The sequence below is a fragment of the Podarcis erhardii genome, assembly GCF_964252035.2.
Source record: "Podarcis erhardii genome assembly, chromosome: 7".
NCBI classification, from domain to species: domain Eukaryota; kingdom Metazoa; phylum Chordata; class Lepidosauria; order Squamata; family Lacertidae; genus Podarcis; species Podarcis erhardii.
In genome coordinates this window covers 44,056,767-44,117,714 of record NC_138511.1, presented here as the reverse complement: position 1 = coordinate 44,117,714, position 60,948 = coordinate 44,056,767, and the positions used below count along the sequence as shown (strand labels likewise).

Sequence of the window (60,948 nt, the reverse complement as noted above, 5' to 3'; positions counted from 1 at the left end):
TGAAATATCAAAATTGTAGGTGCTTGTCTGAATTACTGTACCTAGGAGCAGTGTTCCAAAGGGAAGTTTTTCATGTTTGATGTTTTATTGCATCATCATTATTTTTCTTCTGTTGGGAGCCACCCAGAGTGGCTGGGAAACCCAGCCAAATGAGTGGGGTATAAATAATAGATTATTATTATTATTATTATTATTATTATTTACTTTTATTATGATAAAAATAAAATCCTATTAATAGAATGGGTGCTCAGTTCCTTGCCTACATAGCCCCATACAGTACTAGTTTAGCAACTCCTTTTACTGTATATGTAACCCAAACAAACTTAGGCATGGGGAGGACAGGCTGGTTCTGGGTCCAAGGAAGCCTCACTGGGAGTAGAGTTATGTAGCATTGGCAACCTGCATTTGGGGTCAGTCACCTGCTATGTGCCCCTTCACCTCTTCTTTCATACCACCTAACAGATGATTGATTTGGTGAGAGTGAAACTTCAAACATTAACAGAGCCAGCTGGCATCTGGGGACTGTGGGGAGTGATTGGTGGTGGTGGTGGGAGGCTCAGTGGCACTCACTGCAGCAGGGAAGGCAGGGCAGGCATCAAGCCCCAGTGAACATTGCCAGGTGTATGGGCCCAACAGTTACCCAAACACACATCAGATCAAAACCCAGCATCTCGTTTTCCAGTGGCCAACCAGATGGGTCTGGAATTCAATAAAGCTTTATGTCACTTATCTGTTGTTGGAGATATATTACTAATTTGTTTTTGTCTCTGGGATCAGAGTTTGGCAAGGAGAAGTCCCACAGCTGTCTGTCAAACTGCCTCTTTGTTCTGTTTCAGCTGCATGCTGGAAGTTCCTCTGAAATTGACATCCGACTTCAGAGTATAAAGACTCTGTCAAACAACTATGCCAGTTCCTTTTCCAGTGTTGTTTTGAGCAGACTAGTCCTTCAAACTAGTCATAGCCAATGAGATCCACGTGGCTGGGAAAGGGGAAAAACAAAACAAGTTCTTCTTCTGATAAAATGTATGACATGTCTTATTAGAGTTCAAGGACATCACACTTGTAAGTGTCCTTATAATGTTAGGCTTATGCAGTTACAGGAAATACTTGGCTTTGAGTAATCAGTAATTAAATGTCTGTTGATCTGCTATTGTAGAACACAGTCAGAGCATCTTGCAATGGATTTGGCATTCCTTTCTTGGCCAGGAATGCAATAACAGAGACAAGTTACAGAGAGAAACTGTTTTTCTGGTGGTACTCAGAGGGTACACAATACCTGCACCTTTTTTCTAGAAGCAAAGCACTAGAAAAATATTTAAGGTTGTGTCACCTTAAATATGAAAAGAATTATTATGGAAGGTATGTGTCCCCCCCCCATAATACTAGAACCTGGAATCATCCAATAAAGCTGAATGGTGGGAGATTTAGAGCAAACAAAAGGAACTATTTCTTCACACATCACAACACATAAACAATGGCATTTGCGCCCATAAAATGTGGTAATGGCCTCAGATAGATGGTTTTGAAAAGAGATTAGGCAAATTAAGGGAAGGATATCCATGATACCCCCAGGGTTAGAGGCGGCATGCATCTGAATACCAGTTACAGAGAAATAACATAGGAGAGGGCAGCGCTATCAGGTCCTGTTTGTGAGCTTTCAATTGCACCTTGGAGACGGGGAGGAAAGTGTTTTGCATATGTTCAGAATACCCCCCCCCCCGCGCTCTCTAGTATTACTTGATGCGCTCCAGATCTTTATCTGTGAGATCAGATCCCGCCCCAGGTGCTTGACGAGGGGAACTTCTTTCTTTAATATGGAAATTGCGGCAAAACCAAACCAGAGGCCTTCTCTTCCTCCGGGGAGGGTGACATGGTAACCATGGCAATGGGCGGGGCTGCGTTTGTGCGCGATGAAGTCACTGTTTTGGCACCGCCCTGCGGCAGGCTCAGCTTCTGAGTCCCCCGCCCGCGGCTCGTTTCGCCTGCGCAGGCGCGCTCGCGTCACCAACATCGACTCCCCTCCTTCTCCTCTCCTCTTCCTTGCTTGAGGCGTCGGGCTTCCGTCGCTACGCACGCGCACTACCGCGCGGCGAAGCCTACGAATGCCCGGCCTCTCGCTTTTCCTTCCTTCGTCCGTCTGTCCCTCCCTCCCTGTGACGCAATCAGCTCGGGAGAGGCGGGGCTTCGTTGGTCAGCTGATCGCGGACGAGGGTTTTGGTGTGGATGGTCCGCGCCGCTGAGAGGGGAGAGAGTCGAAGGAAGTGGAGGAGGAGCCAGTCGCCGCCGCGATGCCCTCGGAAAAGAGCTTCAAGCAGCGACGCACTTTCGGTGGGGGAAGGACCTGTGCGTTAGCCCCTCGGGGGGGGGAAGAGGGGGCTGTTAGTGAGTCGCGGGGGGGGGGCGTTGGGGAGAGACGCCCCACATCAAGTGGGGCGGCCAAGGGAACACCTGCGAGGTGGACTTGAGTGGCGGGGGAGCTTGGTGACTGGAGGGGGGATACTCAGAAGAAGGGAACAGGGAAGAGCTGGGGAGATGGTCCATGAACGTGGCAGCGGGCGCTAAGTGTGCTATATGTGTGGCGGTGGGGAGAGGGTAAGTGGGTCTCGCTGGGGCAAGGGAAGAAGAGTTGAGGAAAAGGCAAAACACCCCCTCCCATTGTTGGGGGGGGGGAAATGAGGCTTCTCCCCCCTTCTTCCCTCCCGGAGGTCCTTGAGAAGGTGCTTGGCCTGTTAACGCACTCTCCGTCGGCCATGGGGGGCGGGTTTATGGGTTGGTGGCACAGTCGTATCCCCCCCCCTTTAATACAGTAATCACCTTTTCCCCATCTCCTAGTTCTGGATCTTGGGCAGAGTGATTCACCACCCACAATGACTGTTATTCCCCACCGCACCCCCCAAATTGGGAGTGTAAGGAGGACCCCCTTACATTACTTTCCGCCCCCCTTGAAACCCCTTAATGATTGAAGGCTAGCCCTGAGGATGACTGATGGTTGGAGGCCGGGGTTGGAGGGGCCTGAGGTGTGTTTGAGGCGAATGCAGGGCCTGTTGACGGCTCTGCCGGCTTCCGTGGAGCTCAAGAGCCAGAGGAGTAAACAGCTCCCCCCCCCCGCCGGTGCCAGCCTCTTTCCCTGCCTGGCATCGTGCCTGCTCTGCACTCTGCTGTAGCACCCCTTTCTCCTCACCCCAGCACTTAGAGGGTGGTGGGCCTAGCCTTTGTTGATCAGTTGTCAAAACACTGGAGATGGTGCTGTTTATCTTGAGTATATTGTATTTTGAATGTGGGAAGGCCAGATTACCGTATATGCTAGATGCTGTAGTGTAGAACTTCTTGTCTGGATGCTGCATGTGTTTGTAGTTTCATTCCCAGGCTTTATCTGGGGTGTCTTCCCTTAGCGATGCGAAAGTATTCAGTACTTATGACGGATTAAACTTCCCTTTAGATCCCCTTCCCTATTTCTTTCCTGGGTATTGCCTGCACAACTTTAAGCAGTTCAACTGTTTGGATTCCATGGATTTGTTTGTCTCGGATCTGCTGTGTCAGTTTGTTGTTATGTGAGGAAGCAGAGGGTAATGTTGAATCATTGGGCTGCAATTTTCCTAATACTGTTGATGACCAAAACAGAGGGTGACCTCCAGACTGAAGCAGGAAGTTTTGGGAACAACGTTGGGCAATTACCTCCACCTCTCAGGAGTTAGTGACAGATTAAATAACAAATATTGGCTGTAGCAAAGGCTTGTGAATTAGTTAGCCTTCCAGCGAGTCCACCAAGTTTCAGCTTCGTAATATGATCCAAAAATCCTGATGTAACAAGCCCTAGTTAGGTTCAACTGTAAATGTCCCTTAGTTGTTACTATCACTTGAAAAAGAAATACAGGAAGACTCAGGCTGTTGCTTTTGTTGTTACTGTGTTTTTGTTCTGCTTAAACTGGTTTTCCTGCTTGCATGTTGGAGTGGAAAAAGAATTGAGGCTTTGTTTTGTTGCTGTGCCGCTGAAAACGAAAGTAAAGGTCGTTCTAGCTGTTTGTTTTCCTTTGCAAAGGAGTTTTGGACACCAATAGTCCTCTAGGCTGGGGGTGGGGAAACCTAGTGGAAGCTCTTTAGCTTTAAGAATGCAATAACTATAATATATATTTAAAATGCTTTGATGAAATTTGACAGATACAGAGTCGGAAAGGTTTCAGAGAGAAACAGAACTAACTATGGTTAAAAAAGTAAAATACCTAGGGGTAAACATAACAGCAAAAAACCTGAGTCTATTTAAGGACAATTATGAAAAATGTTGGTCTGAAATTAAGAGAGACTTGGATAGTTGGACAAAATTGAAGCTTTCTTTGTTAGGCCGAATTGCTGCTATTAAGATGAATGTATTGCCAAAAATGTTGTTTTTGTTTCAAACATTACAGATTGTGGACAAAACGGAGTGCTTCCGGAAGTGGCAGAAAGATATATCTAAATTTGTCTGGCAGGGCAAAAAGCCCAGAATTAAGTTTAAGATATTAACAGATGCGAAAGAAAGAGGAGGCTTTGCCCTGCCAGACTTAAAGTTGTACTATGAAGCCGCAGCTTTCTGTTGGCTAAAAGATTGGCTACTTCTCGAAGACACTGACGTGCTGGACTTGGAAGGTTTTAACAATGCTTTTGGTTGGCATGCATACTTATGGTATGATAAAGTTAAGATCAATAAGGCCTTTAAGAACCATATTGTCAGGAAAGCACTGTTCAATGTCTGGACGAAATATAAAGACTTATTGGAAAACAAAACTCCAAGGTGGCTCTCACCTCTGGAGGCTAAGGCCCTAAAAAGACCCAATATGGAGGCCAAATGGCCAAAATATTGGGAATTATTAGAAAAAGATGGAGACAATTGGAAATTGCAGAGTTTGGAGAAAATGAAGGATAAGGTGCGAGACTGGTTACATTATGCTCAGATTAAAGAAGTTTTTAAAAATGACAAAAAGTTAGGGTTCCAGGTGGAGAAATCGAAGTTAGAAACAGAATTGCTAGAACCCAAAACCAAGGTACTATCTAGAATGTATAACTTGCTGCTAAAATGGAACACACAAGACGAAATGGTTAAATCGGCTATGATAAAATGGGCACAGGATATTGGGCATAACATTATGTTCGAGGACTGGGAAAGGTTGTGGACCACTGGGTTGAACTTCACTGCATGTAATGCTCTGAAGGAAAATGTTATGAAAATGATATATAGATGGTACATGACCCCAGTTAAACTTGCCAAAATATACCATTCGTCTGACAATAAATGTTGGAAATGTAAAGAAAATGAAGGAACATTCTTCCACCTCTGGTGGACATGCCCTAAGGTGAAGGCCTTCTGGGAAATGATATACAATGAGCTGAAAAAGGTATTTAAGTATACCTTCACTAAGAAACCAGAGGCCTTCCTTCTGGGTATTGTCGGCCAGAAGGTGTTAAAGAAGGATCGAACATTTTTCATGTATGCAACAACGGCAGCAAGGATTCTCATCGCAAAAAATTGGAAAACTCAAGATTTACCCACACTGGAAGAGTGGCAGATGCAGCTGATGGACTATATGCAATTGGCCGAGATGACTGGCAGAATCCGAGACCTGGGAGAAGAAAAGATGGAGGAAGACTGGGAGAAATTCAAGATGTATCTACAAAAACATTGTAATTTGTTTGAATGTTAAGAAGGATGCTAGATTATAAAAAACTGGCCACCACTAAACTAGATTTAAATTTGATGATAAGTGAGACTAAAGAAAATATAAAAATTTTATTGGAAAAAGTGTTAAATTATATTGGAATGTGTGGACATGAGATTGTAAACAAGTTGATAATTTGTTTGGAAAAATTCTTTTTTTTTAATGATGTAAATGGGAGAGGGGGACGTGAGGGAGTCCAAAGAAGTGAAGAATTTGTTGTTATAAAAGTAAGATTGTTTGATGTGTGCATTTATATTTTAAAAAAAACCTTAATAAATATTTATAAAAAAAAAAAATAAAATGCTTTGATGAAATTAATATTTTATACTTTTAATTTACATAGAGCACTTTTCCTCGAGGGGATAGCCATGTTTTCTCACTAACTTCTAGTCCTTTTAGCAGTAAAAACAAAGAGTCTTGTAGCACCATAAAACTCTAACATTTCATTATGACATAAGCTGTGAAGTGGGCTCTAGTCTAGTCTTCTGCGATAAGACTCTTTGTTGTGTTTGCTCCTTTCCCATGGCCCTCAGACTGGGTCCTTGGGCTTCCCAAATGCTCTCAGATTTAGAACTACTTCAGCCTTAGCAGATTTGTTGTACTACAGTACTCTGTGCCTTTAAACCAACTAAGCTCAACTTTTTTCTTTTTCTTCAACTTAACTTGCCTGCTTTAACTTTTCACTGTGAAGGGTTATGCTTCTTTATTTTTCAGATGGCATTTTCTCCCCCCCCCCCCAGTTTGTCTTAAGTTGTCCCCGCCCTTCCTGTTAATAAATTGTGCTGCAGAATTTCTACTAGCACACAGGTGGGGGTGCTATCAGTTAGCAGTTTCATTTGTGAGGCTACAGTCAAAAGTGGGCAAGTACCCCTTTTTCTCTTGTGCCTCCCCCTTTCCACTATAGCTTCTTCATTCCGTGCATGAATTTTCAGCAGTGCTTGAGTTGCATTCCCACCCTGATCTAGAAAGATTGCTAGTTATCCTTGCTTCTAATGCTATCAGCTTGGGTATACTAATGTGGGTGTGGTTTAAGTGCCTCTCATTCTGCTTATGATTTATTTGATTTATATCCTACCCTTCTTACAAACTGCTGCCTCTGTGTGTGCTTCTCTTCCAGGGCAATGAAACACCAATATAACAAGTTGTTCTGTGTAGATATTATATATCTGAAAACACTGCCTCTTCAAGCATTTAAGTACAACTTTCTTTTTCTCCCCTGTAGAACAAAGAGTAGAAGATGTCAGACTTATTCGAGAGCAGCATCCTACAAAGATACCAGTGAGTAGACTTTCAATTCTATTGTCTGTCATTTGGTGAGACTTAAATCAGGGAAATAACCTGGTAGGTAGTGGCAACACGTGCACTTTGGGGACTAGCAGTGAAATCATCCATACTAGAGGCTGCAAAGATATTTGCCCTAGTTAAGATTTTTATTTTCTCCCTCCATTTCATTTTACATAACAGAAGTCAATTGGTTGCTGCTCCCAGGTTTTCCTGATTGTAGTCCTCTTGCCCTGTTTATGCCTAACTGAATGGAGAAGAGAAGGGGCTGAAATTGGGGTGACAGGTGGGGAGGAGGGCACGCTAGCCTTTCACTGCAAACCTGTGTCAGGAATGGAATTAGTTCTCCCCACAAGACTGGGGTCTTCTCTATTGCAGCTCCTTTTCACAGCTCAATTCAGGTGACTGGGTTTGTTTTAAGAATTTCAATGCTGAGCCTCATTAAAAATGCAAGGTGGCATACAATAAAATGATAGAAATAATAAAATTATAAACCACTGTAGTACAAATTAGAATTGCATTAAACAAACCCATAGGTATCTAGCAAGAATATGCCTGTGGCTCACCATACTGAAAAGTCCTAAATTATAAGTCCTAACTTTACCATTTTCCTCCAGGTAATCATTGAAAGGTATAAAGGAGAAAAGCAACTTCCCATTCTGGATAAAACAAAGTTTCTGGTCCCAGATCATGTCAACATGAGTGAGCTGATCAAGATTATCAGGTATCTAACCTACCTGCTTTACTGAAAGGTCTCTCATTCAGGACAGTAGCTTGTGCTATATATTAAGGGTTTCCCAAGTGAGTTTTAAAAAAAAGTCAAGTAACAATCATAACAAAGGTCCAGAGTGTTTGACCTACTAGTTGGCAAAGCAAAAAACAACAACAAAAAACCCTGGTCTTGCTAAGTCTCCCTCCTTCCTACAGAAAAGCCTGGCAGGGAGTGTGCATGGTTGGGCTCCATTGCCTGAAGGTGCCACAACTTCTCGGAGGTTGAGTGGAGATTGTTTTGTTCAGTGGTAGGAGCAGGAAAGAGGCTAGGTGGTTTTTTTGGTGTGGGGAGGGATGCTGTGTTGGTTCTGTTAGAGCCAAGGCTCTTCAGGTCTGCCTTTGCCATGCAGCTGCCAGTTTTCCACCCAACTTGGAAGGTGGCAGAGATCTTCAGCAGACAATCCCTGCCCACTTCTGCAACTTCAAAGTTAGGATGGTTGCTTGATACGGAGCGGTGCCACACTCTGCATGGCAAGCATATTTGCCGATGCTTGATCGTAACATGAATTAGGCTGACACAGCTTTCCGTCTCTATTGGCAACTCTTCACAGAAAGGGAACTTGATTATATGGGCTCTTTATAATTCTGGAGTGTGATGCCTGTTACTGAGTAAACTCCTTGCTGTAGCTGGCACTGATGTGCTCTGTAGTCCATTGAAATGGTTAAAATGGGTGGTTAGCATCTAAAATCAACAACCTAACATGCACATTATCTAGCCGTGTTGTCCTTCCTCTTAGGCAACACACAGCAGGCCTTAGTGTCTCACTTGAGGCTTTATAAGATCAGTGTAGTTGCAAGTCCCTCCCCTCTGATGTTGCTTGGGTGAGGAGGCTGCCTTCAGAAGTGCTCTAATCACACATGCTTTCTGGTATTCATGTGATTCTTGGATGTGGCAAAGGAGGAGACTGTTGCTAAACCTGGAATTTCCAAAGGCAGTTCTTTTTTTGTATTTTGCTTCTGCATTTAAATTTGTTAGCCATGTTCCAAGGGAAGTGTCCATTCAGTTTCCTGTCTTCTAGGCGTCGGCTGCAGCTGAATTCCAATCAAGCTTTCTTCTTACTGGTGAATGGACACAGCATGGTGAGCGTTTCAACACCAATTTCGGAGGTGTATGAAAGTGAAAAGGACGAGGACGGATTCCTGTACATGGTGTATGCCTCTCAGGAAACATTTGGAATGAAATCTGTGTAAACCATCCCCAGTGGCTTGTAGCCTAGGATAGTTTTTACCCCTCCCTCCCACAGGAAAAAACAAAGGGATGTCACCAACCTGCTCACAGTAGTTGTGCTTAGCGGGTGTTCTCACCGTACTGTTTTATTTGTGAATATTGAACAGATGAGTGCCAGTATAGACAAGCAGCGCAGCTTTGTAGACCTGCTATAAAATTTGCACAGGCACATTTGCTTTAAGCCTCTGGAATTTTAAACTATACTGTATATGTGTGTGTGTGTTAAGTTGCCAATAAAAGGGATGTTTGCATTAATCATAGAAAATGGGCTAGCATTTAGCAGCAAACTGAAATACTTGCGTGTGACATCTCATAATGTTAAGTCATGTTTCAGCTCCTGAAAACTGCTTTTTAAGAAAGGGAACAAATAGGAGTAATGGTCTGCTTCTTTTAACCTTTTTTGATAGATCAGTGCATGTGATGAAAGGGGTGGGCATTAATTCATTGGTACTGTTACTTTAGAAGGCAAAACATCAGATTGCTAATTATTGTTATATACCAAACATCACAGCTTTATGCTAGTTTTAGGAAATATATACATAACTGTTGTCAAAGAAAAGCTTCAGTCTACCCAGAGTTTGGTATTCTGTTCTACACCTTGTTAAATTTATTCTAATTAAATCAACCCAAACCCTCAGCAAAGAGGACTTCATTTTGTCAGTCAGAAAGCATTGGGAGATAGCAGGGTTTTGAGGTTAGCCAATTCCCCAAAGTAATACAGTAAACATTGGCAAGCCTCACAGCTGTTGATGTTTCTTTATATTTAGCATATTAACCTCACTACCAAGTTCTTGATTTTCATTGGAATACATGAAGAACATTTTTGTATTTCCTCGTTGGCAGAAAGCCCTTGTTTCCTTTAGCTGCATTTCAAACTATCAAAACTCAAAAATAATTTCCCTTTGTTTTAGACTGGGCAATATCTAAAGTTGCAAAGAAGTTTGATCACTGCTTCCAGTCAGTTGCATAGGGACTTAAATTTTGCTGTAAACAGGGTATGTCCTGTGCAAAAGGAAAGTAATTCAGATAGTGTCCTGCTTCCCCATTTGTTATACAGTGAAATGTAGTAAGCTAAGACTTATCCTTGTATATTAATGCATGCATGTGAATTTAATTCTATGTTATAGCAAACAAATTTTTATTATGTGGAGAAGAGACTAAATCTTGACATGCTGTAAAATATCAATATGACATGCAGTTTCTACCTTTGCATGCATCTGTTCAATGCTTGCTTCTAACAAGTTCACTGTGAGCTTTTAATTCACTGTAAAATTTTAAAGTCTTCTGTTCAGTTACTATTTCTTCATAAGACAGCCATCCTTACAATGGGCTAATGGCTGCTCTTGTATAAATGTTGATTTTTCTTTTGTTTTTTAAAATGCTGAAATGGATGATTCCATCTCAACTTGATTAGAAGTTAAGCTTATATACAAGTCCATTTTAAAACGATCTTAATGCTGTATATGAAGAGCAGTAGACAGAATTGAACAAAAGCCTTCAGCCTCCCACAACTTTGGCTCAGATTCCTTTACTGTTGCAGAATAGAACATTGTCACAATAGTAGGAGATTCTGTGGCCATACTAATGACACTTGTGAAGATGCTTGAGCTATGAAAAACAACACTGCCTGCTTTCTGAGTGTGGGCAAGATACTGGATTCCAAATGAGACTGAGAATTAACTACCTGTATGAGAACATGGAAAAGCTCCTGACGGAAGAAACTGATATCCCAGACTGCAGTGTGGCTTTTCTGTACCCTTCAGAGCACCTACCTAAAATGGACAACTTGCAGATAATGCTGTTGGATAGCTCTGCAGCACCTGTCTACAGCTGCCACATTTGAGACAATGCATGTTTATGTTAGCCTTTGGTTGAACCTGCTGCGCTTGCAGTAAGTTTTCTTTAGCCTCCCACTGAAAATGGAAAAAAAATATTAAAAGTGAGGATGTCTGAAAAGACACTACTATAGTCTTTAATTTTTGTTCAGTACATTAAATTTACTCAGATAAAAACATTCTAAAAATGTACAATTTTACCTTTAACAAAGTATAATAAAACATAAAAATTCAAATACCAGAATACTTGACATTTACAATTCAAAATCAAATTAGGTGGATATTAAATATTTACAAAACTTTTAATATTTATATAAAGTTACATGCACATTTGTAATATAATGTAAAAGAAATGGCTCGAAATGGGCAGAGGTGTTTCCTTCATTCCTAATGGAAAGTTATTTCTGAAAAGAAAGATGTTAACCTGTGCTGCAAGACATAGGCTCTTCCTATGTTTATAAGAAGTTAGTATGCAGAAATAGTTCCAAAGGTAGTTGGAAGAGTAAAAATTGTTTGAATATTTGTTGCTTTCTGAATTACTATTTTAATTCTGCCTTTGGCCATATCTAAGTAAAGCAGCTTAAGAGGCTTATAAGTGTCTGTTCAGAAGCAAAACAAAATACCCACCCTTCCCTCCCACCTTAAAATAATTAAGTTGGCCTCAGTTTAGGGCTTTCCCCATAAAATGGTATTGTACCCATTGAATAACTTGCCTTTTACTTGGGGTGGCTTACATTTGGGTGTCTCTAACAGAATTCTAGGCTGGCATGAAAAAACGGGTTTGACATAATTAAGAAAGACCCTTCTTTGTTCAGGCACGGACCTGCATGCTGCTCGAGAAATTTCCCATTAACTAAGTCATGCCGAGTTGAAACCTTAGTTATATGCAAATAGCAATTCTCCAGCAGTTTGCCATGCCAGTTTTTAGTACATAGTTTGTTTCATACAGACAAGGGCTTTTGATGGTTCTGTTTTATGCTCTCTCTTCATGACGCAAGTTACATTCTCTGGTGTAAAGTTTCAGCCAAACTATGATCTATGCAGCTAGTGTCCATTCCTCTTGCACTTGAGTCTTGCTTCAAAGTCCTCTGCCTGTATGAAACATTGGCAGCCACTTTGTGGATGAAATAGTAGAGAACAGCTTTAATAAAATTAAGTCACTATGTAGGCTTGCCTTTGTATGTCTCAGTTTACCTTTAGAAACGAACAAGGCAATTGGCTCTCCAGAGCTTTCCCCTGCTAATTTCACTTGTCCACTAGTTAAGTTAAAAAGTTTTGTTTGACAGACCAACAGCTAGCTGAGACAGCTTTCTTTTTATATGAATAGAAACTATATTTCTGAACATCATACCGCTCATGGGGCTATGTTTCTAGAAACTTTCCAATTTAAATGCCTGATAAAGGCTTTCTGTTGATTCTGGAAAGTTTGTATGGTGTTGGGTTATTTCTGTTTAAGAACTGATACATTTGGCTTTTGGCACATTTTGGGCCAATGGAAAGGCTCCCAACTTTTAAGAGTAAACAATAACTGACAGATTTAGTACAGAGTGGCATGTTTCTGCTGATGTCAATCAGGGTAATTAAGGCAAAGTAAATTGCTCTGTCAGTTCTCATTACCTCTGGTAGTTTTACAAGTTTCCTAATGGTATCCACCTCTATTAGCCGTCTCAGAAGTTCAGTCATTACACGCATAATTAAATATTGTGGGCTGGATCTAACCCTATATGTAATACTGTTTTGGTAAAGCCAAACTTAGGATATGAAAGTCTAGCACTTCATTGCATAGAAATAACTGAAGTTGGATGTAGGGCTGCTACAAACCATGTGTTTTTACAACTTTGGACTTGGTCTCTATGAAGCTGAGAAATGGCAGGAAGCTCATGCTAAGCTTCTCCCAGAGTTGAATATGCAAAACCCATTGAATGCCTACACCCAAGAGAATACACCAGTTTGTTTTTAAAGGCAACAGGTAAGGATAATAGAGCTTATCTCTGATGATATAGAAAACAATAGTGGAGTACCTGGTTTTCTGTCAATCCTGCCATTATTTCCACAAGACCCACTGTTTTACTACCTCATGGATATGCAGTGCAGTGATACAGCCAACCCCACCTCCCTGCACCTTCAACCATACAATACTTTCAAGCAGAAATACTCATTTGCCACCTCCATAGTAACATATTGTGCACAGCCACTAAAATGTCCTATGTGGGGCAGTTTAAACTTCAGCCCTATCAATGAAAGAAGATAGCTACAACCAATTCAGCATGAATACAAAAAGGTATGCCTCCTTTTGACCAGGTAGGTCTGCAATGTTTCAGTTCTGAGCTTTGCTGGCTTTAGTGGAAAAGAATTCTAACTAGTTAACATCAAAGCCAATACTCTACATATTTCAAATAAAGGAGGCAGACTACAAACCCGAGTTGTGGTTAAGATGTACAGCTGTTTCTTACTTTGTGACTTCTATATCCTGTAAGCAAGAGCCCTTGTAGAAAGACTTTTGCTATGCAAAGTAAAGCAACAATTTGCAAACTCTGCTGCAGGAGTCTGTGTTTTAAAACTCGGTTTCAAAGGTAGAGTACTGTTTCCTGTGGCAGAAACTAATATATGGTAAGATTTGAAAGTTGTAGAGGAAAAGTATTTTTTAAAGACCTTTTTGAGCTCAGTCTCTGGCACTAGACCCTTGGAAACGTAAGTTTAATCCATGACTGACAAATAAATGCCGACAAGCATAGCATAACCATTTCTAGAATGAACTGAAACGTCTACCTTTGTTCTTTTGGAAGAGAGGGAGGGTTAAGATTTCTTTATTAGAAGTTCACATAGCCTGCTGGTGCCTATTTCCAACCATTGGAACGTCTCTCGCACTGATCTCAGTCTGCTAAAAGTGCAGATAGAATTATACATTCTTCTGTAGTGCAATCCTTTAAAATCCCAGAGTGTAGTGCCTGATTAGTTTTTGAGAAAAAGTAGACATGTTTACCTAGCCTCAAATGTCAGAGTCCAGCAGGCAAATGGCTACTGTACCGTCAACCTCTAGCTCTCACTCCAGATTACAACATAGCTGCCCGGGAGTTCGAGTTTCCAGCACAGAAGATCAAAGTATGGCAACATTCTTCAGCAAAAGTGCAGGAGTTTGTTTACAACAAAAAAGGGTAGTTGGCCAGTTTCACCTCCCATCTGGAAGGTCCAACATTTAAGATCCATGTTATAATTTTGGCAAATCAGTAAAAATGGGTTTGATAAACCCCTAAGCTTCAGTTTCTTCCTAGTGTAGCGAAGTAGAGCACCTTTGGATTAAAAAAATAATGTTAATAAGCTCAACAAGTGGACTTCTCAGATTCCAATTTGAAATTCTGTAATTACTCCATGGGCTTTTGCCAACACAAAAAATGAAGTCCATGGAGTTACTGTCAATCTGTGGAATCTAAACTTTCAGCTGGTGGAGCATATTTTAACCGAAATGTACCTGCATGGAGAAGAGAAATACAAGTCAGCAAGTGTAAGACTTTTGTGAAGTCTACATTTCACAAGCAATGACACATCACACAGTTGAGCACCATGCTGTTCATAGATAAGGAATGAACATATTAGCAGTAGATGTGAAATAAGGCAAGACACCATGGATACCAGTTTTGAGCGTGAGCAATCTCAAAGCTTACTACCACAAGAAACCAACCCCTTATTACCCCACAAAACTATCTGGGCTCTGCATGCTCATGGCAGAGCAACATTTTACCACTCCTGTACTTTGGTTCTCTCAGGTTTGCTTCAGAGGACTACTGCTCATCCACAAGAGTACAAACTATTGGCAAAGTGTGAGACCTACAGTGGATTCCACTTGTACATGCTCAGACTTGCCATCACTTTAAATTACTATTTTCAGATTTTCCTTTATCTACCACCCCCTTTCCCCAAGCAGCCAAACCTGTATTCTGAGCAATCTACCAACTGCACTTCTGGCAAGCCAATAATGTTCCTAACCTTGTCGATTGAAATCCATTGGTGGCTGCTTGCAGTCTTGAGCTCGGTGACCACTGGCTCCACAATTGTAACAGGACAGATTCCCATTCTTTTTATGGCCTGTACCACTGTTGTTGCTCATCATCCCCTGTGCTTGGTACACCCCTGCTGTACTTGCCATAAAGCTTTGCATTGGTGGCACTGCAAACGTAGACTGCCCACTCATGACAGAGTCTGGTGTTATGCCACTGTTGTAAGGAGAGTGAACCATAGGGAAGGCCGAGCTGCTGTTGTACTGCTGTGTGTTGATGTAGCCACTGCTGCACAGTGGATTGAAGGGCAGAAATGGGAAAGTAAACACTGATGGTCCGGAAAAGGGGTGCTGGAAGTAATTAGCATAACTGACAGTCATGCCGCTTGAACCACAGTTCCCACTACAGCCACAGGAACTGCACACCATGCATCCAGGAGGCTGCTGCTGATGGTGGTGGTGATGGTGGTGATTCTGATTTGGTACTGGGATACTTCCTCCTGAGCCACTACTACTGCTGTTGTAGAAATTGTTCTCGGCAGCTGATGAAAGTGTGGGGCTGGAGCTGGGAGCAGGACAACTGGGTAGGTTTGCCATATTTGCAAAGGATGTGGAGGGGTGACTGCTAGAAGAGGCAGTGTTGCTATTTGCACAGAAGCTGCTGCTGGGCATTGGGGCTACTGGCATACTGCTCAGGGCAGAAAAGGCCACTTTGGTATTGGCTGTATAGAGAGCAGTCCGGGGGTTTATTATTGCTGGGGACACACTGAATTGCATATTACTGGAGCAGGAAGACTGCCCCACAATGGTTGAATCAGTAGGAACTGAAGAGGATACCAGGAGTTTTATGGGGGGTCGTGCCACATGGAAGACGGTGCTGGAAGTTACAGTGGCTGTGGTGCTTGTTTCCACTATTATTCCCGGCTGCTGGGTTGTTTTCACCACTCTGTCTAGAGTGGAAGCATGTACCATTTTGGTCCTTGGACCAAAGTTAATTGAAGGTGTAGAGGAGCCATTTTCAGAAACTCCAGAGAGCACTTGCATGGGCTGATGGGGAGAGGCTGGCATCCCATCCACAACAGTACTTCCAAAGCTCTTCTCCATCTTGATGCCACTTCGAGGTGTGCCAGGTGAGAATTTTGTCCTGTCTTCTAAAGACAAAAGCGAGTGCATAGATGACGAAAGGAGCTTCATGTCTGTATTCCCTCGCTCTGATTTGTGCATAGAGTTCAGTATTCTAATTGGAGTGATGTGAGGGGAGCCCGCAGCTATCATCTGTACTGGCAAGGTGTGGTGACCGGATGGACTGGACACGGCATCATTCTGCACTGGTAAAACCTGAGCAGTGGGCCTGGCTGAGCTGGAGTTGAAGTGATTCAATAACATTACTGGCTTCTCCTTTTCTGAGGCTTCCAAGTGGACCTCTAAACCTACAAGATAGACAGATGTCAGGTACGACCAGTCACCTAAATGCGTTAGATGCTGCAACACAACGAGACAGCTTTCCTTACGTCTCTCATTCTCCTCAGCACTGTCTGAGCTCTCCTCCCGGGTATGGATTCCCATGGGGCTAGAAGAGGAGCTGGAGTATTCTGAAGAGCTTCCTTCGCGGGGGGTTGAGAGGGTTGGCTGATCAACATCGACACGTAACTCTTGTGGGGGCGGGGAAGAGAAGAAGAAAAATCAAGTAATGTGAATGGTACTGTTAAGTCATCTTTAGACAGACAAAATCTGTTGTGACTCCCAAGTACATTTGGCTGATAGCCATTGTTAGCCAGACTCAAAAATAGATCCATGGAAAGTAATTAACTTGAGTCTATTAATTCAATGGGTCTACTCTTCTAAGTATGACTATCCTGAACTACATTGCTATCCAGTATGTTACAAGAATTAGACAAGCGCCAATCTTCCCTGTGTAGGAAATATACATATTCAAACCTCATAGCCTGTTTACCTGCTGTATGGTTACCACGAATGCTTTGGATAGGACCAATATGAGTGGTAGGAGGAACTCTGGCCACCCCAGTGCTCAAGGAAGGAGATGTAGCTGGATTGAGGGTCCGTTTCTCAGACTTTTCCCTGGAATGAAAAGGGAAGTGTGGGAAGCAATTTATTAAAATAAACTTGGATTTAAATCTGAATTGGTTCTCTAATTTAAAGTATGTGTGGTATCCAACTAACTTAGAGTAAGCCCACTAAAGAGGTTCTATTCTATTAATTTCAATGGGTCTCCCTTGAGTAAAAATTAGCTGCATAAAACCTACTGGTATTTTTAGATTTATTGTTCTAGACACATGCATGGGGTATAAATGCAACAAAGTTTTAATTCAACTAATGCTGAATTAACCCAGTCCTACCTCTGGGTTTTCCTTAGGCAAAGTCCACAGCAAGCATTTTTACTGGAAAAATTAGGAGGAAAAGATCCTGAAATAACATGGAAGAAGCCAGTTTTCTTTAATACCTACTTTTCCAACTCCAGCTGGGTCTTGAGCTTCTTCTTTGCACCCATTGTAAGGGATTCAAATTTATTCAGATCTTCTTCAGTAAGGCTCAGGAACTTAGATAGGAAAAAAGGGAAAGTCAATTTTATAGTATGCATTTAAAAATGCTGTCTAATATGGCATACTTGACAGAAGCTTCATTATGAAACTAGTGAATATAGCTAATTTACATATTTTGCTTAGTTTTAAAGCAAAATAGATTAGATATATTCATTAGTTTCATGAGGTGTTATCACAGTAGCTAAGGCTCTAGGGACAAACAAGTGTTTAACGGCATCCTAGTATAGAGATGAGCAACAGATTTGGGGACATTGTGGCTTCCATGCAAAATCAGCTTTTAAATTTGTTTTGTTGAGCTGTTGCTACTGATGCATGCCCTTGATCATTTCTGTTATTTTGTCAAGCTACTCAACAACTGAGGTTGTCTCAGCATCCAATTTTATGTAAAATTATTCAGTAGTTATTTGTCAACTTGCAGACTAAAGGTACTTGTCAGATTCAGAACATCCAACTCAGACTTTATTTTCAGGCTTATTAATATTGATAATTATTCTAATAAAAGCAGAGAGAGATACCACAACAATACCCCATTCTGTTATTAAATTCAATTTATATTTCATTATGTATCTTTTATAAAGTGTCTAAGATGTGCTAAGCACTGTACACAGATTAACGATATGATGTATTTGAAAACAAATTAGAGCTTTAGATTTAAGAGCAAAAAATATAGCAAAGAATCCACTAGAGGGCACTCTGATATATATTTTTTTATTAAAAAAAAAAACACCCCAAGAGTAACGTGATTAGCTTACAACATATCTGAACAGAGTTGTGAATAAAACTGTTAAAAAGAGTGACATTCATTTGAGCAAGGCACAGCATCTCTGCTCTTTCTCAGATCACATGAGGAATTTTGCTTTCTAGGAACAAATACTCATGCATCCAGAAAAAAAAGTCATAGAGGGATGTTTGATCTATGCGCAACAGCTTTTGTTAGAGGGTAAATACTTGCAGTGTGTCAACATTTCACAAAGAAACTTCCAAATAAGCCACTAGATGAAGACTTTTGCCAGAAAGCCAAATAGCTGAAGAAGCCATATCTGCATTTCTAATCAGTCTTAAGCCTTTCCCAAAATTTGCATTCTCTCTCTATACCACAGATTAATACAGCAAAACAAACACAGCAAACTGTTTCCCCCTAGCCAAGCCGGGACTCTACCTTCTCCATTGAGAGCTGTTTGAAAACAGGGTAGTACTTGTGCAAGCGTAGTTTCCGCAGCCAGTCTAAAATCCCATTTTGTTCCTGGGGAGTTTGAGGACTGGGAGTCAATACCGATGAAGAGTTCTCCAACTGGGAGCGGCAAGTGAGTGAGGATGCAGCCCCACCTGTATGAGTGCAGTGGGGGAGTGCAACAGGTGTAGCAGCCGGATGCTGCACATGATGCTGGAGACTGTTCTGTGAAGACTGGATACCAGCTACGCCACAGATAGGTCTGCAAACACAGAAGGAGAAACTATTCTATGCATCAAACCAAGAACAGGAATGCTGTACATTCTCATTTCATCCTAGAGCATGTCCCTTAATCCATGATGCAGTTTGCCATCTTTCTGAAGAGCCAGCATAACAATGAAAAGTCAGAGGGCTGGCAAATGTAAGGCCACAGTTACTCCAGCTGCTTAGGTTAAGGAATTACTGATCTGACAGTGCCAACAGGCATAACCGAGAAAAGGGAGCGGGAGCAGAAGTAAGGATTATGTAGATGCAGTAAGTCACTAACCATCCGGCATATTTACTTCAACATGAGCCTCTTGTATAGAAATGTAGGGATGAGTTTTAGCTGCTCTTCATAGGCCAGTTCTAAGTTAGCATTTATATCCTCATAAGTGTTTTGAGGAATTTGTTTCCATGGAAGAATATACATGGGAAATCTTACATCAGAACTGTAAATGATGTGCTGACTTTCAAAGGCAACTAAACATTTTCTGTGTTAATTCTCTCCACTGAAATAAAGCACCTGTACAAAGTAAAATGCCACCTTTGAATGTCTTTTGAGTTTATCATTGGGTCATCTAAACATGCTCAGAACAGAAGGATGACATAATGCCAGCAATACCAAATTTATTCCACACAAAGAATGATGGGGCAATCTGTGAAGTCACTTTCAAAGTGATAGTGAAAAATGTTTCACATTATACAGAAATCTGAATAGCATGCTATAGCTTCCCTACATCACACATACACTAAATTCATCTCACCTTCCGGAAGCACCCAGCGTCGTACCTACTTTATAAAGGGAAGTGTTGCCTGGACCTAAAAACAAGGAGATCAGGTGTTTGGACAAGGCCTGAGTGGTAAAATGTCTATTCACATGTTTGTTAATAGGGAGAAATGAATCATAAAACTCACTTGAACTTTGAAATTGCTGGGAGTGAGATGAAGTGCTGAAAAATTTCTTGACGTGGTCATTTTTCCAGATGTGGGAAGGTAATGATGCCAAATACCTGAAAAATGATTTCAACTGAGTAATGGTGTCTTTGCATTTGCACCACAAAGATCAAAACTGCAGCTTTTAACAGAAGAGTGCCAAAATGAACATTTTAGCACACAGGACACAAACAGCTACTTGACGCACTATGGAAATACCAGGCACACATACTGAGGAGGTCCCTACAGACAAATGCTATTTGTTACAATGTGTAAATTGTCACAAGGAGCCCTGAACCTCACAAAGTAGTCAATGAGAAGAATATGGTTCTCTCTTGATACGGAGTATACACAACAAACGCAAACACCTACTAATTTCTGAAATGCGAAGTGGGTCATATTAACACTGCAATGTGCTAAAAAAGCTTGAATCTAATCTGAATTTGTACGTATTGCTGCTAACCAAGCACTATAAATCACAATTTATATATATGTATATGTGTAGGTGTGTACAAATGCATGCCACTTTTCTCATAATTTGTTTACAATACACAGAAGAACCATGAAACTAGTAACAGTTAAAAGTCAAATAATCAAAAAACATAATTTCAGCATCAAAGAAAATCAGCAGTCAGGAAATATCTGGGTAAACAAAAAGGTACATTAGGGAGCTCATTTCACAAGGTGAGTGTTGCTGTTTAGTTGTGTCCGACTCTTCATGACCCCATGGACCAGAGCACGCCAGGCACTCCTGTCTTCTACTGCCTCCCACAGTTTGGTCAAACTCATGCTGGTAGCTTCGAGAACACTGTCCAACCATCCCGTCCTCTGTTGTCCCCTTCTCCTTGTGCCCTCCATCTTTCCCAGCATCAGGGTCTTTTCCAGGGAGTCTTCTCTTCTCATGAGGTGGCCGAAGTATTGGAACCTCAACTTCACTCAGGGCTGATTTCCTTAAGAATGGATAGGTTTGATCTTCTTGCAGTCCATGGGACTCTCAAGTCTTCTCCAGCACCATAATTCAGAAGGGAGCTCATTTCACAAGGTGGGTATCATAACATAAAAAGACCCTGCTCTGAACCCCAGGCAGCCAAACTTCAGCAGGACATGGTACCATCATAAGAACCCCATCCAAAGACTACAATGACCTGGGCAGACTATATGGAAAAAGGTGGTCTTGGAGAGAACCTAGTCCCAAGCTGTTAGGTCCTCACTGGCTAAAATCAACCACTTAAAACTTCCCAAGGTAAATATTTAAAATGGAGGGCAAATTTTGAAGTGTACATGTAGATAAGGATGGAATTCTGAAGAATGAAAATTTCAGCAGAGGAAATATTTTATAGTATTGCTCATAATAAATTTTCAAGAGATCAACAGAAGTGAAAGACAGCAGACAGGCTTTTAAATGTTCTCCTCTGCCGGTGCTTTGCTTTCTCTTGAAATTAAAAAGACTGAGCTCCCTAGAAACATATGCTAACTACATGCTATATATAAACATATTGTCATAATTTCTCCACAGGCTTGTTTGAAAGCAACTAAGTATTTGAAGGTCCCACAAGCTGCTTAGAAGCAGGAATGGAGAAGAGATCAAATTGGGAATATGTTTCTCTTGCATTTACATTTTTAATCACAGTTCTGATCATTTACTAGGGATCACAAGACCCAAACTGTTAAGGCAGTATCTGATTTGCAGACGAGAGGGGAGAAAAATAATCAAACCTCAACAATCCAGACCAAATCACAACATCTGGCAAGTCAACTGGTATGTGCTCTTCTGGAACCCTTGGCCCAATTACAATCTCTATGGTCCCATGACTGTGGCTTTATTTTACAGTGATCAGGGACATGTGAAAATCATTAATATGAAAAATGCAGGCACTACAGTTTTGGAGCCTCAAACTTGTAATGAATCCAGTTTTTTAAAAAAGAAAAAGAATCTGGACTCCAACTCTTCTATGAAACAGCAATCACTGTATGGATATGCCAGTTAGTACAGCAAAGGTGGACTAATTAAAACTGATCCCAAAAGCCCAGAAACCTCATGTCCTTAAAACTTGCAAAGCCAATAGCTGCAGTGATCCAAGTTATTTCTACTATTATATTGCTCATGTCAGCGAAACATGAATTTCAATACTGGGAAGAAACTAACTAAATGTTGATGCACTATTTGGTTTGTTACCAGAGTCACATCCTTCCTGTCTCAGCCTGGGAAATTACTTGTGCTGTTCTGTCAATCCTAGCAAAAGTGAAGAAAGACATTCCTTGAGCCTAAATGATACACAGAAATTTTGTTTCCAACACACCACTGAGTACTATAAATTATGATTTTCTAAACTTGATTGGAGCCCTCAGAATACAGCCTATTTCCTACTACAGTAACTATTTTTATCTACTGAGCCTGGCTTATCATTTCAGGGGCCAAATAATGTTCTGACCTAGTTAGGATCTAAAAAGCTGCAGCGGAGTCCTTAAGACTCATTTGAGCTGCATTACCACAAGCTATAACTTGGGCTTCTGCTGCTAGTATGATTCCTTCTTTGTACTTTAAAACTTTCTTGTTAGGGAACTTGGCACCATCATTTTCTGCCAAAATGATTCACCTCTCTTGTCATTTAGGCCATGAAGTGGAATCTCTCCATATGCAGGCTTCCTGTCCTCTATCAGATCCATCACAAACTACTATTGCCACTCAATGGCATTGCCCCATCATCTTTCTGTTCTTCTATCCCAACTTACTGTTTCTTGTGATTTTCATTTGTCCAATTCCACTACAGCCATCCAAAGGTCCCTGGTCCCTGAAGCAATTCTACCTCTCTCCTTATGCATGCAACTACCACCCAAAATGCCTCCTCAAACGACACCTTTGCTGAGCCTCTAGAACAGCTCCCTAGTCCCAATACCCCGCTGTAATTTAGTCAAGAATGGGTAAATGAAATAACGGAAGAATGTTTATTGCTGCCATCATTGTTTCACTGTGTCTGTTTTTATATTTGTAAGCCCGCTGGGAGTAAAGACCAGTCAAACCTGTTCTTTGTAAAGTGCTGGGTAAATAGATGGTGCTATCAAAATAAACTTTCACAAATGGCTGATTATTATTGTATCTGATGGGCCCTTTTGGCTCCTAAAACTGCAAACAAGGGGCCAATAAAAACCCCTACCAAGTAGAACTGCTTGAAAGACTTAAACATGTGTAATAGCAATTCAGGTACAACCACTGCCAGTGCTGGTACTGGGTCCAGAAGGTACTAGATATGCCACCCCACATTTGGAGCATAATTACTCAACACTAAGGAAATGCTGTCAAGATAAATGTGCATAAAACTAACAGTAAACTTAAATCCCAGTAAATCTGACAAAACATTCACAGACCAATATGCAGACAATCAAAAGAGTGAGAGAATTATTAACAGCAAGTATTTGACCCAAACAGGTTTCCATTTGGTGTAGTTTCCTTTTTGCACTGACATAAAATACTTGCAAAGCATACCTAAGGTCCGATTCCAGGTCCATGTGGTTTCTTTCTAAGTAAAATGAATCTGGACCAGCTAGGCATGGAATGAATTTCTCCAATTTTTCTTCTGGGTACATTTGACCTAACTAAGAGACAAAACAATATGTTTGAATGCAACAATTGAAAATGAAAGAAACAAACCAACCCAAGCTTATTTACACAATTTATTTAAAAACAGTGCCTTGCAGATAGCCACTGTTTCAATTGTACTGATACTAAACTATACCTCAGGATGCTTCTGAAACATTTTTTATACAACCCAAGACATCTTATTCGTTTTACCTTTGAAATGAATTCAGTCACTTCAGCAGAAGACTTTGTTACCAATGTCACTGAAGAATCAGACCATAAGACCTTTGGGAAGAAATAAGAATTTGAGTTACCTGCATCAAACACATCTGGAATTGGCCTTGCTAGGATGCATGACCAATGCCCTCAGATTGGTGACTGAAAAAGGGATTCTGGGAGGTATCTCTGCCTACTTTTACATGCCAAAGATGACTATCTTCCTTCCTTCTCCCTGGGACCTCTGAGTAATCTGCTACGCCACTCTCACTAAACTGTACTGGCATAGATTGCAACATTTTTTTCTCCCATTGTTACACAAAATCCTTTGCTGATTATAGTGTATTACTTTGTATCTGAATTTGTGTACCAAATATATTTCAAGTTAATACTGTAAGTCCGAGCGCATTTCACATGTCATCCTTCGGACAGGTAGCATTACTCTATGTGGGAGGAACTATTCCATATTAAAAAAGGACACGAAAACCATCACATGAACAAATTCTACAGTCAACACCTACAGTAACTTGTACAAAAGCTGTGGCTATACTCTGCTTCCTTAGGTCTGAAGCAAAAAAGCAGCACAAAATGTGCCTCTTTACATCAGCAAAGTATTACTAAGGGAGAACTCCATATTGATGGAACAGTCAACATATTGCAATAATCACACCCACTTGCAGTGCAAGTTGTTAATAATGGGGGCTAATGTGTGCGAGAATATGACCCATTGTAGAATCTGCAAATCAGTTGCCTATCAGGACACGAGATGGGCTTCTAACCTATGCCTATGGAGTTGTACCTGAAGATTTACCAAGCCAACATGGTCAGCATTCCCCTTCATGTATTTTCAATAAATTTATTGAAAATTTATTAACACTAGCCAGAGGATCATTAGGCTGTTGGCTGACGGATTTAATTCAGCTATATTTACATCTTAACACAATGCCCAAGAATTTATCCAGCACTTTAAATTTCATACTTTTTCAGTCTGAGATAGAGGCATTTGTAAATTATGGGGAAAATATTGCCTTATGCTTAAAAAAGAGGGGAGGGGGAGAAATTAGAGTGATATTTCTACATGACGCTAGTATCGATGACAACCAGACACACACAATTTTCCAGAACTGATGCTGCTGCCAGAAGTACTGGTGAGAGGAGAGAGTTTCAAAATACATTACGTAATTGAGGAATTTCCTCTTCCCAGCACTTGTTCCACCAAAACCAAGAAACGAAAAGCAGAGTTTCTAGCACCACCACAGGCTTTAAAAAAATCTCTTTTACACAAAGATAAATGATACAACGTGAGGAACTAACTAAGCTCTTGAGGTTATACAGCCTTCAGAACTATGGCAGGATGGTTCTATTAGATTACATCTCACTTGCCTTTCCAGACACTTGAATGTGAGAGAGTACCAATGAGATCTGCCCAGAGAGGATGGGATACAAATCTAAATTAAAGAAATATATTTGAATTTTCAGTACTATTTTATACAAGTTGGCCCCAGAACAATTTTGCCGACAGCTACCTGTAATTCCCACTGAAATTCTAGCACAACACCCCTGTGTTATGCATGTGATATTCTGGGTAGAGCAGTTTATACATGCAACTCTCTTTCCTTATGTAAATTGCCAATAATAAAACAGCAGCCAAGAATAAGTAGAAAGCTGGGGAAAGAAGTTATGAAAAATGGCAGAAGCATTTGGACAGAAGAAGCAAAGAGGCTGCTTCTCCAGTGGATCATCTACAACCAGGGAATTAGAGTGCAGCTAAAAGACACAGGGATTTTTGCTGTTGTGGCTTATACTGAGAGTAAAATATATTCAGCGCATTTTTTTTTTAAATGCTAAAATTCAATTTTAGCTATTCAACATCTTTACACCCATGCCCAATTTTCCCTATCGCTGTATGGCTCACCTCCAGTTAGAACATGGTTTCAATATACTGTTTGTTTTAGTATATTGTGATGTGATGTAATATGAGAAAAATTTTATCAAATGTTTCAGATATAGTTTTGGTGTCAAAGCTAATAGCGTTTGAACACATAGTTTCGGTCAAAAGACATCTGCTAAAGCAATAGAATCCTCAAGGCTTTGAGTGCCCCAAAGGCTGGTCCCTTTCATACCTCTTTTAAATTTAAAAGTTCTCATTCCTTGGAACTTACCTCAAAGGAATATTCAAAGTTCCTATCATTCTTCCTATGCGATAATCCCTTTAGTTCCACTTTTTCAACACTCACTGTTAGAAAAGAAAATGAACAAGATCTGTTAGGAACATACAAAACTAGCTTATACTGTCAGAACATTGGTCCATCCAGTTCACTACTGTCTACATGGATGGGCAGCAGTTCTCAAGGTTTCAGCCACAGGTCTCTCCCAGGCCTACCTGAAGATGACAGGGATTGAACCTGGGACCTTCTGCATGCAAAGCAGATGCTCTGGCACTGAGCTATGGCCCTTCCCCTCAAAGGAATATTGTTGTGTCCCAAACAGGCAAAGGATGAATGCACAACATTATTTCCTTTCTCTCAGTTCCAGAGGTGCAGGTTCACAGATGCTTCTGGTAGTAAACAGCAAAAACTCTGCACGTCTACTCTGGTGTTCTTGGTTGGCATCAAATCAAACATGACAAAAAGACTTAGCAAATTGGTAGGAAAGTTTCAGAATGATAATGACTCCTAACTCCCACACTTCCAAATGGGCTAGGCTAAGCATGGTGACTAGCTCAAAGTCATCCAGTGAAAATCATGGCTGAATGCAGTGGCGGAGAGCAGGCGGGGGCAGGGCTGGCGCATGTCCCGGGGGCAGGCGCCCAATGCAGGCGGGGGGGGGGGGCAGCCGGGATGGAGCCCCACCAGGATTGTGTTGCTGGGGGCGGTGCACTCTCCCCGCCCCCCTCTTCCTCTGCCAGTGGCTGAATGGCCACTTCCAACTTCCAAACCTGTTTTACAAAGGCAACCATCCAGCATTTGTTTCAATCTTGCTTTCAACTTTTACCTTTCCTAATGCACCCAAATTCTAGTTCCTTGATTCCTTCTAGCAGCTCATTTCTACCAAAAACTTGTAGAATGAAGGCCTCTCTTATGAACTTGAGACAACTTTCCCATCTTTAGCAGCCTAGATTTGTAGTAAGCTATACTTGTGGTGATTACAGGAGCAGTTGCGATAACTGTAATTGTGATTCCATGTGGAAGACGTTTACAGGACACAGTAATGTTTTTGTTATGGTTGTGAAGGGGAAAGGTTTTGCTAATGAAGAGGGGTAGAAAAAGAGCACCCTCCCTCCCCAATCATTAATACTTTGTCACCCAACTAAACCTTTCATCGGCTCCAGGGGACTAGGCTCTGCATACATTTGAACCTCAAGTATTGAAACTCCAAGTTATTATGTTAAAATAAAAATAACAGTGAGGGAAATTTCTAGAGGTGTAGCCATACTTTTCTATTGAAGGATAAATACCTCGTGACACCTTAAAGACTAACAAATTCATTATGGCATAAGCTTTTGAAGATTAATCTTCCACTTCATCAAATGAAGTTGTCTCAAGTCACTGAAAGTTAATGCTGTAATAAATGTGTTAGTCTTTAAGGTGCAACAAAACACTTCATTAATTTTACTGGAGGAAAGTTAGCATCAAAGTCCCTTTGCCACTGGGATTCTTTGCCCTTTCATCTAGGAAATTTGGTTCTTGTTGTCACTAAGTAGAGATGTACTGATCAGTTGGGGAGCCATGCATATGCTGAATGGTTGCTCACAACAGTCTTGAGCATTTTCAAAAGCCAAGACTGCAGACCACCTTAGACAGAGCTTTAAATGGAGCATTTCTGTGTTGTTCTAAGCACTGGCAACCTCTTTCATTGCTGCTGTGCATGAGAAAACACAACATTTGCTCCTACTGTCAACTCAAAAGGTGCTCATCAATCAAGCTCATGAATGACTAAAAACAGGCCAAACTCATATCCTGTTATTTCTGAAATTAAAAGAGACTTTTTATTAAGACATGGTTAATGAAAGCATGGCTATACAGCAAGAAACAACATAGGCACTTACTTGCTCAATCTGCCAAACACTTATGGAATAAAGCCACAAATGGGAGCTACTAAAACTCACATTTTAACTGTCCAGAACTCAACTTACAAAAGATATCAGAAATGTCTTTGAGGAAATCTTCAGAAGTTGAGATCAGGAGGCCTCTCTTAATAGAGTTACTAAAGGACAAAGTCATGCTGAAATACTATTTGCCAATTTATACAGAGCTAAAGTTGTAAGCATCTTGAAGAACAACTGACAGAATTTTAAGTTTGCTTTGCAAGTTACCCAATACAGTACTACACTGGCACTGAAAACAGAATGAAGAAGAGTTCCAAACAGACTTTCCAAAAAGGAAACATCACTCTCAATGAATTGTTTCTTTTTTACATTACAACATTCAAAGAACTACACAACCGCTTCAAGCCTTGAGGTAAGCAGCTCTTATTCAAGACTAAGGCTTTACAACTGAGGCACATTTGTACCATTGTTTTTTTTAAGAAAGTCAGCTAGATGATAGGCTGTCACAACCCAAAATTAGTGCTTACTCAGAATGGTTTTAACATATGCAAAATACTCAATTTTGAAACAAAAGGAAGAGTCGGTTGATTGTACCTTTCTAAAAACACAACTGTTCTTAGCTTGCTGGTGAATATGCCAGCAGGCAAAGTCAACAAGAACATGTTTAAAAATAGCAATGTCTGTATAATAGCAGCATTCATATGTAACACTAAACCATAACATTTCATTTAACAAACTGTACTCTGCAGGTGTACATGCAGCCAGAGCCCCTCCCACTTGCACAAAGGGAGGAGCAAACAAACCACAACGGGAAAAGCTTAGCATGTTGTCCAAACCTAAGATCATGATTTGTTTCATCCTAACAAACCACAATCTCAGATTCAGATATACTGAAGTTTCCCTGTCATGGTTTGCTCACCCACTTGCACAAAGGGGCATGATTTAATAAACCAAACTTTATGGCTTACCATGACATGCAAATGAAGCCAGTGAATAAAGGTAATTTGGAAAAAGTCAACACAAATATTTAAGCATTTTCCCAAACCTCACATAGCTCCCTTCCCCTCTTACCCCCCTCTTGAATAACATTATTTCTCTCTACATGGTGAATTCCAGTTTTAAATGAAAAAATTCTTGTTTCACTTTTGCTCAGTCTGGTCCATATTCAGAGAGCACCAACATATAGGAACCACTGCAAGAAACATAAATAAAATAAAATAAAATAAAATAAAAACTCAACTAAGCTTCTAGAACTATTTAATACTTGTAGTATTACTTTTCAGTACTTTGTACTCCAACCACATGTTCGCCTTCCTCTAAAACCTAACTAATAGGGATTCAGGAACAGTCCTAAGTGCAGCCAGTCATTTATTTACAGAGTACTCATTTCACAGTGAAGCAGTTATCTGAACACTTTGCCATGGATGGAAAGAGGGACATAGCATGCTATCACCATCAGCCCTACAGGGAGCAAGTGCTTTGTTTTGATTGCATGTGCTATGTTGCTTAGGCACCTGCTTCATCATAGGTGCACTAGTCAGGCTTGACAGCAAAAATTAAAGCTGCCATCCATATGTCCAAGGGTCATAGGACTTGGCTGCAAAATGAAGCAATAGAAGATGGATTCAGCAACTCATACGCTGGTGTCTGGTGCCTTTCACTACAAATGATCCCTGAATTCATTCTGTTTATTAACTAAATCTGAAACACAGGCTATGATATTTAAAATGTGTGTAAACTACATTCAGAAATAAATCACACCAATGCTCAATAGAGTACTGTATTTTTCGCCCTATAGGACGCACATTTTCCCCTCCAAAAATGAAGGGGAAATGTGTGTGCGTCCTATGGGACGAATGCAGGCTTTCGCTGAAGCCTGGAGAGCGAGAGGGGTTGGTGCGCACTGACCCCTCTCGCTCTCCAGGCTTCGCGGACCTCTCTGCAAGCAGCAGGAGCACTCCCGCTGCTTGCGGAGAGTTGCCTGCATGCCGAAGCTTGCGCACGCTGAGCTCAGCGCTCCAGGCTTCGCGGACCTCTCCACAAGCAGCAGGAGCGCTCCCGCTGCTTGCGGAGAGTTGCCTGCATGCCGAAGCCTGCACGCGCTGAGCTCAGCGCTCCAGGCTTCGCGGACCTCTCTGCAAGCAGCGGGAACGCTCCTGCTGCTTGCGGAGAGTTGCCTGCATGCTGAAGCCTGCCCTCGCTGAGCTCAGCGCGTCCAGGCTTCGCGGACCTCTCAGCAAGCAGCGGGAGCCAGCGCTGGGCTCCCACGGCTTGCAGAGAGCTGCCTGTTTGGGGACTGGGGTCGGGGGAAGCTTGGGCCTCCCCTGCCCCAGCCCCGTGCCTGGGGGGAAATAATTTTTTTTCCTTTATTTCCCCCCCAAAAAACTAGGTGCGCCTTATGGGACGGTGCGTCCTATAGGGCAAAAAATACGGTATGTGCCATTGCAAACTCAGGAATATAGCTGATACTCTATTCTTGGGGCTTCAACAAAGGGTTCCTTACTAGAACACTTCACTTGAACTCCTTTTTTCACCCCCCCACCCCATTTATAACAGCTCAGCTGAGCTTCCTATCTCATGACCTACTCTGTTCTAAATCATTAAATATTAAGATGACACAGAAACCTTTAGACTTAAACTTTACTCCATTTAATGCTCAGCACACGAGACACAGGATTCTCCTGATACACATTAACTTCTTCCAGAGACAGCATGAGCACAGTACAAGCAGAAACAATTCTGTCTCCTTGGGTATGTGGGAGAGCTGTGCTCGTGACAAAGACTTTAATTTTCTTCTGCTTTCAAGTCTGCTTTACATGGGGAAAGTGGCCCTCAAACTGCTGTTAAACCCCAACTCCCATCAAGGATTAATAGGAGTTAAGAGTCCAACACCAGAGGCTCCCCATTCTTGATTTACACAAATACACAGAGTGTATCACTCTTTTCTGCACCTGTAAAGTACCAAAAATGAAACAGCGAGTGAGCAGGTAAAGAGTTATGGGCTTTTCATAACTTATTAAGAAGCAATTAAACATGCATGGACATTGAATTACCACAAGCTTACTACCACCTTTTTACATAACATTATTATATGCCTATCCTATAGGTCAGAAGAGTAAAAAAAGTGTTTTGTATCTAACTGAACACCAGCTTGGAGTCATTAGTAGCCAGTGCTTGTTCAATGATCCTGCTGAAATGAATTATCTAAATCCAATCAATAACCCCATTGAGCATATTTTCCCACTGTATGGTCACCCAAACCACATTCAAACACAGTTTTTGATACAACAGGAATCTGCTTTAATAAAAACTGATCAAGTAAAAAGGTACTACAGGGCATGTGCAAGTCTTTTAGACATGCTACAACAAGCTCTTTGGATCTGAGCCAAGACTTACATGTAACAAACTTCAAAAGCCAAAGTTAACACAATGAGCCCAGAACATGGAATCCTAGCTACTCCATATAGAGGCGATGTGGACATACATTTTTATATTTGAGAGATACTTTAGATGTCCATGCACAAGCACACACACCATGCATAGTGAAAGTAGCCCTTCAAAATCTGACTGACTTTTCTCTGAGGGAACCCCACTATTTGTGCACAGTATATTATGGAAAGGGAAGCACTGATGCGTCCGATTCCTAAAGTGTCTGCATACAAAGATAAGCCCATAGTTGAAAACAGTACCAGAACTTGGTATACACAATTGGCAATGCAAAAGAGATGGGGTTATTTACTACTACTACTACTACTACTACTACTACTACTACTACTACGTAAGAGACAGGTTGCCATCACCCATACTCGTCACAGAGGAAGGCCTAGTACCTTTTATAAGTAACAGTTGCTTCAATCAAATACTATAATGAAGATTTTCCCCCCACTCATGCAAGATGAGCTCTCTGTGGCTGCATTCACCCATTATCTTAAAACCATAGTTAAGATTTAAATACGATTAAACATGAAGCAGCAGCATGGTATATATTGTTCAAAACTTCCCCCTTTGCTCCCCTTGGAGGAACAAACCATAAACTTTGGCTTGCCATGTCATCAGAACAAAAGTTTGTGGCATGTTTGCCTCAAGCAAACCATGAGCAGTAAGGCAAGAACAAACTGACGGTGCAGCTTGTGCTTTATTTGGGGAGGAATCAGCCACAAACTCAGGTTCAGACATGAACTATGGTTTAACATGATGTGCAAACAGGTTAACATTCCATTTTCACCTTCATTCAGTCTGTTCTAAGAAAGCAGATCTAAAAAAGGACACCACAGACCACCTTACCTCTACAAGGAAGGTTGTTTAAATCTTTTAACACAGCTCACATACCACACTGACATCTTTTTCCTATAAGCGAACTGATATCCAACTTAAAGACTACTAAATTCTATAGAAGCATGTAGTCCTTTACTCAGAAGGCTTTACAATCTTAAAAAAAAAAAACCTACTGCAAAATGGTTGCTTTACACTAGATTTCAAGGTCAAGTGAGGGGCAGAGATCTGGTAATAAATCAGCAACAGAATGTCTACAGTAGCTAGTGACAGTTAATCACAGGAGAGCTGCCATTTAGTGATTACAGTATTTGTAGACTCTTCAAAGTGCTTTCCAATTTTTCAGGACAGGTTGGGAACTTTTTCAGTGCAAGAGCTTCGTCGGCAGGCCTCAAGGTGCCACATGCAAATAGCAGGCAGGACCAGAGGTGAAGTAGACAGAGCAGAGGATGCACTTCCTATCTTTGTACAGTTTAATGTATTTCAGCCATGCAAGAAGCAGAGGTTTCTATACACACCTCAGTCCTTCATCCCAGCCAGAGGCATTATCACAGTTCAAGGACTGCAATACCTCAAGGACCACCTGTCTCCATATGCACCTACCCAGACCCTGAGATCACCTTCTGAGGCCCTTCTTTGTGTGCCTCCTCCACAAGAGGTCCAGAGGGTGGCAACACAAGAACAGGCTTTCTCTGCAGTAGTTCCCCATTTATGGAATACTTTCCTCAGGGAGCTCAGCTGGTGCTCTCATTATACACATTTAAGTGCTAGGCGAAAGCGTATGTCTTTAACCAGGCCTTTGGCTGAGTGACATCTGATGCCCTTTTAAAATGTGATGTGGAAGGGGATTATTGGGTGGTCCTTGGTTTTGTTTTTATTATGTATTTTCTGTTTTTTGTATTGTGATTTTATGTTGTGAACCACCCTGAGGTCTACAGGTATAAGATGCTATACAATTTAATAAATAAATTGGAGGATGTAATCCACTGGGAGCAGTCAAATACAACATTCCTTGTTTTGCTAGAGTGGACATGCAAGGGAATGTTTGGTCCAGCCAGTTGAAACTTCCTATTCCTCCTGACCTGGAGCATCCTTCCTTGCATGTGACTGGTAGGTGGGTGTGACCTTTCCAGACCTGGTAAAAGGCCAAGTCACACAGCCACCTCCCTCTCTTCGATCTTTTTTTGTCCTGTGAACCTCCTGATTCACCTGGACTGTACTGCTGGCTGCCAGCCAAGCAGTCCCCCAGGTTATCTCCCATATGGGGTAAACCTGTTTGTACATGTTTGTAACTTTAAGCCTAAAGCCTGCCTTCAGGGATCACACTGTGCTCTGCCTGTTCATGAGAAAAACCACTTTTTGTTACTTATAAATAAGTCTGTTGTGTCTTTATTCTTTTAGGAGGGATCAAAGGGGTCTTACCAGGAATAATAGAACATATCTCAATCTGGGCAAGCCAGATTGAATTGTTTATTGTCTTAAGAGACTCACAAAAGTTTGCAACCAGTTTTCTGCTGCATAAGAAGGGGAATGTAACTCTGCTATATAAAGAAACTTGCTAGTGCGAGTTAGGAAGGATATTAATCAATATATCCTCTCCTGCCACCCTCAACATTCCCACATAAATAAATTCCAGCCAGGCAAAAGAACTTGAGAAGAGCACTGAAAAGGGCAGTGAAGCCCCCCGTTTGGGGAAGTGTCTTGAGGGTTGGAAAGACCTGGAGAGCCATATTTTACCTCTAGACCTGAGATTTCCTGCTCCCGTTTTATGGAATAGCAGTATTCATAGGGACAAACACATGGAATGCTTATTTATTGGTTGTGCCCCTTACTTTTAAATTGCAGTGCTAATCTTTTTTATGTTCCTGGCTGGTTCTGCAAATGGGTTTCTTTCAGTTTCAGACGGTGAATAACTCTCATGTGTCTCCAAAAACAGGATCTAAATTAAAAGAAAAACTTGTGCTCATATCCTTTCATTCTTAAAAAAATAACAATCAAAACAAAGTATGAATTCAATGGCCAGAGGAGTAGTGAAGTCAGCATTTTAGTTAACCACAAAGTCCATCTTAATAAGTATTCCAGAAGTTTATTAGTATATTAAGGGTTATGAGAAAAAAATAACTGCTATTTAAAAGGGGAATGACTCATCTCAGGAACAAGAAACAAAAAACCAGATGCATATTATTTCTGCACAAAGCAGCTGAATACAACACAGTATGATCTGATGCTAGAAGCAAAAAGGTATTAAGTTTTTAAAAACTCCCTGGATAACAGTGCTATATCTTGTTTTAAGAATAAAACTACTGAGTCTGCCCACTTTCTAGGAGACTTAAAAAAAAGAAAATGAACAAACTTGTGAAAAACAGTGTTGTATGTCTGTTCCTGGAGCCGAGAATATATTGTTGATCATCACACTACTCTTTCAAATTCTTACCTCCTATTCACTGCACACCTAATCTATGAAATGTGTGCAGAAAGACAAAGGTGGAATTAAAAAATGTCAAAGAATCTCCAGCGCCACACTTCATATCAGTCTAAACAAATGTCCTGAATTTTTTTGGCAATCTCAGTTCTAGGTAAAAAAACAAAGATTCCGGACTTCAAGGTAATACAGTAAGTACATGCATCCCTTCTGAAAAGTGCGATCATCCAAAGTTCAGAGGTCAGTTAACAACCTGCAGCTTAAATATAAACTTTCCAAATATAGAAAATCTATACTTGGTCGAAGGTAGCTTCATTTCGGGGAGAGAGGGGATGTGAATCAACATCTAGAACAATTGAGGTTGGCAATGCCAAAATGAACACCCACATTTTTACCATTTTGAATCTTGGAAACCTATCCTTGGAGCCAGCAAGCTGTAGACAGAAAAGATTTAAGCTAATTTTGCAAATGATTTTTTTTTTGGCGGGGGGGGGGGGTTGCCACAAAAACAAAATTTGGCTTCACTTTGAATAAAGCCTTTAAAGTACAACATGCAAGGTTCACTTTCCAACTGTAATAAGAGGAAACTCTCTGTATGGGAAACCTGGACTGCTCCAAACACAGGATCTCTAGAGGCATAGCCCAATGGAACGTTCAGTACACAAAATTAAGACAAGCTATTAAACAGGCTGGATGCATGTCACAGTAGATTAATATAAACCTATGTTGCAACGACATGCACAGTTAGTTGCCCAGTCTCAGAATGATTTCTTAAGAGCTAGAAAAGGGCAACTAAAAATTATCAACGGGTAGGAGCAGTGTGAGCCTTTTTATTTTTTAAAGAGATAGGGAATGCTAGGATGGAGGATATGACAGAGGGTTTATACAATGACAAATCAGGTGGATCAAATTGGGGATTTGAATCCAACATTCATTTTGATGCACTATTTTTCTATGTACAGGGTCTACCTACTCTATGAACAGGAAATCATTCTGGTATGCAGTCTCTCTACAGGTAATTTTGTGATACAGCTCAACAACAATTTTACCATGTGATCAACTGCTTGAATGGACAAGGCCTGATTTGTAGTATTCATGACTAAACAATGCAGTCATAAGCTTTTAAAAAAGGACTGGACAAATTCAGGGTAGTAAGTCTATTAATGTTAAAATTGAATTTCTGCAGTATCCTGTGAAATAAACAGCCGCTTGACAGAATTAATCAAATCAGGATCTGAAGCAGCTGCAGAACGTTCATGTTTTCAGGCATTAATTAATCCATGTAGGATTATACCTGGAACCTGTCAGTGGGACTACAATATAGTATCAGCAGCTGCTCTGACAGCATGCGCCTGAGAACTGTCTTGTGATAAGACACCCCAGCCAGATCAGATGGCAGTCTGAAAAGCTCTATGCATAGTAACATTTCTGACTAAAAAACTGCAGCCTTAATATAATTCAGACATAAAATGGTAAAGAGACTATGAAATTAAGATTGTGAATAAGAGGAAGTGATTCTCTGCATTTTGATGATTGTGTCTATTGATTTACATAGGGATTTCAGTGGACAACATGGAATTCGTAACCAGAATATACATGTATACATACAACATAAAAATAGTGAATACTATTTTAAAATGTAAAATATTATAATACTACATCATAATACCGTATGCCAGGGTGGGGAAACATCAGGTCACAGGCTAATCTTGGCCTGCCAAATTACCCCGTGAGACCATTTCCCCCATACCACGCCTACCTGCTGACGTCAGTAGTTACATCAGCTTATACGGAGGATAGGATTTAATCCTGCCTTGGCTGTCTTGTCCTGTTCTCAGCAGAGCCCTCCCACTTCCTTCCCAAGGCCCAGCTCCTTGCTTACCCAGCTTTGGGAAGGCAGTGAGAGGGCTAAGGGCAGGCGTCAAATGTTGCTGAGGGCCACCAAAAAAGGTATTGAGGGCCGTATGCGGCCCTCGGGATGAGCATTGGACCACTCTGTCTTAGAAGCTTATAGATATTGATGTCACACACAATTGCAACAAAGCCAACATGTTACTGGCCAGTGTGCCCACACATGCCCACTTGTTGACAATCTACACTACAGCCTGAAAGAATCAATTGCCTCATTCAGTTTAAAAAGTAGCCTCAAGCTAACTCTTTTCTCCTACCACTAAGTAGTTATTTACAAGCATGAACTATCAGAGGACAGTTGCCTTCCAGAAATCTAACAAATACCAACCCAGTCCAGACCTGCCTATTCTTCCTTCCCCCCTCACCCAAGATCTTCCAAAGTATTTTAAACATGAGTCTATGACATGCTGTATTTCGGATGATAGTAGAAAAAACAAACAATTGTAATTCATCTTCAAACTCTTACAAAGGCTAGGTATTTCACAAAACACCTGCCCCAAGTCAAAATACAGAAAATCCAACTATTATCAATGCATAGCTTCTTGCTACTCAAGGAATAACAGCCCCATCCGATCACTCTTTGAAGTCACTCAACCTATTCACATGAGTCACACAGGGATACTCTCTTAAATGATCTTGGTGATTTATACCACTTTCTCTCAGCCGTGTATGTAAATGATGTAATTTCATCAGTGCTGCCCCTTCAAGTTATTGTTAAAAATAGCACAGGCATGATACACTGATGAAATGGATACACTCAATGCAGTGAGGTAATGCAATAAATCAATGGTCCTTCCTAAGAAGCACAACACAAGACGTTAGAGAGGATAGCAGCTCTGCATTTTCTACTTGGTCTTTTCTTCCTTCTTCTGCTTTCTTTTTTGCTTGATCAGAGAAAACAAAATGATGACTATTCAAACTATAAAATAAATTTAAAATCAATTTGGGGAGATAGTCATCACCAAAAACAAGTCATTTTGCTGCGTGACAGCTGACCTGTATTGCTACATCTTGATTCCCATTACTTCTAAAGTTGATCAAAAGGCTGCATCATTTACCCCTTTTAAGACTTAAAATTACCTAGACCACATAGACTCAATGTAGGTTAACAACATTAGAAACAGAAGAACCTAAGTATGCCATAAACAATTTCCATGCTTTAAAAGTATACTACTAAAATATCCCATGAAAATTTACAGTACTGTACTTAAATGTGGCCATGAATTTAAAAGAGTTCAGGTTCAACATTCCCTTTCATCTTAAGTTTAGAATACTGCTACATGGTAGAGCTGCATAATGGACAGAAAATCCATGTTTTACTAATTTTGCATCATTTGAAATCTTAAATGGTGAAGTATTTGGAGTTTCATCTGGTTTTCATTCTCCTTGGCTAGGGCCGGACATACTTCTTCACATCACTTTCCAAAGTTTTCCATTCATAGTAGGCCCTCACAATCAAATGGCACAGGTCCTGACCCAGCCACATGTTATGATCTCCTGTTCTATGGAGCTTTCTATTTTATCAGGTTATATTCCTCTCAGACTAAGGCCTGTATACTACAGGTGCTGTTTGACAGAAGTTTTCTCAGCAATGTTAGCCCTGATATTTTTTCATATTTGGACCCTATACAAAAACTACTACAGTGACTATAGATTCCAAGCAGGCTGTAGGAAAATGTAGAAGTACTTTCTCAATTCTTGCAGAATATTATTCTCACTTGACTTAAGTTAGATGTAAGTGCACATATTTGCACTCAGTTGGGAGCCATCATCTCCAAATCAATTCAATACTGGCAATATAAAGATTAAGCTTTTCCCTTCCCCCCACATGCGAGTGGATATATTCTGGGTATCCTCTTATTATTACTGCTGACACTTTAACCTCACCTTCTTTAAACCACTGGATGTTCAGCTTCAAATGTTTTTTAAATAAGTCTTCCAGAGAAACATGTGTGTATACAAGCAACATATATTAGGAAATATGTGAGCAAGAGACAGACTGAGTAATGAGTTAATAGCAATAGCAAAAAATAATGAAACTAGCAATCAGCAGTATTCTTTCATCTCTTTAAAATTTAACCACTCTGTGCAGGAAAATAACCTGGGGGGGAAAAACTTTAAGATGCAGATTGATTCTATGCTGAGGTACAACATCTATAACAGGGTAGAAATCTTCTTCAGTCTGACAGCTATACTCCCTTGTTGGAAATCTTCAGGGGCCACATGCAAGTGGTGGTTGGGGTCAGAGGCAAAAGGAGGAGGAGCAGCTAATTTAAAATTTACCTTTGTAGAGAAAGACTAGTTTCATACACTCACCCCTCTCCTCCATCCAGGCAAGGAAGAAGCATTATCAGAGTTCACAGACACATTCCACTCAGGCAAAAACACTCAAGGAGGGCAAGAAGGTGGGCCAAATGTCAGACCAATTAGGGTGTGGTCTGGGAAGAGGGGGTGTAGCTGGGGATCCAACTCAAGGATCAGTAGTAAAAGCTGAAGGGTATCATTTGGACCCTGGTCTGAGGTTCTCTACTCCTTTCAGAATGCAGAACTGTCTCACACTATTTGTTTTACACCCTACTAAAAATGTTAAAAGAAAGAGAGCCCTATACACCACCTCACATAAAAATCACATGTTTCTATATTGCAATGATTGTTTGAGCTTGGAAGATGCTACATTCTTGACATGACTGCATACCTGTTATATATGTTCTTATGTAAGTGCTCCAAAAAAGTCATATGAGCCCTGTGCAGTAAGGTTTTAATGTTTTCTCCATCATAAACCACTACTGTAAAAGCTTATCGAATGTAGAATTCTCTTCAACATCTGGTTTAATGTACTTTATCCCACACTATGCTTTTGGAAAATATGCTGTGGTCAGGACAACATCTGTTACAGTTCTAAACAGACATGCTGCATACATAAATACTACTTGTTGCTCTTATCATCTGCCCAAAAAGTAGAGAGAATAATCTTGTTTTGTTTTCTGTTTACATTCAGGGACCTTAATTGCAGGTTCTCTAGCAACAATAAGATAAAAGGAATGTCCAATGTTTATCAGGTACTGGTCTACTGAATGCCTGTATTCATTGTTTTTAATATTGGACTAGAGCAATGTTCTCACAAACCAGTACCCTCCATATGTTACTGGACTCCAAGTTCCATCAACCCAGGCCAGCATGACTAATGGTAGAGGATGATGGGAGCTGTAGTCCCACACATCTGGGGGGCACCAGGTTGGGAAACTCTGGACTAGACTGATTAGACACAGATCATTCACTGGATTATTGTCATGGAGGCTCTAGTTTTGTCTGTGCATGTGATCTAACAGAATGGAAAGACTGTTTTCAATTCTTTTGGAAAAAAGACAAAAAGACAGAAGCTGAACTTCATAATGAATTAAACTTCTTGGACTTGCTTAGTATTTTGCATAGTCAAGTTTAACTCTTTTTGCTTCAAAGCATACTTTAGGACGTTGAGTGTCTATGTACAATACTTTGGCACAAGAGAAGTTGTACCTATATTAATGACAGTACAAGATTTTCCATCATCACAGATCATTTGGTGAAGAGGGTAGTATCACAAATAATCCTAGATGATATTTGGGGATTGCCAATTGAAACAGAACACTGGGAGCATTGATACTTTTCCTAGCACCAGAGTGAGTTAAAGTTTGTTTAATTAAATCTCACATTCTAAAATCCCAATGGAAGTTTGGATAACTCACTCTGGCTCTAGGAAAGGTATCAAGACTTCCACTGAGATTTTAGAATGTGAGATTTTAATAAGCAACCTGTATCTCATTCTGGTGCTAGGAAAGGTAAGTTTTGCTCATTAAGATCTCACATGCTAAAATCCCAGTGAAAACAGAGAGGACCAGACCTATATAGATCCAGTGATATTGGAAGTGTATGCCCTTGAGGTATGAAACATACAAATTATGAAAAACCGCAGAAGAACAATAACTGGACTTGAGGTAACAATAGAAAGCAGCTTACAATTGTTTATAAAGTGGAACTTAATTGAAGCATTGGATATTCAGTACAACAGTGCTTTGCCCTACATGCACAAGACAGGCTGTCAATTCAGAATCTGCCATGTAAGTCTCCACTGAAGTGGGCTAATACAACCTGGCTATTAATTCCACTTGCATGAACTAGAAAAACTGAAAGCAGATTTGTACTTGATCGAGACATAAAGCAGCATGCATAATAGCATACTCCCTTGTTTTCATTCTCTAAATCATTTAATACTATTATAATCTTTTAAAGACACAAGGAGGAATGCAAGACAGAGCCATGGAAAACACACCTGCACATCAATACAATAAAGAATAGCAACTCCTGTGGCTAACCAGAAGCTCTGGGGGCAAGCACTACTATAATTGTTGCAGTTACAGAACTGCCACAGAGAGGCGAGAGATCAAATTGTTGCACTGGAAAATAAATAGGGAATGAACAAGGCACTTTCCTTTCCTTCTGGATTACCGCTGGATTGTTCACAAATATATACCCAAACCAGGAACAGCACGCCTAGAAAATTAAGCATTTCCTGTTTTCATCAAAACTGAACTAAACAAAGAATTTGGATTCACTGCACATTTTACTTTCAAGTAAGTATTAATAGAAAAGTTATGTCTACTTATAACTAATGTCACTTCACTGGCAAGGTTCCAAAACACAGAAAGTCAAGGAACAAAGGACAAATAACTTGGCTTCTGCTTTCCAAGTCTTTGCTGTAGAATCATCATTCTCTCTAACCCTGGCACAAGAGGGAAGTTTCAGCACACTTGGAGAAAGCCGGAAGTTTGCAGAAGTACAAATCCCATCTTAAGAAAAATCCTAAATGGGGTTTGAGCATGCTCAGTCACTATGGAATGCTGGTGAACTACTGGGGCGGGAAGGGGGAAGAGGAAAGGAAGAACAGAAAACCAAATGGGAGGGGAATTGGAGTATACTGGAGGGGAGACTACTAACTGGAACTCCACACTGCAACGTTTTGTTGCAAATCCAACTTTTCAACATCCCAGTGCATATTCTGAAATCACCAGTGGTTTCAAAAGAATTGTTTTTAATCATTATACAGGAGATATGGAATGCAAGAGGCTTATTCAATACAGAAAAAGCATTACTGGTTATAACACACAAAATATAGATCAGAATTCCTTCCAAAGGACAATTTGCTGATGTCTAGTTGGTGTTGGAGACCAAGTCCAGAAATGCAAAGAATGGAAATAATAGAAATAGTAGAATTGTAGAGTTGGAAGGGACCACAATAGTCATCTAGTCCAACCCCATACAACGCCCATGAGCATTAAATACTAATTTATTGTCAGGCATAATTTATCTGCATCAATTTATCTATAAACTGATATTAATTCAGCACTGAACGAGAAACACCAAACACACTTTATCAACTAGAGTCAATTCTTAAAATATTTTAAAGCAGAAATATATCTTTTTCTTCAAAAATAGGAGTATTACACAGAAATATCATGCAAAACCCATAGATGCACCTTTTGAGTGTTTCCCTGAAGGCCTCTTGGGTAATGACTCCTCAATGGAATGTGCTGATGTATGTAGTGCATTTTCTAAACTGTTACCGATGTTGTTTATGGGGGTCTCAGATCTTGGAGTGACCTGGGAAGGAAGAAAACCACAAGAAACAAACTAGTCAGTTTTATTTCTCCAAGTCAGAATCTTCTAATAGCCCCATGGCTATTTAATTGAAAACAACTTTCCTATTTACAAGTTCCTTTGTATTTATGGTATGTTATCATACCCATGATGAGGATCCAAAGGCTATTGCACTATGAGGTTTCCAAATTAGGATTCAGTTCAAGGTTTGGCTTTGCACATGAACCAAAACCATGTGAACAACCTGAAGACTCTTGTTTGTTGAAGCCTAGCTTGCATCAGTTTGTTACTACTGTTTATCCTAGTTGCAAAAGGGTACCTAACTTCCTCAAGATTTCATTTTCTGGATATAAGCCTGACTCTCATTTCACAACCAACACAAGTTCACCTAATACAATGACTCACTTTCATAAAATACACATATGAACAAAAGGCCCCAATCATTTCCAAATGCAGCACTTGTGGCTACCAATGTTATTGTAGCTGGGGCTTAATACAACTCTAACTTTTTCCTCTAATGCAACATATTGTTGATATTCCTCAGAAGGAAGAAATGCAGTAGAACAATTGTTTACAAAATCAGCTGTGTTTTCTGAGGCCCTTCCCTTTCTTAAAGTTACAGAATGCAACTGTTGGAACATAAACCACTATATACACTGCCTTAGTAATCATTGTCCTCCCACCTTCTAGACACAACAAGACATTTGCACACAACTCACACTGGAGCCAGCTAGTCCATGCTAGGACCCCTAGCTTGCCTACTCGCCTATTTCTGAAATGTGGCCCCAGCAGGATCCCAATAAGTTATTGCTCCTCATCCAGTCACACTTTCTTCCAGTGTTAATGGTCTCCTAATATCCTCCACCTGCTTTCTAAACAGCATCATACTCTGTCCATCTCTATGTCTTTCATCATCCCTGAGACACAGAACCATGTGCACCAAAGCAGCACTTGCCCACCCAGCATTACTGTCATAAACAGGTGTTGAAGACCAGTATTTGTTATTTCTAAAGTACACCCCCACATTCTAATAGAGTTAGCCTAAATGTAATTGTTTTAAGTATTCCAGGCATCAACTCTGTATAAAAACTGTTATACACTACAACTGTAAACTGAAGGCAAGAAATAGCATTCATCGCAGAACTGACTATCCATTAGCATCCTGATAAACAACAGGAACGTTGGTTGTTTTTTACAAGAAAAGTGGGTAAAGATAAACTTTGCTCTCAAGGAAGCAAACAACTGGATGAATGCAGGCAACAAATAAAGTCAAGACTAATAGCACAATCCTAACTTTGTTTACTAAGAAATAAGCACTAACTGAATTCAATGGGGCTTACTACCAGGTAGGTGGGGTTACAACTGCAGCCTAAGAATATCTTATTGTTGTGTTAGGTTTCAAGGAGAATGTACAACAAATATCATCAAGTAAAAGAAGCTAACAAGCAAAGAGAATGGTACCCCAAATATCTCTTTTACAGATGTTGCTTCTGTTAAACCTCCACTTGCTGGAGAGAAGGTACACATGAGGGTATATTTTCTATAGCAGCAGCCAGCCTGTAGAACATCCTTCCCCAGAAGACCTTTCTAGCTCTTCTTGTGTTAAGTTTTTGTCACCTGTTTTCTTGCCATATTTTCTTTTTAAAATGGATCAGTCCCAACTCTTACCTATGATTAGATCAGCATCAAGCTCCTTCCTTCCCTTCTTCTCCTGTGCAAATCCCACCTTTCATGGTTTGTTTTAAACATGATGTAACATTATGCCAGCCTCAGTATTAACTAAGATTAATACTAACCAGGATTTTAAAATGGTCTGCAAATCCTGGTTAAAGGGGGTCAGGGATGACATTTAAAGGAAGCCATGGAAGGAAAAGTAAGTATGTGCAAGAGAAGGAGGAACATGTCTATCCTTAGCATGCAGCATGCTCTTGACACCAGGAATGATTAGGTGGGTCCAAGGCAACATTCTAGAAAGAACTGTTTTATATCATTATACAGATAGTTCTCTTTTCCCCTTTTGACAATCTCAGGATTATTGATAGCTGTAGGGTTAATTATTGCTGTTGATATAATATTTTAATAAGTAAATTATTTGTAGAATCAAAGCATCTGAATAAGCATTGAAAATATGACATTCATACAAGCCTACTTTAGAGTAGCATACACTTTTCACCACTAGTTTTCCTGTTAGTGATCACTTTTTGCCTAAGGCTTGTATGGGAAATCTATGGCCATAGAGATGTTGTTGGACTAAAGCACCATTATATGGATATTTAATGATGAACTGTATTCAGAACAGGAAAACATCCTTTTTAATACCTTTTTGTGATTTTAAGATGTGTCTGAGAAGGCATTCATTGAGCTGCAAATGAGTACCAGGAATCTAAGGCACTATACTTGCTTAACATTAATTAATTTTTATTGTCCTGTTGCATTTGTTACTATAGTATGCTATCATGTTTTTGATACAGTCATGAGTTAAATAAACACTGAGCAAAGATGCTATATTTTCTGATTTATACCACAAAGCCCACAGGATGCCAAAAGGAAGCTCTTTTTTGGATTCTCCACCCAAGGGATTCCAAGTTCACACTTTCTGGCCACTTCCATGAGTCCCAACTATGATAGAAAATACATCTTACATCCTACTGTGTAGTGTTTCAAGCTAGGCTTGTACTTTTTCTTCTCTGTGGTAAAGATTTTCATACAAATGTATTGCGGTGGTTTTCTGACACTTAAGAGTACTGGACTTTACAAGTGCGTAAAGAAGATTCACATCTAATAGTACTTGGGATTTGTATGGGTCATTTAACAGGGACTGCCAGAGAATGTTGTCTGTTGCTTGTCTAGCTACAGATTGAATCCAACAGCTCTGTGTGTGTGTGTGTGTGTGTGTGGAGAGAGAGAGAGCGCACACACACACACGCGTGTGCTACCTGTAGCTGGTCTAAAAATGTCAGTTTATTCCAATAAATGAAGTTTTATTCTTTGAAACAAAGAATAATTAAAAAAAAGTTTGCAGTAAGGATAGATTAGAGTTTACGTTTCTTAAATATACGGAGACTTGGAACTATCAAAATTCACAAAACAACACATTTCACTGTTTTTATATACCAACCAAAAAGCATGTCTCTCTCTCTTAAACACACACGGAAAGCAATGTTCTAGCAAAGTAAATATTAGCTATCAGATAGATGCTTCCATTCACAGACCTATCAGTCTCAGAATGGACCAGTTTGTGTCAGAACCCCTGAACCAGAACAGTTTTTTCACAGTGAAAGTTCTAAAGGATAGATCCTTAAAAAAGCTTCACTTTTAACATATGTAGTGTATTGACCTGTCAGGTTTACGTTACAAAGCCACAGTAACAAAAGCAAAGCTTGCCTTTGACCACTTCTGAAAAGTCTCAAAACTCTTTTATATTATACCACTCTATCAGGACCTTACCTGGAATGTAAAACCATTCATGCCTCATCTCTCATTACTGATGCTACACAAGAGACACATGTGAAAGTGTCAAAATAACAGTGACAAAACCAGCACACTAATAAACGATGCCTGCAGGAAGTAACTTTAACCTGTAGCTCCAAATCACATAGAATTCACTCAGCTATCTTAAATCATTAAATAAACAATTTCAAGCACAATTGAAAAAGCAAATACTTAGGTCTCTACCTTTCCAGAGTAAAACAGCAGGAAGCTATTCTCTTGGTCTATCTAAAGAATGGCCAGTGCAAAACAGCTATACACTTCACAGAATGGCCATTGTTTTACTTAGGACCCACATCTAAGCAGCTTCTGACCATTAGGCATGGGACTATCTTACTAGAGTTTAAAAAAGAACACCAACTATTGAGGTGTAGAAAGAGCATCCTAAGAGAAGAAAGTGTGAATGCACATAAGAGAATGGAGTTTGACACTCTACTGATGAGAAGAAGGGAAGTGGGATAGGGAGAAAAGTGACCTTTCTGGCCCATTGGTGAAACTAGCCAACAGCCACCATAAACCATAGCTGCAAGACACTCTTTCTCAGCTATATCCTAATAGGCAGACACCCTCCTCCCCGAAAAGAAAGAATACTGTCCCTGCCATCTCTACAATCCCTGGAAGAAAAGTCCCTGGATGTAATACACACCTTGTGGCAACCAGGACAAGTTCCCATGTTGCTAGCTGTGGGAGTGCTGGGACTCTTGCTAGTACTGGCAATGATGTTTTGGATCTTGGTGAGCTCTTGCCTCAGCACCTGCTTTTGGTGGAAACTGAAGGCAGGGTGGTTGGAGGCCATGGTGAAGAGCAGCAAAAACTCATCCCCAGTCCGACCCTCATTGAGCTGCAGTCCATAGTTGTTGATGACAGAGTCAATATGGGTGAGGGTGCGGAAGAGGACGCCAGCTGCTTCCCGGTGGGATGAGCCCAGGAGTGCAAGTGAGACCAAGAGCTTGCTGCGCACCACCTCATCTGTTAGGTTGGTGAGGCTGCCCAGATCAGCTGGGTTATTGGCCTTGATTTCGGAATCCCGCAGTGAGTGATAGTCTTTGCGGGCCAGGTCCTCTAGGCAGGCTCCCAGGAAACGTAACTCAAGTGGGATGCACAAGTCCAGCAGGCCACAAAGGAACTCCACCCGTTGAGGAGAAGGCAGCTCAGAAAACCAGCGGTACACACTCTCTCTCTGCAGTCGTGGACACCGCTTCTCTACCATGCTGCTAGCTACTGCCACCAGAGGCAGCAGAACCCCCCAGGGCAGAGGGTGGCCAGAGACGTGTTGCACAGGAGGGGAGATTTTTTTTAAGACCAGACCCAGATAGAGACTTGGCTAATAGGGCCTAGCCTGAAAGAGGGTTTGGTTGTTGGTTTGTAAAAGGAGGCAGCACAGATACCAACACTGAAGGGAAAGGTAGACAGAGCACCCCCACCCACCACCCCCAAAAAGAAAAAGAAACTAGGACTGAGGATCTGGTTGCTAATAAGGGTAAAAGTGCAGAGACCAAATTAATGAAGGGTGCAGGACCTGAAAAGGGAGGGAGAGAGGGAGGCAGAGCAGCTTCTGCAAGGCTGCAAAAGCGGATTAAAGTGGAGGACCCTCAGAGATGGGGCCAAGCACGAAATCAGAGCACCCCAATGGGGGAGAGGGAGAGGGAGAGGAGAGAACAGTGAGGACCCCAGCAGAAGGCCTCGATCGGAGGGCCAAAGGGGGCCCTGATCAGGTGGGGGAGGGGCGAGGGTCTTCCTCAACGGGCTGATGATGGTCGAGGCTGGGGGAAGGGCGGAGGAGGGCGGCGGGCGAGGGGCTGAGGTACCCCCCCGGCATGAAAAGAAGGGGTAGGAAACCGGGTGGGCCTCACGTGTTAATCTCCCCCCTCCTCAGAAAACGAGGCTAAATGGGGGGGGGCAAGGGGGAGGGAGGGAACTGAGGGAGGGCCTAGGCCCGTTATTTGGCGGATGAGGAGTGGAGGCCTCCTCTTGATTTCCCACCCTCCTCCTTTCCCCCTCACGGGGCGGCTCCCTCCCTCCGCCTCAGCCCGGCTCTCTCCATCCCCCTCTCCGGCAGGGCGGAGGAGAAAAGCCCGCCGCCGTCGCTGCTCACCCGCCCTCCTCCTTTCTTCCCTTGTTTTCCCGTCAGCCGCCGCCTCCTCCTCCTCCCCCCGGCGGCCAATCCACCCGCTTCGCCCGGCCGCCGTGCCGCTTCCTCCCCCGCCTCTCCGGTTCCAACGGCCACTAGCACGACAAAAGAAACCCCCGCGGTAGGCAATAGGCGGAGGCACACACGGTGCTGCTGCTGCTGCCGCTAGTGCTGCTGCCGCCGCCGCCGCCTCCTTCGCCGCCGTTATGTGTGGTGAGTGTGTGTGATTCCAAAGGCGGAAGGATCCCGCTTCGGCTGGAAGTGAATCGACCAGGCCGGCTGGGAAAGGAGGAGGAGGCCGGGACTCATTCGCGCTCGCTGCCCCGCCCACTCCTCCCACTGACGCGTCGCGATTGGTCTGAGCTCCTGCACCCTTTCCTTCATCCCCCTCCTCAGCTCCGCTGCCCTCCGCCGCTTTCTCTCAGCTCTTTTCACCGCCCACCTAACGGGAACCACTAGCAGTGCCGCCGAACATCAGCGGCTGTCAATCACGTCCCCCAAAGCCCCGCCCTTCAGCGTGTGGCGATTGGGCCAGGCTCTGATGGAGGGGCGTGGCCGTAGAGGGTCTGTTTCTGCGCGTGTTTGGGGCACGTGCTTGCCTTTGCCTTCATATGGCGGGGAAGAAAGAAGCGCCTTGGCCAATAGGGGGCTAGGGCCCTGGTTGCTTAGCAACAGGGAGATGGGGCTAGGGAAAGCCTGAATCGATAGGGCGAGAGGAGGGGGAAGTTGCTTGTTGATGGGACGAGAGATGCTCTGGTTGCCTAGCAACCAAGGCAGCTGCGGTGACTGGGTCAGTTGGGAAGGGGTCTTGAGGCTGTCTTGAAGAAGTGAGGACAAGAGGGAGCAAATGAAGAAGTTGGGGTCCACAATGGACCACCCTACACCTTAACATGGTGGAAAGAAAGGCCTATGTTAGCCTTCCACAACCTAGTCTACAAAAACTTTCCTTGTGCCAAAATAGATGCTTGATTAACAACAGGCTAAGATGTCGGTATAGTTAAGGCTATGGTTTTCCCAGTAGTGATGTATGGAAGTGAGAGCTGGACCATTAAGAAGAAGGCCAAAGAATTGATGCTTTTGAATTATGGTGCTGGAGGAGACTCTTGAGAGTCCCATGGACTGCAAGAAGATCAAACCTCTCCATTCCGAAGGAAATCAGCCCTGAGTGCTCACTGGAAGGACAGATCCTGAAGCTGAGGCTCCAATACTTTGGCCACATCATGAGAAGAGAAGACTCCCTGGAAAACACCCCGATGTTGGGGATTTTTAAAAAAATAATATTTATTACTTTTTTTAAAAGGAAAAAGAGACAAGAGAGGGGGGAAAAAACAAGAAGATCAAGAAAAAATAAAACAATACAATACAATATGTAAAGCATACAAAACACAACCTTAACACATTACAGTGGTGCCTCGCAAGATGAAATTAATCCGTTCCGTGAGGCTCTTCGTATAGCGGTTTTTTCGTCTTGCGAAGCAAGCCCATTGACAGCTTAGCGGATTAGCGCTATTAGCAGTTTAGCAGCTTTTAGTGGATCAGCTGATAAGCGGCTTAGCGGCTTAGGAAAAGATGGAAAAAAGGGAAAAAACCCCGCAGGAACTCGCAAGACATTTTCGTCTTGCGAAGCAAGCCCATAGGGAAATTCGTTTTGCGAAGCGCCTCCAAAACGGAAAAGCCTTTCGTCTAGCGGGTTTTCTGTCTTGCGAGGCGTTCGTCTTGCGGGGCACCACTGTATCTAACACAATGAACAAAACAAAACAAAAACAATTTTAAAACATACATCATACCTTTTCCATATTCTAACATTCCCTTATACCATCAACCTCCTCTCACCTCCCTCTTTGTCTCCAATTCCATTAATTGTTTCAGCAATTCCTTTCCATCTTTCTCCATTTTCTATCATATAAATATCTTAACCTATTTTTAATCTTATTTCCATTAAAATTAGTATACTTATTTAAGCTTAACTCCTTATAGCATTTCTACTAAGGCCATAAAAATTCATTCCAACATTTTCCTGTCGCTCATTAATTTTACAATATTTCTATATATAGACTTTAAATCTTCCAATCTTCTTCCACCATCTCCTCTCCCCGGTCTCGGGCTCTGCCAGACACTTCCGTCCACTCCATACAGTCCATCAACCTGGAGATCTCATGTCCGAGGCTCTTAACTCTTTTCCACGTCCCTTCTGCAGTTGTTCTTCATATTCTTTGATGCTAAAGAGCAGATCTCGAGGAAACTCCAATCCAACGACACCTCCACTCCCTCTCGACGGGTCAGCCAAATTTCCACAATTAAAGCTGGGATCCATAAAGTATTTCAGGGCATCTTTCAAAATTCCTCCAACTCCAAAGGCCCCCTGAGCTCCAATCTCCCCCTGACCCAAGTCCATATTCCAAAACTCAGTTAATCCCTGCATAGAGGGATCTTTCCAACTTTCCTTTTCCAGTCCAGGCCGGGCTCCGATCTTCAGAGTCTGACTTTTTCTAGTTTCAATCATAAAGGGGCTCAACTTATAGTCTTCAATTTGCCTCTGTAAGACTAAGGCTCCCCCTTGTATTGCTTTAGGTTCGACAACAGCAACTTTCTCCTTCTCCTTTTCAACAATTTGTCCTGATAAAATAGATTCCTGTGCCAAATCCTGAATAATTTCTGTATTGGTGCTCACTTTTGGTCCCAAAATGTCAGTTTTAGTAGTCATAACATCCATTTTTTTATGAAGCTGTTCCAACAAATAGTTTATCTTGCAAAATGCAGTTACTTAGTCTTCTCCTGTCGACATCTCTTTTTTTTATGGAATATTTATTAAAGTTTTCAAGAAATAATACAATGTAAAGTTTTTTATACAATGTAAAATTCCTCCTGTCGACATCTCGAATGTCCAAGGTCAATCTCTAGTTCCCACACTTCTTATCAAGCAGCTGGAGATTTCCCAGCTCCACTCTTGTAACAGTTTCAAAAGCTCCCTCTAGAGGGGAACAGTGTCCACTTGTATCAATCCTTTCAAAGAAAGTTCAAAAAGTAAAGTTGGTTTCAATTTTCAGTTACTTTTCCTCCCTTTTAAACGCAGAAGCGGACAATGGAAACAATATATTTCTCTTATTCATTTGACTGTCAACATCCGTTCTCTTCGCTGTCAATGAACTCTCCCAAAACGTCAATCACTGTCAGTCCGTTCCCAGGTTCAGAGCAGTGGCAATTTAATTCTAATCACTCTCTCCTGCAGGATACACGGTCCAAAATTTTCCCCCTCTTCTCCTGCTTCCAAGGGGGGTCTAATAATTTCAATCGATGGAAGTTTAATCCTTTACATAAGGCTTTCCAAGACCTTAACTTGTAAGCTCTTTGCTTCAGTCTATTTACAAAAGAGGAAGGCGGACTTCCTGTTTTGAACCTTCCCCATTCGATGTCAAATTAAGGTATTTAAAGACCCAATTTTCCGTACTACTCACGGGTTGTTGTTTAAAGTCCAATTGTCCACAGGAAAAAGTCAGAGCTCTCTGGCAACAGCAATGCGGCTTCACTCCGTGAAAGAAGCAGTCGATTCAAAGCACCGCGCCGCTCACCCCACGTCGCTCCGGATCCCCAAAACAGGGTTTCCCCACGAGTAGGGGAGGCGCGAAAGGTGCCAGCCGAATCCCAAGTTCACAGGCTTCTTCCGCCTGTGATTTCAGTGGGTCTCTGCCTTCGCCGTGGCGGTTCAGACCCTACTTTCCACGGAGCAAGTTCCTCCCGATCGGAGGAGCTCCACCATTGCCGGAGGCGCTAACCCAGAAGCCTGATGTTGGGGAAAATTGAGGGCACAAGGAGAAGGGGACAACAGAGGACGAGATGGTTGGACAGTGTTCTTGAAGCTACCAGCATGAGTTTGACCAAACTGCGGGAAGCAGTGGAAGACAGGAGTGCCTGGCATGCTCTGGTCCATGGGGTCACGAAGAGTCAGACATGACTAAACGACTAAATAACAACAACAAGATGTCCTAATTCTTATACTGTATGTCAGGCATAGGCAAACTCGTCCCTCCAGATGTGTTGGTACTACAACTCCCATCATCCCTAGCTAACAGGACCAGTGGTCAGGGATGATGGGAATTGTAGTCTCAAAACATCTGGAGGGCTGAGTTTGCTTTACGCCTGCTGTATATGGTATACCACTTATGTGGTGGAATGGAACCAGTGAGGCATAGTTATTTCAGGATACAAATTCTGGAGGAGGGACACCAGCAATAAAACTCCTTAAATGCATTGGTAGCAGGTGACCAGCTGGGGAGGTGGTTCAACCTTGGATGCTAAGGGAGTCAAAGGAATCCTAGAGGTGTTTGCAGAGAAGTTGAATGTTGTTTTTGCATTTTTCCTCACAGCATATTATTGTAATTATTATTATTATCTATTAAATCTGTATGCCACCCCTCATCTGAAGATCACAAGGCAGTTTACCAAAATAAATAAATAAATACAAAATAGAGAACACAAAAATCATAATAAGATATAGGGCAGATCTCTGCCTACTTTTGCAGGAAGGGAATCTGAGGAACTGAGTAGTGACAAGATATTCCAGGCTAGGGCGATTCATTGTTTCATACCAAGTGGGCTGCAAGAGTACTTTGACATGGAACCCACGGGCCACACACTGCCTTATTGGGGGGGGGTGAGGCCAAAATCTGACAACCCGCTGCCCCCAGCCCTCCTCCTGTCTTCCCAAAGGTGCCAGGCTTTGGGAAGGAAATGCAAGGCTCTGGCATGGTCCTAGAGCCCTCCTATCTCCTTCCCAAAGCTGGAAAGCACTAACTAGGCTTTGTGAAGAAACAGGAGGACTCTAGGACACTGTCAGAGCCATCACACCTTCCCAAAGTACAGTGCCTTGCTTACCACTTTGGGAAGGCAGGCAAAGGCTGGTGTGTGTGTAATTTTGCTTAGGGCCACTAAAAAGGCATTGGACTACCCTGTTCTAGGCCTTGTTGACAAATTAAAATCTGACAAATCACTGGGTTTGGATGGCATCCACCCAAAAGTTCTGAAGGAACACAAGTGTGAAATTGCTGCTCTCCTAACAAAAATATGTAACTTGTTTTTAAGATCAGCCTCCATACCTGAGGCCTGGAAAGTGGCCAGTGTATTACCATCTTTTCAAGAGGAATCCAGAGGAAGTCTGGAAAATTATAGGTTGGTTAGCGTATCTCTGTTCTGGAAAACTTGTGGAAATCATTAGTAAATATACAATTGCCAAGCATATATAAGAATATGTTTTGCACATTAGAGATAATTCAGACAGTAACTGAAAATAAAACCACTAATATTACACAGTACCGTTATACTAATCTAAGGTGCAATCACAAAGAGATATGTAAAAATATGCATTGTGTAAGAAGGTGGATAGAGATTCACTGATAAAACTCAGTGGGGCCATCTAATGAAGCTGAATGTTGGAAGATTATGTACATATGGGCAAGATGGTTTTGCCCACATATGTTCTCCAGACTAATCTCACATGACTGCAAGTGGCCAGCTGAGAAGACTAACTCTTGTAGGAAACAGAAACACAGGGAACCATCAAAGTATGACAGGTGTGTGTTAGAAATTTTAAAAGGGAAAAAAGAGTAACACAGTTTTAAATATTTATATTAAAAAAGGGAGACTACTGTCAATGACTAAAATCATTCTAAGCTACTTCTTTGGCACATTCTTTATTCTCTGGTACATCCTGATCAGTACCCCTCCCCCCTCATTTGTGTTTCCTCTCAAAACAAACTGTTCCTTCCCCCCAGTAGTGTATTAAAGGGTCAATAAGCAGTGGTGTCCTGTAGGAATCAATATGATATGTGATATTTTAGTTGTTGACATGCACAGTGATGGCCACTGGTTTTCATTTCTTGAACATGAAATTGGACAAATTAATGGAGCAGGCAAATTAGCTGTGAGCCTCTATGTTAAGCAGGATGGCTAAATGGAGGCAGTGTGCCGTGGAATAGCAGCTGCTAGGCTCATACCCTAGGAGTTTGGGTCCATCTAAGCCTTCCACTGCAGCCATATCCAATGATAGTTAGGGCTGCTATATTTCAAAGAGTGAAAATCTGGACAGAAAAGTTGTTGAGCTTTTTTTTGGGGGGGGGATGCAAAAATAAATTAATTTTGAGCTATTTTTTATGGGAAACTGGCAAAAACAGCTTCCATATCTCCAGATTTTCCCGGACATTTGCCTGATTTCTGCCCAGACACTGCTGCCGACTGCAGTATTCTGGGTATGTCTTGGAAAATCTGGACGTATGCCAACCCTAATTAGTATAAATGTTTTAGTTAATAGCTGACAGTGAAATCAAACACAGAAAACTTGATTTAAGATGGGGCCTTTAGTGCTAATGTCCCATTTCCTATTTTGTCTGTTAGGATTCAGCTTCATGCAGTGCATTCTCTCCGGTTAGAGCAGGGACAGCAGAATCAGCAGCAGCAGCAAGTGAAGGGTCTTTCCTTCATGCCCTACTTGTGGGCTTCCTGGAGGTACTGGTAGAAACAGGATCCTAGGCTAAAAGTGCCCAATTTGGTTTTATCCAGCAGAGCTCTGCTTATGTCCATATGTGCCATTAATGTATAAACAACAACAACAACAACAACAACAACAACAACAGGTTAAGGCTAAACAGCTCAGGAGGAATGAAAGTCTATGTTAGTTCCTTCAGAACATGATAATGCCATCTAGTGGAAGTTTTATAGTAGCGCTCCACAATCCCCTACTTCGGTGCTTTCTATCCATACTGGCAGTGTTTTTTTCTGGGGGAACACAGGGGTACACATACCCCTAAGCATTTTGTGAATATAAGTTTGGCCTCATTGAGGGGCAGTACAGTATTTCAATATGAGTAGGAAAATGAGAATACCCCTGAACATTTTTTTTTTAGAAAAAAGCACTGCATACTGGGATAGCAGAAAACTAAACTTGGAAGAAAATGCTATATATTTAGTCAAGTGCTTAAATAAAAGGTGAAGATGCATATAGTTACAGAGTGAAATCCATTTTTTAAAAAAAAATTCTGTTTGGTGATTACAGTAACTGTAATGCATATAAAGATGCACAATATTTGTGTGTGTGTGATATCATTGCAGAGCGCAATGTAGGTACGTGAGCACGCTCATACATCTGCAAAAAGTTGTCAAAGCTTGTCATACAGCCTTTCATGTGGGCATCTGCTACTCTAGTCCAGCAACTGTGTATGTTTGGAATAAAACTCCTGAGACACTTTTGGTTACCTGAACTGCAAACTTGTCTATGGGCTAGTTTCTCTGTTTAAAACATAGAATCATAGAATCATAGAGTTGGAAGAGACCACAAGGGCCATCGAGTCCAACCCCCTGCCAAGCAGGAAACACCATCAGAGCACTCCTGACATATGGTTGTCAAGCCTCTGCTTAAAGACCTCCAAAGAAGGAGACTCCACCACACTCCTTGGCAGCAAATTCCACTGTTGAACAGCTCTTACTGTCAGGAAGTTCTTCCTAATGTTTAGGTGGAATCTTCTTTCTTGTAGTTTAGATCCATTGCTCCGTGTCCGCTTCTCTGGAGCAGCAGAAAACAACCTTTCTCCCTCCTCTATGTGACATCCTTTTATATATTTGAACATGGCTATCATATCACCCCTTAACCTCCTCTTCTCCAGGCTAAACATGCCCAGCTCCCTTAGCCGTTCCTCATAAGGCATCGTTTCCAGGCCTTTGACCATTTTGGTTGCCCTCCTCTGGACACGTTCCAGTTTGTCAGTTTCTTCTTGAACTGTGGTGCCCAGAACTGGACACAGTACTCCAGGTGAGGTCTGACCAGAGCAGAATACAGTGGCACTATTACTTCCCTTGATCTATTGATGCAGCCCAGAATTGCATTGGCTTTTTTAGCTGCCACGTCACACTGTTGGCTCATGTCAAGTTTGTGGCCAACCAAGACTCCTAGATCCTTTTCACATGTACTGCTCTCAAGCCAGGTGTCACCCATCTTGTATTTGTGCCTCTCATTTTTTTTGCCCAAGTGCAATACTTTACATTTCTCCTTGTTAGAATTCATCTTGTTTGTTTTGGCCCAGTTCTCTAATCTGTCAAGGTCGTTTTGAAGTGTGATCCTGTCCTCTGGGGTGTTAGCCACCCCTCCCAGTTTTGTGTCATCTGCAAATTTGATCAGGATGCCCTTGAGTCCATCATCCAAGTCATTGATAAAGATGTTGAATAAGACCGGGCCCAAGACAGAACCCTGTGGCACCCCACTAGTCACTCTTCTCCAGGATGAAGAGGAACCATTGATGAGCACCCTTTGGGTTCGGTCAGTCAGCCAGTTACAAATCCACTGAGTGGTAGCATAGTCAAGACTGCATTTTACCAGCTTCTTTACAAGAATATCATGGGGCACTTTGTCAAATGCCTTGCTGAAATCAAGGTAGGCTACATCCACTGCATTCCCTTCATCTACCAGGCTTGTAATTCTGTCAAAAAACAAGATCAGGTTAGTCTGACATGACTTATTTTTCAGAAATCCATGCTGACTATTGGTGATCACAGCATTCCTTTCTAGGTGCTCACAGACTGTTTGCTTAATGATCTGCTCCAGAATCTTCCCTGGTATTGATGTCAGACTGACTGGGCGGTAATTATTTGGGTCCTCTCTTTTCCCCTTTTAGAAAATAGGGACAACATTTGCCCTCCTCCAGTCTGCCGGGACTTCGCCTGTTCTCCAGGAATTCTCAAAGATGACTGCCAGTGGTTCTGAGATCACATCTGCCAGTTCTTTTAATACTCTTGGATGCAGTTCATCTGGCCCTGGAGACTTGAATACATCTAAACTAGCCAAGTATTCTTGTACTATCTCCTTAGTTATTCTGGGCTGTGTTTCCTCTGCTGAATCATTTGCTCCAAATTCTTCAGGTTGAGCATTGTTTTCTTTATCGGAGAAGACTGAGGCAAAGAAGGCATTTGTTTGCATTTCACCATCTTCTCCTCTGAGTGACCCCACTGTTTCTTTGTTCTTCCTTTTGCTACGAACATACCCATAAAAGCCTCTTTTGTTGCTTTTAACCTCTCTAGCAAGCCTGAGTTAATTCTGTGCTTTAGCTTTTCTGACTTTGTGTCTACACGTGCTGGCTATTTGTTTGAATTCCTCTTTGGTGGTTTCCCCCCTTTTCCATTTTTTGTACACATCCATTTTTAATCTTAACTCAGTTAAAACTTCTTTAGATAGCCACCCAACAGGTTTGGTCACTTCATTACGGAAACAATTGTGTGGCCTTCTAACATCTGCTAGTCCACCATGCAAACAGAATGCTGGATGAGAGATGCCTTTGGTATGACCCAGCAGGGCTCTTCTGATATTCTTGGAATGACTTTAAGGCTTAAGTCCCCTTTGAACAGATATCCAATGAATACGTCAAGGATTGCAATGCAAGATGCAGTTCTACACATGCACACACCTCCCCAACAAGGCAAACAAGAGGCATTAAGAGCACCAGCTGATGCGAGTTGTAGTCCAAAACATCTGGAGGACACCCAGTTGGTGAAGGCGGACATCCATTTCAGGTTGCATAACCTGAGAGTGATGGCTTCGCTTTACAGCAAGCTGTGTTTTCCATTGGTAACCACATTCCATATGAAAGATCTTCAGGAGGCAGTGTTCTGTCATGTACCAAGTTATTTCTAAGCCTCAGTAAGACAAAGGGAGATCCCTTGAACTCTTTGTTGCAATGAGGGCAAGGAGTGCAGCACAAGTTGGAAATATATGTTCCTGCATATATTCTCTTCAGCGCCCCCATTTCCTCCTTTGTTCCCACGCAGCTAATATCGCAACTCTGGATCAAAAAAAAATTATTTATAGACCCAAACTCTGCAAAGGACACAATTGGTTGTTGCCATGGAAACTGGCATTCTGAAAGTATTCAAACAGTTTGTTCAGGGAGACTTCAAGCCAGCACATGGGCTTCAAAAGCAGCGGGCTTTCAGCTGCAGGGATCTGGGTTCAAGGGGTTGCCCACCTGAGCATCTCCCCTGTTAAACACAGCCGTTTGCAGCAAAGACAACAAGAACCTTTTCTTAGGGTTTGCACATGTCCTAAGGAGTGGAGCATTCTTGGCGCATATTCTTGAGGTATACAAAGCAGCTGTTACGGATATTCTGAGAGGCCTGCGGTAGCCTGCCTTCATTTGTTCATAGCAACACATGTGGTTTGTCTGGTGCAGCTGCCATGTCAAGATGAGGGACTTTCACTTTTAAAGGCAGCTTTGCAAATGGTCTTGAAATGTGCTCTTACCATCTCCAGTCCCTGCACCCCAACCCCCCCACTTCTCTTCCACCTGCACTTTTTGTCCATCCCTTGGTTCCTTATGCCTGCCACTGTCACTTAGGACCAAAATAGGTATGGCCCAAGAGATCTGTCATGTGATTTCCATGTGTGGGTATGCTTGTTCTCAATCTAATCCAACACCCCTCCACACACATCTGCTATTAGCCCCACTTGGGGAAATACAGCAGAGCTAGTGGCTGGGCATGGGGGCAGTTAGAACAGGAAAATGATAGTAGTGGGGAAATCGTTAAACACCCCCATCTCCAGCACCAATTTTCCAATCAAATTCATCGCCCCTTTTCATCCATTCACAGAAAATCAGAACACAATTCTTCCATGTCTGTTTTGGTACTAAGACTGCTGCTTATTTCATCTGATAGCACTAGGCATTGGGTTGGCCAACTAAGTCCTGCTCAGAGTAGACCTATTGAAGTAAATGGCCCTAGGTTGTCATATTTGTTAACTTCAGTGCATCTCCTCTTGAGTAGAACTAGGATTGGCTGCTGCCCATACACTTGTAGGCTTCACCTCGAAGTGGCAAGCCATAGTTGCATTTAAAAATGCTGAAATGATTCTCTTCAGCTGCATATTTCGGTGAGCTCCGCTACCAACCCTGATGGTTGGAGGCAGTAATGCTTCTGAATACCAGTTGCTGGAAACCACAGGTGGGAAATGTGCTGCTATGCTCAGGTCCTGCTTGCAGGCTTCCCACAGGTATCTGGTTGGCCACTGTGAGAACAGGATGCTGGACTAGACGGGCCACTGGCCTGATCCAGCCTCCAGGCTGTTCTGAACTTCTTATTATACTTGTACGCAAATATTGGTCTGGTGACTGCTTCGTATAGGATTACAGCTGGAAATTGCCCCCCTTCTATAAATGGATACCACTGCTGAAGCAGTTAGCATCTTCCTAACCCTACTTACCTGGGTGTAAGCCCAACTAAATTCAGTAGGACTTCTGTGGAGGCACAGTTAGGATTGCACCAATAGGAAATAGGAACAAATATGGGGTTCTTGTGAGTTAAACGGTACTCAGCTAGTGACTGCTGGCTGAGCAAGGCCTTTTGGCATTGCTAATTATTCAGGAGGAGGTGGCATCTGGATGGCAGCCTGGCAAGGCATTGCTCCTTTGCTGCATGGCAAATCCCCAGAGTAAAAAGGGGTTGGGAGGCACTGCATTGTAGAATTGTAACTGGGCATTGCTGTAAAGTCTCTTTGCATAATAGGGGAAGAGAATGCAACTGGCTGTCTGGGAATAGCTCATTTAGTCACTGTGTTGAATCAGCACCAAAGAGACGTCTGTTTGCAGGCTTGAGCCTCCCCCAGCATTGCTGCCAGATTGCCAAGTAAAGTTCTGTTCCCTGGTGTGCTCTTGGTATTCGATCAGCACATTCTTTGGGGCTTGTCTAACCACAGAGCATCAATTCAACGCTTGAGAGTTCCTGGGATGAGGCTGGGGTGGTGCTTGAATAGAAGAAGCCCGAAAGGAAAACCTCAAAGCAGTTGCAGTTGTTCTCTTCTTCCATTGGAGGGAGCCTGGGGCCTTTCAGTTGCAAGTTGGTTCTTGCAGAATCAGCACCACCCTCACTCTGGAGCAATTGCCAAATTCCAACAGAGTTCAGCGCAACCATCTTGTTGGGTCACAGCCAAAATCATTTTACTATATTCCATGCAAAGGGATTTGAAACTCATGAGAGATCACAACCACAGACATCTTTAAAGAAGAGTTCCTTGGGCTCACTTGGATGCTATGAGAGGCACACTTCACCTTGGAGTGCCCCTGTTCACCACAAAGAGAATTTATTTCCCCACTGAAAGTGAGGTTAAAGGAGGGATATGATCCCATAGGGCTGTATCCAGCTACACTATACATTGATATCAGCTGACTTACATTAGGGATGCACACTGATTTCAACAGGTCCACTTCGTCACATGCAACCCATAGTTTCATGGAACCTTCAAGATTGGTTCACATGCAAACAGAGCACCGCCTGTATCTAAAAAGCAGGAAAACAAAAGCATCTGACCCTGTAGAAAGACCTTATGCCGTGAACAGAGCCTGAGACACTGTGAACCAGGCTGTAAGGTCATCTGCACCATTATATAACACCCAACACACATGGCCTGTGCATTTGGCAACTACATGTCCTGCAGAAAATCAACAGGTGAATGACATCCTGTTGTTGCATGATCTATGCTTAAAGTTTCTTCCGCTGAGTTTTTGCTTGTCATAAAGCATCATATATGTAGCACAGGAGCCCCAGCAGGAAAAAAAGGTGGTGGTTGTTTCTAGCAGTGAAATGGCCCATCCACAGCTACTCTGTAGCAGCCACTGCAGGAGCACTTGGCCTCCTGAGTACAGAGCCTGTGCTTTAAGCCCAGTGCCTGCCATCCTTCTCCTTGGCACCCATGTTGGCACTTCTCCAGACCTTGCTCCATGCTGCAACAACACTCTGCCTGGATGAAAAAGCAACTTCTGTCTCATGGGCACCCAATCCAGATGGAACCGCTACAACGTTTTGACTTGAGACTATGAAGCCTATTTTCAAACTGGGATGCTATTAAGTGGCTGCTCTGAATTTAGGGCACAAAGGATGCTTGCGCAGAATCCAACAGCTGGGGAAAAGACCAATATATACTCTTTCCAACCTCTCTAAAAGTGGAGACTTATTTCTGCCAGAGTCCATCACTAGAACATGGAAGGGGAAGGGTTGTGGCTCAGTGGTAGAACAACTGGGCATCTCCAGGTAGCACTGGGAGAGACTCCTGTCTGAAACCCAGTCAGTGCAGAGGCAATGGATTGTAGCCAGTGCCAGCCTACTCAAAGCAAACACTTTGAAATAAATGAACAGGACTAACTTAGGTTTATTCATTCACGATCTTCATCACCATCAATTCCAATGGGTCTATTTTGAGTAAAACTTAAGCTGAATACAGGCCAATACTGGGCTAGATGGACCATAGTCTGGCTCAGTTTAAGACAGCTTCTTTTATTCTTAATGCTGTTGAAAGCTTAGCCAACTCTTTCTAATTATTAGTAATGAGAGCAGTTTAGAATGTCATTGATCTTTACCCAACTCCCTTGCTATTAATTGCTTTCTGATCTCCCACCTCTCAATTTTGTTTTATGTTGAAGAAGTTTCTTTCTTTCTCTCTTTCTCTCTTTCTTTCTCTCTTTCTCTCTTTCTTTCTCTCTTTCTCTTTTTCTCTCTTT

At 41.9% G+C, this 60,948-nt stretch overlaps 2 protein-coding genes and 1 long non-coding RNA gene across 4 annotated transcripts; 1 reads left to right on the top strand and 2 right to left on the bottom strand.

Moving 5' to 3' along the window:
• Positions 1-669: 669 nt before the first annotated feature.
• On the bottom strand, positions 670-1,884 carry LOC309347598. The gene is made up of 2 exons (XR_014158991.1): positions 1,738-1,884; positions 670-979 (listed from the first exon to the last, which is right to left on the bottom strand). It is a non-coding gene; the product is annotated as an uncharacterized lncRNA (long non-coding RNA).
• A 258-nt stretch (positions 1,885-2,142) lies between these two features.
• Positions 2,143-10,930, top strand: MAP1LC3B (microtubule associated protein 1 light chain 3 beta). The gene is made up of 4 exons (XM_081872271.1): positions 2,143-2,328; positions 6,913-6,968; positions 7,589-7,695; positions 8,762-10,930. Exons 1-4 carry the CDS (start codon positions 2,289-2,291, stop codon positions 8,931-8,933), a joined length of 375 nt encoding a protein of 124 aa, XP_081728397.1. The 5' UTR covers positions 2,143-2,288; the 3' UTR covers positions 8,934-10,930.
• On the bottom strand, positions 9,895-47,917 carry ZCCHC14 (zinc finger CCHC-type containing 14). Of its 2 annotated transcripts, XM_081872270.1 has the most exons (13): positions 45,941-47,912; positions 41,685-41,808; positions 25,681-25,754; positions 23,516-23,587; positions 23,210-23,319; positions 19,708-19,802; positions 19,557-19,611; positions 18,520-18,793; positions 17,265-17,356; positions 16,754-16,878; positions 16,311-16,451; positions 14,790-16,229; positions 9,895-14,274 (listed from the first exon to the last, which is right to left on the bottom strand). In XM_081872270.1, the coding sequence occupies exons 1-13, from the start codon at positions 46,502-46,504 to the stop codon at positions 14,219-14,221; spliced, it is 3,222 nt and encodes a 1,073-aa protein (XP_081728396.1). In that variant the 5' UTR covers positions 46,505-47,912; the 3' UTR covers positions 9,895-14,218. The 2 variants fall into 2 exon arrangements, with proteins under 2 accessions (XP_081728396.1, XP_081728395.1); XM_081872269.1 differs by having other exon boundaries at positions 14,790-16,451; positions 45,941-47,917.
• Between the last annotated feature and the right edge of the window lie 13,031 nt (positions 47,918-60,948).

Coding starts and splice junctions, on each gene's coding strand:
- MAP1LC3B (XM_081872271.1), top strand. CDS start 2,289: ATGCCCTCGGAAAAGAGCTTCAAGCAGCGACGCACTTTCG. Junction 2,329..6,912: donor CAAGCAGCGACGCACTTTCG/GTGGGGGAAGGA, acceptor TCTCCCCTGTAG/AACAAAGAGTAGAAGATGTC. Junction 7,696..8,761: donor GAGCTGATCAAGATTATCAG/GTATCTAACCTA, acceptor CCTGTCTTCTAG/GCGTCGGCTGCAGCTGAATT.
- ZCCHC14 (XM_081872269.1), bottom strand. CDS start 46,504: ATGGTAGAGAAGCGGTGTCCACGACTGCAGAGAGAGAGTGTGTACCGC. Junction 23,320..23,515: donor TGACTGAATTCATTTCAAAG/GTAAAACGAATA, acceptor TTTGTCTCTTAG/TTAGGTCAAATGTACCCAGA. Junction 18,794..19,556: donor ACGCTGGGTGCTTCCGGAAG/GTGAGATGAATT, acceptor CTGTGTTTGCAG/ACCTATCTGTGGCGTAGCTG.